We start from the raw sequence: 72,089 nt of genomic DNA, 5'->3' as shown, positions 1-72,089 counted from the left end.
CTGGGGCAGCAGCCACATCCCCAGGGTTGATTCTGGGGCAGGGGCTTTAGGTTTGCAAGTTCCATCTGGGGCTTGGGAATGCATGTGACCTTGCCCTGCAAGGTGGATGGGCCCAAGGGGAGAGCCCCCAGTTCACAGCAGGCGTTGGAGTCTCATAAAGTAGAGACTGGGCTTGGCCTCAGGGACACAAGCTTGAGTCCTCACCTTGCCACCTGCTCCCTGGGTAGGTGTGGGTATGTCACTTCCCCACTCTTGTCCTGGTTCCTCCTTTCTGATTGTGGGGGCTGGAGCAACCTCCTAAGGGAGCTTCTAGTTCTGAGTTTTTGATTTGAGTTTGCTGTGTCCTGAGCTGGCTTTGCAGAGAGTATGTGGGGAATGAAGAAACTGTGGAGGGCTGACTGGTGATTTCCCCAGAGAGTCTATGGCCCTCGGGGATGCTCCTGCTGCAGTAGACAGCCCAGGCCCCACGGGGCAGCCGTCAGTGTAGGTTTAGCTGAAATTTTGTAGCAGGAAGCGAGATGAGCTCATTAGGTTCACCTGTGTAAATCAGTGCCTTTCACAGCTGAGTGTCCTGGGAAGGGATGGGCTGAGAATTCAGCTCCTCAGGGCAGGAGGCCCAGTGTCTGAAGGCCAGGCTGACCTAAAATGAGGCCTTTCAAATATATTTAATGGCACAGAAAAATGTTCAGTGATAAGGTGAAAAAAAGCAGGTAGAAAAAGTAGCCTATGTAGGACGGTTTTCTTATTATGGGAAGAAATATTTCCCTCTAAAAGCAGAGACACGCACACAGAGGGGAAGGCCCTAAAATGCAAGGAGTGATTATCTCAGAGTGTTGGGATTTCCTGTGGCTTTTATTTTCTTCCTTTGTGCTTTTCTTTATTTTCCAAACTCTTTTGTAACCATTAAAACAAAAAAATTTTTTTCATAGAAAGCTGTTGCTGTTGCTGCTGCTGCTGCTGCTGCTAAGTAGGGTCAGTCGTGTCCAACTCTGTGCAACCCCATAGATGGCAGCCCACCAGGCTCCCCTGTCCCTAGGATTCTCCAGGCAAGAACACTGGAGTGGGTTGCCATTTCCTTCTCCAATGCATGAAAGTGAAAAATGAAAGGGAAGTTGCTCAGTTGTGTCCGACTCTTTGCAACACCATGGGCTGCAGCCTACCAGGCTCCTCCATCCATGGGATTCTTCAGGCAAGAGTACTAGAGTGGGGTCATAGAAAGCTAGGGGTATTAAACTTACCAAAATAAATTGGCCCCATGTCCACAGCCTTTTGGACTTCTCAGGTGGCACTATTAGTAAAGAACTAGCCTGCCAATGCAGAAAACGTAAGAGACGCAGGTTTGATCCCTGGGTGGGGAAGATCCCCTGGAGGAGGGTATGTCAACCCACTGCTGTATTCTTGCCTGGGGAATCCCATGAACAGAGGAGCCTGGCCGGGCTACAGAACCATAGGGTCACAAGGAGTCAGACATGACTGAAGTGATTTAGTACACACACACACAGACTTTTCCCAGGAAAGATCTTGCCGACAGCCTGACTGAAGGCCAGTTCCTGGGTGGCCGTGTCTTAATTTATACAAACCTGTGGTAGCTTCAGAATTTCAGTATAGGAGTGACTTAGTGGAACACTCTGATCGAGAAGGAGAAGTTGAAGTTATATTTAAAACAAAATTGAGAGGGGCTTCCCTGGCAGTCCAGTGGTTAAGACTGTGTCCTACTGCAGGGACATGGGCTTGATCCCTGGTCACGGAACTAAGATTCCACTTGCCGAGCTGCATGGCCTTAATTAACTAATTTAAAAGTAAACAAAATAAAATTAAAAAGGAATTTCCTGGCGGTCCAGTGGTTAGGACTCCACTCTTCCATGATCAGGGGCATGGGTTTGATCCCTGGTTGAGGAACTAAGATCCCCATATGCCAGGGAGTGTGGCCAAAATAAAAGAAAAGAGGGAAAAAATACAGTAAAATTGAGAAAGCATCATTTGTCCATATAGAAGATTCCTACGCAATCTCCCTCCTCTGGCGCAGCTGACTGGGCTAGCCATGATCAGCTGACCTGAGTGCAGCCAATCCACGGGCCAGCTGGTGTCCTATGCAACAAAGATGAGCTGGGCCCTCAAGTTCCTTCCTGTGGGATTTGAAATGAGAAATCAGAAGAGTGAAGCAGCTGGCAGCGGGAATAGCAAACGAAACGAGATATAAGGACACGTAGCATACGGTAGCTCGAGGTGAAGATGGTGCAAGTTATGAAAAGCAGAAATAATTCTCAAAATACGCAAGCAAAAGACATCAAAGAGCAGAGCTGTGAAGTTTTTAAAAGGTTCCAGAGATTAGAAGAAAGGATAAACCAAACGGTAGCAAGAGGACAGAGCGAAAGTTCCAGAGAACAAGGTGGCCAGGTTTCTTAGTTTGGGTTCCCTCGAAGCAGACTCTGAGACAACAATCTGAACGCAAATTTGCACTCAAAATAGTTAGGCAGTAGTCCTAGGAAACTCCAGGAGAGGCGTGGGGAAGAGATTCAGGCAAGGAAAGGTAGACAGTAAAAGGTGCATGGACGTGGGTGATGGCGCTTTATCCGGGGGAGGGAGTTGGAAGATGTACACCTCAGACATGTCCCCAGCCAGGAGGAAAGGGGGTTGGGGTGTCTCCCCAGCAACTCCTGGGAGTCACTGGTTGAGAGCTGAGCCCAGAGAGTTTGATTTTCTAGCACTCTGACCTGCTGCTTGTGAAAGGATCTGCTGTTCATGGCTCCAAAACGAATTCTCTAGGCACACACTGGCACTCTGCAAGGTCTGGGGGCTCTGGGCAGGGCCCAGGGGTGTATACTTCACCAAGAGAGGAGCGACAGACAGGCGGATAAAAGCTGCAGCCTGTAGGAGAGAGAAGATGAGGGAATAGTCAGTCCCTTGAGCTCTGATTTTTTTTTTTATAACTGCCTGGTTCTTGAGCTTCATTCAATAAGCCCCTGAGACTTGAGCTGCCTGGAGTAAGCCTGATTCAGACACTGAGAGGGAATACAGAAGGAGGCATGTCCCTTCTTCAGGACTCCATACCCTCCTCGGTCTCTTACAAGGAAAGGACTGTCCTATACTGTCTTATATTTAGATGATAAACATAGAAAATTGTAGAAAACATAGAAAATTAAATTGCCTTGGATTGATTCTTAGTGCTTAATAGACATGACAATATCTCATAGTGTAGCTTGGGATAGACACAGACACTCCAAATTCCCTTATGACGTGGCCAGTGTTAAGACAGAGCTGTGTTCTCAATGGTAGGGAACAACCAGGCAGAAAAAATGAATTCTGGTTATGAGAATTAAACAAGGCTCACAGAGAAAGTGCCTTTTGGACTGGATCTTGAGGAATGAGTAGAAATTCACCAGGAGGATAGAGGAAGGGGATAGAGGATAGAGGAAGTTTAGCACAAAATTCCCTGGTGGCTCAAACAGTAAAGAATCTACCTGCAATGCAGGAGACCGGGGTTTGATCCCTGGGTTGGAAAGATTCTCTGAAGAAGGGAGTGGCTACCCACTCCTGTGTTCTTGCCTGGAGAATCCCAGGAACAGAGGAGCCTGGAGGTCCATGGGGTCACAAAGAGCCAGACATGACTGAACCACTGAGCACGCATGCATGCTCGATCAAGCAGAAGCTCCGAGCTAGGGAAGAGCCCAGGTGATTTGGAGAATGAAAACAATGAAAGCTAAATGGGAGGAAAAACGAGAAAGGCCCCTGGACCGACAGTGAAGGGCTTTGCATGTCAGGCTGTTTTGATTTTATTCAGTGCCCACTGGGGACTCACAGAAAGTTGTGCATGGGAAATATTATTATACAGAAGCTCTGGGACAGTAATAATCATCAGACTACTTTCCCACCTGAGAGCCAGATAAATCAGGGCAGTGGGTAAACATGAGGGCCAAGAATATCTTCTACTGTTTACTAATGTTAAAAGATAAACTGAGGCATATTAAAGATATTTAGAGTTTATTTGCACAAACATCAATTTGAATTGGGCAGTATCCTATCTTGTAGATAGAAAGGAGCTCTGAGGAGCTATACAAAAATGAAACTTTTATAGGCAGAAAGGAATGGGAACAACACAATTACACTTGGCAAACAAGAAAATAGGAGGTATGGCTGAACACTTGGCAGAATCCGGGAGGGTAAACCTGAGTGCCAGAGATGGGGGTACTAAAGAGGACCCAGTGCAATCCCAGAGCAGAAGATTCTGTTCTGGGATGAAGGTCATTGGGAATGCAAGAAGGGAGGGTGTGGTTGTGTGTTAAAATGGAAGACACCTTTGAAAGAGTAAGGAGCAGTTAGAACTTCCAGGTTTATCTTTTAGCAACAACATCAAGTGTGGATATGAGATATAAATTCTAGAAAAAATTAATCAGAGAGGCCCAGGCAACCACTCCTAATCCCACTTCCAGTATAGACATAAGATATAAATTCTAGAAGAAATTAATCAGAGACACGGAAGAAACCACCTTCAACCTTTCCTCCAGTGGAGACATGAGATGTAAATTCTAGAAAATAAATTACTCTGTGAGGCCATGGATACAAGGACACGCACAGAGGAGGGTGAGTGGGGCTGAGATGCTAAAAACAGGGACAAAGTGAAAATCTGAATGGTGATATCCTCAGCCCTCTTTCTTGCTCATCTTCAGAACAGGTCTACAGATACTGACATTAGGAATTCTCTAGGAAATAAACAGGTATCCCCTTAAACCACCCATGAGTTGAACCCACCAGTAGACAAGCACCCTCGCCTCATTTCAGAGATTTTAGTCAGTTTTGAGCTTCCGATCAGCTTTGAGATTTTCAGCCTTAAGTAAAAACAAGTAGTCAAGTATCATCAGAACGTTTAGAAGAAAAAGTAAAAAAGGAGCTCTAGGAAATGAAAAATATGAAAGCCAAAATATAATACTAATCTTGAAAGTAGGAAAAAGGTAAGATGATGAGTTGAATAAAAAAGTTTTAAAAATTAGGAAACTCACCCAAAAGGATCATCTTCCAAAGAATGAATTCCAGATCAAGAGGAAATAGTTAATACAGTATAGTGACAATTACTAAAGACATTATATAAGAAGTTTCCCAGATGGAAGTGCATTCCCTAAACTAACATGCTTCCTGATTAAAAAGACCCTTGGAATGCCCAACACAGTGAATGAAAATACATCTTTGTGAAATGGCAAAACACTGAAAAAACACTAAAAGCTTCTTGAGAGATGAAGGGGGAGAAAGTCATACCCCCGAAATAAGTACTAAAGATAGCACTGGACAACAACACTAGAAACTTAAACACAGTAGAGCATGTCTTCAGAATTGTGAGGAAAAAAAAAATAATTTGCAACCTAGATTTCTGTACCTAGCCAAACCATTATGTGTGGACACGTGTACATAAAGACAGTTTCAAACATCCAGAGTCTCAAAAAATTTATCTCAGTGTATCTTGTATCAGGAAATTACTGGAAGATATTTCTTAGTTGAAATGAGGAAGTAAACAAAAAAAAAAAAAGAGGAAAATCAGGAAATGAGATTCACAGCAGAGAGTTAAAAGGAACTGATGGAAGGGTGGTGCAGAAGATCCCAGATTTACAGTTGGGCAGTTGGAAAGTAGAGAATATTTGAAGGCGCTGAATGCTTGTCCCCCCAAAATTCATCTGTTGGAATCCTAAGCCCCACTCTAATGACAGTTGGAGGTAGAGCCTCTGCAAAGTGGTTAAGTCATGAGAGTGAAGCCCCATGAGTGGGGTTAGTGCCCTTTTAAGGAAACATGATTATTTACTTTCTTTTCTCTGTTTTCTGCTATGTGTAGATACAAGAAAACAGCCATCTGCAAACTAGGAAGAAAGATCTCACCAGACCTTGATCTGCTGGCATCCTGCTCATGGACTTCCCAGCTGCCAGAGCTATGATAAATGTTCATTGTTTAAGCCACCACTTACTGTGTGTGTGCTAGGGTCGTTCAGTCATGTCCTACTCTTTACCACCCCGTGGACTCTAGCCTGCCAGGCTCCTCTGCCATGAAATTGTTCAGGCAAGAATACTGGAGTGGGTTGCCATTTCTTACTCCAGGGGATCTTCCCAACCCAGGGATCGAACCTAAGTATCTTTCGTCACTTGCATTGGCAGGCAGGTTCTTTACCATTGTGCTACCTGGGAAGCCCTATTAAGCCACCAAGTGTATGGTAATATGTTATACCAGCCCAACCTAAGACTGGTGGGAAAGGATGATAAATTATCTGATCACTATAACCAAGCGGAAGATTGTGTGGGGGCTAAGATAATGATGTGGGGAACATAGTCATAGATTCAAAGAAAAGCGATCAAATGATGCAATTAACTACAGAAAAATTAAAAGTTACACAAAAGTGAATATATAATCTGAAACACTGGATATCTCTGCAGTGGGCAAGATTGATATAAAAATAACAGGATGAGTGAATGAACAGTCTGGAGATGGAGAAAATAGAGAATACAGTGCAAAGGATGAAACTGTTAAAGAAATAACATGAGAAAATTTGCCCAAACAGAAAGGCATGTTTCTTGATTGTAGGGAAACCTTGAGTATTGAAAACATCAAATATTGGTTTGACCAAAGATTGTGTTAAAACTATATTTGGGAAATGGATGAAGGGATGGGTTTTTAAAACCTCATGTCCCAAAATAGGAAGCCAAGAAGAAAAGTTTTAAAATGTTTGAATTAAGAAATGGTGGTCTGTGGAAGCTTATTGTTGTTTAGCTGCTCAGTTGCGTCCAGTTCTTTTGAGACCCCATGGATTGTAGCCCACCATGCTCCTCTGTCCACGGAATTTCCCAGGCAAGAATACTGGAGTGGGTTTCTATTTCCTTCCCCAGAGGATCTTCCCCACCCAGGGATCAAACTTGTGTCTGCTGCATTGGCAGGCAGATTCTTTACCACTGAGCTAACTGAGAAGCCCATGGAAGTTTTACCTGAAAAAATCCTAGAACGGTTGACTTTCTGGAGCAAAGCAGGGATGGAGGAGAACAAAGCATTACTGTGTTTTAGTATTTTTTACTTTTCATTGACTTCTTAAATTTTGATGTGATACTTTAATTAAAAATACATTTTAGGACTTCCCTGATGGTACAGTGGATAAGAGTCTGCTTGCCAACGCAGAGGACATGAGTTTGATTCCTGGTCTGGGAAGATTCCACATGCCATGGAACAACTAAGCCTGTGCACCACAAAAACTACTGAAGCCTACGCCTAGAGCCTATGCTCTGCAACAAGAGAAGTCACCACAATGAGAAGCCTGGGTATCACAACAAAGACTAGCCCCCCACTCACTACAACTAAAGAAAGCCTGCACAAAAGCAAGGAAGACCTAGTTGCCAAAAATAAGTAAAATAAAACGCTGATTTAAAAAAAAAATTAGCCTTTAAAAAAAATATACATTTTAAAGCAGCGGTCCCCAACCTTTTTGGCACCAGGAACGAGTTTCATGGAAGACAATTGTTCCAAGGACTGGAACAGGGAGCAGGGGAGAGTTTGGGATGATTCAAGTGTGTTACATTTATTGTGTACTTTATATCTATTATTATTACATCAGCTCCACCTCAGATCTATAGGCATTAGATCCTGGAGGTTGGGAGCCCCTGTTTTAAAGTATAACAATAATATTATTATTTTTTGCTGTGCTGCAGTATAATAGCCCAGGGCTTCAGTAGAGGTTCTGTGTGCTGCCATGGGAAATTCAAGGGAAAGGGGGTGTGCTCTCAAGACTGGTAGGGCCGAAAGAGGACAGCTGATGTATAGCGGATGGAGAGGCTGAAAGTGTGAAATGAACTCCAGCACAATGGTAAGAAGGCGATGATAATTCTCTGGGCACAGCTGGTGAGGCCAGTTTTCAGATGGTTGGCAACGACCATGGGAAAGAGGTCAGAAGAGGAATCCATCTTATAGGTTTAAGTCAGTGTCTCTCAAACTGTAACATGCAAATAATGTTACATGAGGATCTTATTAATTATTAAATTCAGATTTCGTTCAATAGGATTCCACATTTTGAACAAGCTTCCAGGTGGTGTCCAGGCTGCTGAAGTCACCTTGAGTAGCAAGACTTCAGGCTGAAGGGTCTGAATGGGGAGGAAGGATTTGGCCTGGGGTCTTGATGGGCTGGGGGAGGGAGGAACAGGTTAGAGGGAGCCACAGCTGAGTTCACAGGACAAAGATCCTAGACTTGCAGGGCTAAGACCGGACAAACTGGATATTGGAGATGGTTGGGGCATGAGTTACACATCAAAGACAAACCCACCTCCCATGGGGTTACCTCTGGCCAGGCCTGATAAAGTGTTTTGTTCTGGGCAAAGCTGCCCCAGATATGGGCCAAATGAAGAGATGCTGGGAGTACCTCGGCCAACTGACCTTATCCGCCCCTTACTACCAATATCAAGGAATGAAACATACTTGATCTCTACTGGAGCTCTGATCCAGAGGTGGCATGGGGGTGAGTTCTCATTCTGGGGTTCCATACCCCTCAAATCTACCCCCCAACTCCTCAAACTGTGACCCAGGCTTGGTCTCCTATCTTCCTCCCCTATCAGCCCTTCAACAATGGCTCCTGTGGGCAAAAACGGGCCCCCTCCTGCCTCTCCCACAGAAACAGAAAAGTGTCTGAAAGGTGGTAATTCTGCTACTCCAAGACTATTTAAAATAACAGACAAGAAGGGATTTCCCTGGTGGTCCAGTGGCTAAGAATTTGCCTCCCTAATGCAGGAGGTGTGTGTTTGATTCCTGGTTGGGGAGTTAAGATCCCACATGCCTCATGGCCAAAAACCAAAATATAAAGTAGAAGTAATATTGAAACAAATGTAATAAAGACTTGCAAAAACAAATGGTCCTCATTAAAATAATAGACCGATGAAGACAATGACGAAAGCTCTTATTTAAAAGTGTTTCCTGTGTGCAATTACGTGCTAAAGCACTTTATGTTTGTCGACTCATTTGTTTCTCATTTATTATTCCTGTTTTACAGATGAGGAGGCTGAGGAAAAGAGAAGTAACTTGCTCAAGGATACACAGAAAGTGGAACTGGCATTCTGGTTCCAGCATGTATTCTTCCAAGAGGTTTTGTGTGCCGCTTGCGAAGAGTTTCCTTGATGGCTCAGACGGTAAAAATCTGCCTGCAAGAGACCTGGGTTTGATCCCTGGAGAAGGGAACAGTTACCCACTTCAGTATTCTTGCCTGATGAATTCCATGGACAGAGGAGCCTGGCAGGCTACAGTTCATGTGTTGCTAAGAGTCACACACAACTAAGTGACTATCACTTTCTGCAAATAGTAAAATCGCATCATATGTAATTTTCATACCTAGGTGGTCAAAGAGAAGAGAAAGAAAGAGAGAACAACGATTTAAATGTGTAGACAATTGCCTGCTTTTCTTTACAGTTAGCCGTGCCCCAGAGAGAACGGTAACTAGTTCTAGTTAGTTCAGTCGCTCAGTCGTGTCCGACTCTTTGCCACCAGGCCTCCCTCTCCATCACCAACTCCCGGAGTTCACTCAAACTCATGTCCATTGAGTCAGTGATGCCATCCAGCCATCTCATCCTCGGTCGTCCCCTTTTCCTCCTGCCCCCAATCCCTCCCAGCATCAGAGTCTTTTCCAATGAGTCAGCTCTTCGCATGAGGTGGCCAAAGTACTGGAGTTTCAGCGTTAGCATCATTCCTTCCAAAGAACACCCAGGACCACTCTCCTTTAGAATGGACTGATTGGATCTCCTTGCAGTCCAAGGGACTCTCAAGAGTCTTCTCCAACACCACAGTTCAAAAGCATCAATTCTTCGGCACTCAGCCTTCTTCACAGTCCAACTCTCACATCCATACATGACTACTGGAAATACCATAGCCTTGACTAGACAGACCTTTGTTGGCAAAGTAATGTCTCTGCTTTTTAATATGCTGTCTAGGTTGGTCATAACTTTTCTTCCAAGGAGTAAGCATCTTTTAATTTCATGGCTGCAATCACCATCTGCAGTGATTTGGGAGCCCAAAAAAATAAAGTCTCTCACTGTTTCCCCATCTATTTCCCATGAAGTGATGGGACCTGATGCCATGATCTTCATTTTCTGAATGTTGAGCTTTAAGCCAACTCTTTCACTCTCCTCTTTCACTTTCATCAAGAGGCTTTTAGTTCCTCTTCACTTTCTGCCATAAGGGTGGTGTCATCTGCATATCTGAGGTTGATATTTTTCCCGGCAATCTTGATTCCAGCTTGTGGTTCTTCCAGCCCAGTGTTTCTCATGATGTACTCTGCAAAGAAGTTAAATAAGCAGTGTGACAATATACAGCCTTGACGTACTCCTTTTCCTATTTGGAACCAGTCTGTTGTTCCATGTCTAGTTCTAACTGTTGCTTCCTGACCTGCATATAGGTTTCTCAAGAGGCAGGTTAGGTGGTCTGGTATTCCCATCTCTTACAGAATTTTCCACAGTTTATTGTGATCCACACAGTCAAAAGCTTTGGCATAGTCAATAAAGCAGAAATAGATGTCTTTCTGGAACTCTCTTGCTTTTTCGATGATCCAGCGGATGTTGGCAATTTGATCTCTGGTTCCTCTGCCTTTTCTAAAACCAGCTTGAACATCAGGGAGTTCACAGTTCACGTATTGCTGAAGCCTGGCTTGGAGAATTTTGAGCATTACTTTACTAGCATGTGAGATGAGTGCAATTGTGCGGTAGTTTGTGAACGGTAACTATGAGACATAAATCTGGAGATTTGTTGGTCCATCTCAATTCCTTCTGCTTCTTAGACTAATGGTGAAAATACCTCGGTGCCCTGAATTTCATTCTAGTTTAAAGACGTATATTTTTTCATGCAGCACAAATCCTCAGATGTAAGCCAACTGTTTCATCCTGTGTTTCACTGGAGAAATAGCTATGTGTTCTCATCCTGGAAGAAAAAATGGTGCATGGGACTCAATGAAAGATGCTAAGGGTGCTACTCCACTGTAGAATTATTTCTACTGTTATTCTTTGTACCTGTATGGTATTTCAGGTCTGTATTAAGTTGCATGGGCTAACCTGGGCATCTAATGATCATCTGAAGCATCATCCTGTGTTTCCTTACCTCTCGGCTTTTCCCTGGCTGATCTCTTCCTGGCTTGCTCTGATCACTTCTTTGACTGGCAAATGTCTACTTGTCTTTCAAAATCCAGCTCAGGCAGGCACCACCCCTCCTGGAAGCCTTTCTTTATCCACTCTGGTTGAATTGAACAGCCTGCTCTATACCCCGCAGAGTGCATTGCTTTGTGTGGTCACAGTCCCCTAACTTGTCTGGTTCCTTCCCTGTTAGGGTTGATTCCTTGAGGGTAGGATGGTAAATTTATCTCCATAATCCCTGACGACTTTGAACAAGCATTTATCGAATGGATATGAGAGTATTTGAGCATATGCTGCTCTCTACCTGGGATGATGTTCTCTTCTCTAATATATACATTCTCTCCCTCTTTCTCTCTGCAATCTGAACTGTATTCATCTTTCAGTTCAGTTCAGTTCAGTCGCTCAGTCATGTCCGACTCTGCGACCCCATGAATTGCAGCATGCCAGGCCTCCCTGTCCACCAACTCCCGGAGTTCACTCAGACTCGCTTCCATCGAGTCAGTGATGCCATCCAGCCATCTCATCCTCTGTCGTCCCCTTTTCCTCCTGCTCCCAATCCCTCCCAGCATCAAAGTCTTTTCCAATGAGTCAACTCTTCACATGAGGTGGCCAAAGTATTGGAGTTTTAGCTTCAGCATCAGTCCTTCCAAAGAAATCCCAGGGTTGATCTCCTTCAGAATGCACTGGTTGGATCTCCTGGCAGTCCAAGGAACTCTCAAGAGTCTTCTCCAACACCACAGTTCAAAAGCATCAATTCTTTGGCGCTCAGCCTTCTTCACAGTCCAACTCTCACATCCATACATGACTACTGGAAAAACCATAGCCTTGACTAGATGGACCTTAGTCAGCAAAGTAATGTCTCTGCTTTTGAATATACTATCTAAGTTGATCATAACTTTTCTTCCAAGGAGTAAGCGTCTTTTAATTTCATGGCTGCAATCACCATCTGCAGTGATTTTGGAGCCCAAAAAAATAAAGTCTGACACTGTTTCCACTGTTTCTCCATCTATTTCCCATGGAGTGATGGGACCGGATGCCATGATCTTCATTTTCTGAATGTTGAGCTTTAAGCCAACTTTTTCACTCTCCTCTTTTACTTTCATCAAGAGGCTTTTTAGTTCCTCTTCACTCGGTTAAAGCCTCTACTCCAGATCCTGCAGCTACATACACCAACACACCCATACTTCTGCTTCTCCAGGATTCATCAGTCAAGTTATTACTTTCTTAGCATTTGTCTTTCTGGCCTGACAGTCAGCCCCACAGGGACAAAGCTTCATCTGTTGCCGCTTCCAGTGCTGATCACAACATTAGGCACCCAATAGGCTTCCAATCACTGTTTGTTGAATAAATGAACAAACAAAGGAGTCAGTGAGCAATTCTGTTTTGAGTCTCCAAAGTAAAAACTTCCATTTGTGGCAAAATACTGGGATTACTACCCAGAGCCAGGACAAGTGAGGGAAAAGAAGGGCAAGGGCACTGAATGTGAGAAGGAGCTCACTTCTGATGCCAGCTGTGCTCTTGCAGGAGCCTGGTGACTCCTCCTTGCACGGTGGGCCTGGGGGCCTTGCCTGCCCTGCCCCCACCCCGCCCAGTTCCTTCCTTGTATACCTCAGGCCTTTTGACATGCTGACAGCAGAAATCTAATATACATATATCAAGCAAACTGCTGGAATTGGATTACTCTTGTAAGAAAATCACAAGAAGGGGAGAGCTGAAATGTTCCTGGCACCAGGAATTCCATTGCTATTGGAGCTCTGTTTCTCTTCTTCACTTTCCTCTGCTCCTGTGTATTATTCTCTCAGAATATCTTATGCATATAAAAATCTCCTCTTGGTTTTGTTTCTCCAGAGAATCCTGACTCATATAGTGCTGATAGAAGTTTCTGGAGAGAATGGATTCATACTCCCTTCTCCTCGGCTACCCTTTGCTGCCTCACTGTGCATTTGGCGTGGGGAGACCAAGGCAGGCAGTTTCCCAGGCCTCGCTGTACTCCTTAGCACTTTCTTCTGTATCTCTCTGATCAGGGCAGAGGGGGCCCTCAGTCCCGAGAAGGGGTGCAGAATCTGCAGCTACCAGATCATCTGCTCCAAATCAGGCAGGGGAGCTCCCCGGCTGGGAGGGAAATTGAAGCTGAGCTGAAATGGAACAGCTGGGTCTCTTTCAAAGGCACAGCCCACTGGGGAGAAGCAGAGCAGTTTAGCTTCCCTTAGCAACCCACCCAGAACCTGCCAGAGTGATGCTGCTCTTGAGAGACCACAAGGGCTCGAGCAGAAGACAGAGGCTACCAACACACAACACAGCCGTCCGTCCCCTCCTTTCTTTGCATCGTCACTTGCCGGGCTATTTCCAGATTATGTTGGAGAGAAATAAAGCCCCTGCCTCAGAGAGTGGATAGGACCATCAGAGCTCTCTGCGGCCAGAACACAGCATCTGCTGCTACGATTATTGCTGCAGAGAGAGAGTTGGTCTGCGCAGGAGAGAGACAGACAGGCAGGTGGTTCTTTCTGCCTCCAAAATGCTGCGGTTCTCCAACCTCAGTGTCTGTGAGAATCACCTGGAGGACTCACTGAAACAGCTCACCAGGTTCCACCCCCCAGAGTCTGTGATGCAATAGGGCAGGGCCTGAGAATCTGCATTCTCAACAAATTTTTAGGGGCTGCTGCTGACCTGGGGGCCCCACACTGAGAACCCCTGGCCTCACATAGCCTGACTGCACCTGAGAATCACTGGGACACTTTATACATACCTGCGACCACCGGGCCACCGGGACTCTGACTGAAGTGGTTTGGGGTGTGGCCTAAGCCTTGGCATCTTTTCCGCATCAGTACCCTGGTTCTGATGGCTGTGTTGGGCAATGGCTATGCACCCACCGTCTCAGTTAGGAGCCTGGGGGATGTGCCAGCTGAGCCTCGCATTTCCCTGCTGGGCAGGGATCTGACCCAGCTCCCACACTCAGTTGAGAATTGTCCTCTCCTGGTGCCTTCTCTCAGCCTCGCCTCACTTTCTCCATGTTGACATTGCCCGCTGCCCATGTCAGGGTCCTGTGAGGTCCCCAACCAAGTTCTCAGCCCCAAGACCCAGGCCAAGGCTGACTGAGCTGACAGGTCCTGCCGACAGACCTCTGTCTCTGGGTCCGAATCTCTCTGTGTGGGGCTTCCAGGGCCAGGAGCCCCACCACCGACCCCTGGGTCCCCCTAGACTCCGGGCTCTGACCAGACATGGGCCCAGCTGTCCTATTGCTGGCCCGTGTGGATGTTCACCCCCGGACTTGCCCCGGCCGCCTGCTCCCTCTGGGCACAGCTCATGCATCTGGCCTCCTGCTTCCTCTGTGAATCCTGTGATGTTCTAGGCATTAATTTGAAACAGCAGCAAGCTGTTGAGAGGTAAAGCCTTACATTTAAATTTCAGAGAGGGGCCCTCCTTACTCTTTGATGTTCATGGCACAAACAGATCTTCAAAGGGTATATTTACCTCAGCACCTCAGCTCCTTAAGAGAAAAAATGCTTCATTGTTGAATCGAGTCGTTTCTAATTAGAGCCTTTGCCAGGCTGAGGACTCCGGGGAAGTACCCCTCCCCTCTCCTACTTCTACCCTCCCCACCCAGGAAACTGAGACCCTGGCTTATTGCTCCCCATCCCCACTTTGCACCCTCAGTCCCCCTAGTCTTTGCCCCTAAGCGCTCCTTCTTGAGGCCCACTCACTCAGAGGACACAGGTAGGATCCCAGGAAACAGTCGATGTCCAGGGGCCTTCTGGGATAGAGGTGGGTGGGTTGATTTTTTTTTCTTTTAAGTTCTTTCCAGCATATTTCCAAGTCTCATCAGGGACATTTTCCCCACTCCCCAGGGCACCTCCTGGCCTGGGTCATCGCCTCCTCCTTTTTTTTTTTTTGAATGTTTATTTATCTGGGTGCTCCAGGTGTTAGTTGTGGCACACAAACTCTTAGTTGTAGTATAAGGGATATAGCTCCCTGACCAAGGATCGAACTTGGGCCCCCTGCATTGCAAGCGCAGAGTCTTAGCCGCTGGACCATCAGGGCAGTCCTCATCTTCTGCATGTTGGGACTGATAGATTATACTCCATCCCCAAATCTCACAGGCTTACCCCAGGAAAGAGTTTCTTCTTTCTTAGGCTAAATCTGATGCAGGGTGGTCATTCCTCTTCCATCTTGAAGCTGCACTGTCTTGAAACTGTGGCCTCCACAGTCTCTCTGTGTGAGAGGGAGAGAGAGATGGAGGAGTCCCACTGGCTCCTAACTGCTTGGGCCAGAATGTGATGCATCCCCTCTGCTGCCAGTCCGCTGGCCCAAAGTAGTCAGGAGACCCTGAGCTGCTCCATAGGGAGCACATGAAATTTGGGGTGAGCTCCAGTTGATGTGGCTCAGGGAACATACACTTTCAATATGTTGCCCTGGATCCCCAATAAGAAACAGTCTTTGTGGGGGATGTGTGCGCGTGTACTCAACTCCAACTTTTGCAACCCTATGGGCTGTAGCCCACCAGGCTCCTCTGTCCATGGAATTCTCCAGGTAAGAGTGTGAAGAGGATTGCCATTTCCTCCTTCAGGGGATCTTCCTGACCCCGGACTGAGGCCTTATTTCTTGCATCTCCTGCATTGCAGATGGATCCTTTACTCCTGGTGCCACCTGGGAAGCCTCTTTGTTGGGTAGAGAGGCTGTTAATTCTGTATTTACCCTAGACCCATCCTCTGTCCTTCTAGGACCTGGAATCTGCTGGATTCCTCTGGCCTTTGGCTTCCAGCTGGGTTTAGTTAGGGGAAAATGCGTGCCGGGAAGTCACCAGCAGAGGAATGGGAAATTACCAGCAGAGAATGGGAAATTACCAGCAGAGAATGGGAAGCTGAAGGAGAGGGAGGCAGAAGGTGCTGCTCCTTCACCCCCTCCCTGCCAGCCTTGATTTGGCAGCACTATTTCCTCTCCCCACGGCTACAGCACCTGGAAGGCGGCCTCAGTCCCTTCCACACTCATATCCACAAACCCCCCTCCCCTCTTCTAGCATCCTGTTCTTGCTGGTCCTCGGGTGTTTCATAATCCTCTGTTGGTTCCCTTCACTCTGCCCAAGCCTCTGAAAATAGCATCTCCGTCTTCATTAACCTCTTTTCAACTTCCATTTGAATTAACCATCTTCCCACTTGGAAAGGAGCATCTGAGCAGGACTAACTCCCGGCCCCAGCCAGAAACAGTATCTACTAACCTGTGGGGGCCAGCGATGAGGGGCCAGGCACCCCACTAAGGTTCTAAGCTCTTTTCCTGGGTTGACAGATATAGTCCTCATGATAACCCTTTGAGACAGATTACATTGTTTCCTCAATTTTCAGATAAAGAAACCAAGAAACAAAGAGGAAAAGTAACTTGCCTAAGATCACATAACACTTGAATTTGAACCTAGGCAGTCCTTGCTCCTGACATCTACTCTACCATGCCACACTTCAGCCCACCCGTTAAAGAATAGGCTCTGGTACGTGTTGGAACAGTGGACCACCCCCTGCCCCCTTCCCGTGACTCATATACGTAGGGGTCTGTGGGCTTGCCAAGTGTTCCTTTGGCCTTTGACTTCTGGTTTCATTGATCACTCTGGTTCTCAGACCCTTAAACTTCTAGGCTCCAGGGAAGCTGCAGTTGTATGGTCTCTGGACCTCTATCCAGTATGAGGGCTCTGCTCTCTTATGATTAAAATAATGCATTTTTTTAACTCCCGAGTTCAGCAAAGTTTTGCCTTTGTTATTGGTTGAATTGTGTTTCCCAAAAAGATTTGTTGAAGCTTGAACTCCAGTACCTCAGAACATGCCCTTATTTGGGGGACATAGGGAGGCTACTGATGTAATTATTTAAGATGAGGTCATATTGGAGTAGGGAGGGCCCTTAACCCAGTATGACTGGTGTCTGCATAAGAAGAGAGAAATTAGGGCACAGACATGCACAGGGAGCACGCCACACACGTGGAGGCAGCGGCACACATGGGAGTGATGTGCCCACAAGCCAAGGAATGCCAAGGACTGCCCACAGCCACCGGGAGCAGGTGAGGAGCATGGGATGGACTCCCCCTCACGGTCTCTGGAAGGAGCCCACGCTGCCAACATCTTGCTTTTGACCATCTAACCTCCAGAACTATGAGACAGCACATCGTCATTGTTTTAAGCCACTCAGTTTGTGGTACTTGCTATGGCAGCCCTAGGAAAGGAGCAGCCCCTTTAATCACCATGGTTACCGCCCTATTCCCACCCCTCTCTCAGCAGTGCTCCAGCTCCACTGGCCGCCTTGCTGTGGTCAGGGGACTCAGGCAAGTTCCTGCCGTAGGGTTTTGCACTTACTGTGCACCCTTCCTGGAGTGATTTCCCTTAGATGGTCACAGGACGTCTTCCTTCATAATATGTGTGTGTATGTGTGTGTGTCTGTGTGTGAGGACGTGCATGCTCACATTCAGTCATATCAGACTCTTTGGGCTTTAGCCAACCAATCTCCTCTGTCAATGGGGTTTTTTAGGCAAGAGCACTGGAGTGGGTTGCCATTTCCTTCTCCAGGGGAATCTATGGCAGGCAGATTCTTTACCTGCTGAGGCATCAGGGAAGCCCATGAGAGATGGAAGGTTTTAAAGACCACCACCCACACTTCAGTCACTCAGAGCCTCTTGGAGCATACCAAAATTTGCCAACATTATAAAAAGCAATAACTAAAATCTTAACAAATATTCACTATAAGAAGGCAAACCTATTTCAAAGATAGCTCTGAGGAGCAGACATTCTAGAGCCAAAGTGAATTGGCTTTCTCACCTTCACTGTCTTGAATCAGCTATTCTACTGCTTCATGTGAAACTGACTGCCTAAATGAAACTTTATAACATGCTGTCAGAAAAGTCTTTGGCCTCCAAAACCTGTAGAGAGCCAATAAAAAATTCTTTGGTACATTTGGAAAACAAAAACCTTCAAGAAACTGACAGACTTGTTAAGAGCTATAGCAAGAGAGCAGGATTGAAGACAAGGCATCAAGTCAAGAAAAAGAAACTGACATCAGGGAAATGCACAAGGAAACCATCTCATACCCACAAGTATGGCTACTGCATAAAATAGACAATGACAACTGTTGGCAGGATGTGAAGAAATATGATCCCTGTGCACTGTTGATAAGAACGTAAGATGGTATAGCTGCTATGAAAAACAGTATGGAAGCTTCTCAAAACATTAAAAAGAATTACCATAAAATTCAGCAATTCTACTTCTGGGTATAAACCAAAAAGAATTTAAAGAGGACCTTGAGGAGATAACTGTAACATGCATTCATAAGCAGCAGCATTCACAATAGCTAAAAGCAACCCAAATGCCTATGAAAAGATAAATGAATAAATAAAGTGGGATATAGACATGCAACAGAATATCATTCGGCTTTAAAAAGGAAGGAAATTCTGAAATAAGCATGGATGAACCTTGAAGGTATTATGCTAAGTAAATCACAAAAAGGCAAATACTCTATGATTCCACTTAAAGGAGCTACCTAGAGAAATAAAATTCATGGAGACAGACAGCAGAACTTCCCTAGGGACTGGGGAAGGAGAGAACAGGGAGCTGCTGCTTAATTTACACAGTTTCACAATGGGAATGTAAATTGATGGAGCCATTATGGAGAACAGTATGGAAGTTTCTCAAAAAACTAAATACACAGTGACCATAAGATCCAGCAACCTTACTCCTAGGCTTATATCCAGACAAAATTATCATTTATAAGGATACATACACCTTCTATGTTCATAGCAGCCTTATTCACAATAGCCAAGATATGAAGGCAACCTAAATGTCCATCAGCAGATGAATGGACACACACACACACACACACAGTGGAATGAGATGGCTGGATAGCATCACCAACTCAACGGACATGAACTTGGGCAAACTCTTGGAGATAGTGAGGGACAGGGAGGCCTGGAGTGCTGCAGTCCATGGGGTTGCAAAGAGTTGGACACAACTTAGCGACTAAACAACAACATACAAAGGAATACTACTCAGCCATAAAAAAGAATGAATCAATGCCATTTGCAGCAACATGAGATTTGCATGAACAAGAGATTGTCATACTAAGTGAAATAAGTCAGGAAGAGAAAGACCAATACCATATGGTATTGCTTATATGTGGAATCTGAAATATGACCCGTGAAACAGATTCACAGACACAGAGAACAGACTTGTGGTTGCCAAGATGGAGGAAGGATGGGGAAGGGATGGATTGGGAGTTTTGGGTCAGTGGATGAAAGTTAGTATATATAGGATAGACAATAAGGTTCCACCGTATAGCACAGGGAACTATATCCAATATCCTGTGATAACCAACACAACATTGTAAAGCAATTTTCCTCTAATTAAAAATAATTTTTAAATAGAACCTAAAAAATATCCTGTGATAAACTATAATGGAAAAGAGTATGTGTGTGTATACACACACACACATAACTGAAACAATTTGCTGAACATCAGAACCTATCACAACATTGTAAATCACCTATATGTCAATAAAAAAAAAAGTTTTAAAAATGTACACAGTTCCAATTTGCAAAATGAAGAGTTCTTGAAGTTGGTTGCACAGCAATGTGGATGTGTTAACAACTGAATTTTACACTTAAAAATCATTAACATGGTAAATTTTATGTTATGTACATTTTACCAAAACTAAGCCAAATTGTTTTAAATTAAAAGAGGAAAGAGAAGGAGAAGGGGAAGGAGAAAGAGAAGAGGAAGAAGAAATGAGGCTGAAGAGAGTGTGGAGGAGGGGGAGGAGAACCCATGTCCTCTTCAGCCGTGGCCAGTGGGCTGCGTCTGCCTGCCTTGTAAATGGTGTTGCCCAGGCCATTCCTTCGGCACATACTGCGGGAAGTGTTTCTTGAGAAGCAGAGGCATAAATGAAGCATCATCTCCTCAGACCTAAAATCCCTCAGTGGTTAAGACCTCCTCTAGACTGGAAACGCCCTGCTTGAAACAGAGGAATAAATGCAATCTCTTTGTTGGCTGCTTTTATTGCAAATTTTACTTTCGAATACGTGATACATACACGCATACTACAAGACGCAAAAAGTGCAGAAGGTACATGGTGCACAAGTCAATTTCCCTTCTTTCCTGGCCCAGCCACCAGTTTCTCTTCTTGGGAGCAACAACCGTTGATTTCCTCTGTGTCCTTCTGGAAGGTAGATTTACCCCTGCCCTCTCCCCACTTTTTTAAGAACTCAAATGGTAGCATTCTAAGCCCATTATTCTGTCTCTTGTCTTATCACTAAAAATCATATCCTGGTGATCATTTCATCCCGTATAAGGAGATATGCCTCCTTTACTTCTCCTTGCCGCTCCCTTTTTCTCCTCCTTTCTTTTTAAAGTAATATGTCTAATTAACTGACGTGGACGGGACCACAGGGAACCTGTGACATCTGGCTCCCCACCTTGAGAATGACCAGCTTCGGAAAGTTCCCCCACTTCCTCCTCCCACCGGAGGAGACTAGTACAGTGGAGTCCCACACACTCATCACTCAGATGCAATGATTAATTCTGTGACATGTCCTTTATCTTAATCCATCTAGAAGTTCTTGGTTTTTTGTTCTAGCTGATGTAGTCCAAACCAAAATTGGCATTGGGTCATATCACCCCTACATTTTTCAATGTGCAGCTCTGAAACATGTCAATTCTGTCTCACATAACCACAAAGTTATGATCACACCAAACAAAATTTACAAGAATTCTCTGATATTGCCTTATACCCAGTCCCCAGCAAATTTCCCCATTTATCATAAGTGTCCCCTAAATAGTTGTTTTCTTAAAAAAAAAACTCATTCCTTTCATTTGATGTCTCTTCATTTGCTTTTAATCTCCACCCCGCCCACCCCGCCCATTCTCTTTTAATCGTAAATACTCCTGCCACCATCTTTATTTCCCACCACTAACTTGTAGAAACTGGGTCAGTTTTCCTGAAAAATGACCCACATTCAGGTTCATTTCTTTGCTTCCTGTAGTGCCATTTGAGTGATTTTACTTATTCTCCATGACTCCTGTGAATGGAAATGGGCTCTAGAGGCACCACCGGCATTTGCGACAGGGATCCCTCCTGGAGGTACCATGTGCTGTTACACATTATACCACATTGGGAAGCATACAATGTCTTCCTTTCAGTGACACAAAGATTAATCATTGGTTTAGATAGTTTCAGCCTGATCCCTTTGTGGTCAAGTTCCCCATCAATCTTTTATCTAACGAGTTTATGCATTGATGACCATTGTCTGAATCAATGATTTCCCCAGGAGTTATGAAATGATGATTTTCTAAGTCTCTCCTTCCTTCCACATTTATCAGGCATGTTTTTAAAGAGCCAGAGAACCTACCTTATCCACAAGTCTTCCTCTGAATTACTTAAGGTTATTTAAACTCAAAATCACTCCTACGAGACTGTTTCTCTACCACTGAGGACAATTTGAAAACTGTGTCTTCAACTCAAAAAGCAAGAATGAATAGAGAATTTTCAAAATTATTTCTCTAGGGTGGCATTGTTAGGATAAGCACATAGCTATCCCAGGTGTCTGATCATTTGGGCATATAACTTCTAAAAGTACAACAGAAATCAACTGCATTATTTAACTACCACACCCTCACAGGCGCACAGACACACACACATTGTAAACAGATCAAGAATTAAATCCTAATGCAGGATTTACTGTATGCAGCATTTTTTCAAAAACTTATGTTTCTGCCCCTGGAGCACCCACCACCCACCATGAGTGAAGCCAGGCTGGGGATGGAGACATGACATCCTGCCTACAGTTCTAGGAAGAGCTTGATCAGGAACAAGACACCCCGAAGCAGTCTGCTTTCTTCAAAAATGAATCTAAAAACAAGTATTTGAGGAAATCCACATTTTAACAATAGATTGCTCATCACCTTGCCTGAGTTTTGTCAGATCAAGGCTGCGAGTCTTCCTTTCCTATCAGCAGGCACATGGTTGACCGTAATTGGCCCAAGGATCACCTTTGGCTGAGAGGAGACAGGTTTCAGAAAGCCCCTGCCATGGTTGCCCTCACTTCCTTTTGTCTACTTGACACTTCTTTCCTCATCTCTGAGCTGCTGGCTTGGGATTAGTCCAGCTGAAAGGAAAGTGTCATTTCATTTTTACTCAGGTTAAAAAAAAAAATCGATCTCAGAAACAAATCAATTCTAAATCCAATTAAATCAGAGATTGTGAGAGCTGGAAAGGGGTATGTGGAAACACTGAAGCCATCGGATTCTGAGTTTTTTAGCTAAAAATCACCTTAGAGACCTTATAATTAATTCTCTATTTACAGATGTGGACATTGAGGCTCAGAGGAGTGGCAGGACTCACCCAGGATCCCATGGCAAAGCTAAGACCAAAAACCAGACTTTCCCACTAAATCATGGACTTCCCCTCCCCACATTTTCCACTTTAGGAAAAAGAGGGAGTCATGTCACTTGCCTAAGGTTAAAGAGTTGGGCACTAAGTGCCTACTACATACCAGGTATGTGCTGGCATGTAATCATACTACACTCTATTCCTTGGATGCCATGCAGCTGTTTCCTACAAAGAAGCTCATTAACTGTCCTAAATAGTCAGCATTCTGTCATCGCAGCTAATTCATCTCCTAATGGGTAAAATACATTCCCTGTGCTTTTCAAGGAAAATGTTGGCTCCAGCAAGGTGTTCCTCAGATGAAGCAACAGTCCCACACTGCCCACAGTATGCCATCATTTTCCTGAATGAAGTGAGGAGTATGAGAATAGGAGTCTAGAGGTGGCCCACAGTCTGGAGCTGAAAGTGAAAGTGTTAAGATGAGCAGTGTCAGACTCTTTTCAACACCATGGACAGTAGCCCGCCAGGCTCCTCTGTCCATGGAATTCTCCAGGTAAGAATACTGGAGTGAGTATTCTTCTCTAGAGGATCTTCCCAACAAATAGACATCAAACCCAAGTCTCCTGAACTGCAGGCGGATTCTTTACCATCTGAACCACCAGGGAAGCCATTGGTAAAAGGATGGTTTCTCTCAGGCTATCAGACGGTTAAGTGCAGTTCTTGGATTTTCATTGCTACCTTGATGGAACTACATCTCTAACCCATTCCAAGAAGTCTTGGGATCCACCAGATAAAAAGCTTCCTTTAGTTCTCTGGTTCTAAAATTCTTCAGTTCAGTTCAGTTCAGTTCAGTTCAGTTGCCTAGTCATGTCTGACTCTTTGCGACCCCATGAACTGCAGCACACCAGGCCTCCCTGTCCACAGCATATTGGGCACCTACTGACCTGAGGAGTTCATCTTTCAGTGTCCTATCTTTTTGCCTTTTCATACTGTTCATGGGGTTCTCAAGGCAAGAATACTGAAGTGGTTTTCCATTCCCTTCTCCAGTGGACCGCATTTTGTCAGAATTCTCCACCAGGACCCGTCTGTCTTAGGTGACCCTACAAGGCATGGCTGATAGTTTCATTGAGTTAGACAAGGCTGCGGTCCACGTGATCTGATTGGTTAGTTTCCTGTGATTGTGGTTTTCATTCTGTCTGCCCTCTGATGGAGAAGGATAAGAGGCTTATGGAAGAGACTAACTGAGGGCGAAACTGGGTCTTGTTCTGATGCGCAGGGCCATGCTCAGTAAATCTTTAATCCAATTTTCTGTTGGTGGGTGGGGCTGTGTTCCCTCCCTGTTATTTGACCTGAGGCCAAACTATGGTGGAGGTAATGAAGATAATGGCGACCTCCTTCAAAGGGTTCCATGAAAGGACTGCTGCACTCAGTGCCCCCAACCCTGCAACAGGCCACCACCAACCCATGCCTCCACCAGAGACTCCTGGACACTCATGGGCAAGTCTGGGTCAGCTTCTTGTAGGGTCACTGCTCCTTTCTCCTGGGTCCAAGGTTGTGTTTGTGCCCTCTAAGAGTCTGTTTCTCCAGTCCTGTGTAAGTTCTAGTGGCTTTATGGTGGGATTAATGGCGACCTCCTCCAAGAGGGCTTATGCCATACCCAGGTATACTGCACCCAGAGCCCCTGCTCCTGCAGCAGTCCACTGCTGACCTGTACTTCCACAGGAGACACTCAAGCACAGTTCTGTTTCAGTCTCTGTGGGGTCACTGGGTCCTGGTGTGCACAAGGTTTGTTTGAGCCCTCTAAGCATCTCTTGCAGGTATGGGGAGATCAGTGGAAAAATAACTCCAGAATGAATAGAGACAGAGCCAAAGAAAAACAACACCCACTTGTGGATGTGACTGGTGATGGAAGTAAAGTCTGATGCTGTTAAAAGCAATATTGCATAGGTACATGAATCAAGGAAATTGGAAGTGGTCAAACAGGAGATGGCAAGGGTGAACACTGACATTACAGGAATTGGTGAACAAAAATGGACTGGAATGGGTGAATTTAACTCAGATGACCATTATATCTACTATGGTGGGGAAGAATCCTTTAGAAGAATTGGAGTAGCCATCATAGTCAACAAGAGTCTGAAATACAGTACTTGGATGCCATCTCAAAAACGATAGAATGATCTCTGTTCATTTCCAAGGCAAACCATCCAGTATCACAGTAATCCAAGTCTATGGCCTGACCAGTAATGCTGAAGAAGTTGAAGTTGAATGGGTCTGTGAAAACCTACCAGGCCTTCTAGAGCTAACACACAAAAAAGATGTCCTTTTCATTACAGGGGACTGGAATGCAAAAGTAGGAACTCAAGAAATACCTGGAGTAACAGTCAAATTTGGACTTGGAGTACAGAATGAAGCAGGGAAAAATCTAATAGAGTTTTGCCAAGAGAACACACTGGTCATAGCAAACACCCTCTTACTTACTTACTCAGTTGTGATGGGGACACAACTGATCCCATGACACCTGTTAGTTGGTGTAATCATGTTAGGTCTTCTAGAGACTAGAGATGCAACAATGTAAGAGAAGACTCTACACATGGACATCACCAGATGGTCAACACCAAAATCAGACTGCTTATATTCTCTGCGCCAAAGATGGAGAAACTCTATACAGTCAGCAAAAACAAGACTGGGAGCTAACTGTGGCTCAGATCATGAACTCATTGCAAAATTCAGACTTAAATTGAAGAAAGTAGGGAAAACCACTAGACCGTTCAGGTATGACCTAAATCAAGTCCCTTAGGAGTATACAGTGGAAGTGACAAATAGATTCAAGGGATGAGGTCTGATAGACAGAGTGCCTGAAGAACTATGAATGGAGGTTCCCAACATTGTACAGGAGGCAGTGATCAAGACCATCCCCAAGAAAAAGAAATGCAAAAAGGTAAAATGGTTGTCTGAGGAGGCCTTACAAATAACTGAGAAAAGAAGAGAAGCGAAAGGCAGAGAAAAGGAAAGATATACCATTTGAATGCAGAGTTCCAAAGAATAGCAAGGAGAGATAAGAAAGCCTTCCTCAATGATCAAGGCAAAGAAATAGGTGAAAACCATAGAATGGGAAAGACTAGAGATCTCTTCAAGAAAATAAGAGATACCAAGGGAAATTTTCATGCAAAAATGGGCACAATAAAGGACAGAAATGGTATGGACCTAACAGAAGCAGAAGATATTAAGAAGAGGTGACAAGAATAAACAGGAGAGCTATACAAAAAAGATCTTCACAACCCAGATAATCACGATGGTGTGATCACTAACCTAGAGCCAGACATCCTGGAGTACAAAGTCAAGTGGGCTTTAGGAAGCATCACTATGAACAAAGCTAGCGGAAGTGATGGAATTCCAGTTGAGCTATTTCAAATCCTAAAAGATGATGTTGTGAAAGTGCTGCACTCAATATTCCAGCAAATTTGGAAAACTCAGCAGTGGCCACAGGACTGGAAAAGGTTAGTTTTCATTCCAATCCCAAAGAAACACAATGCCAAAGAATGCTCAAACTACTGTACAGTTGCACTCATCTCACACACTAGCAAAGTAATGCTCAAAATTCTCCAAGTCAGGCTTCAACAGTATGTGACCCATGAACTTCCAGATGTTCAAGCTGGATTTAGAAAAGGCAGAGGAGGCAGAGATCAAACTGCCAACATCTGCTGGACCATTGAAAAAGCAAGAGTTTCAGAAAAACCTCTACTTCTGCTTTATTGACTATGCCAAAGCCTTTGACTGTGTGGATCACAACAAACTGTGGAAAATTCTTTAACAGATGGGTATACCAGACCACCTAACCTGCCTCTTGAGAAATCTGTATGCAGGTCAAGAAGCAACAGTTAGAATGGGACATGGAACAACAGGCTGGTTCCAAACTGGGAAAGGAGTACATCAAGGGTGTATATTGTCACCTTGCTTATTTAACTTATATGCACAGTACATCATGAGAAATGTTAGACTGGATGAAGCACAAGCTGGAATCAAGATTGCCAGGAGAAATATGAATAACCTCAGATAAGCAGATGACACCACACTTACGGAAAGCAAAGAACTAAGGAGCCTCTTGATGAAAGTGAAAGAGGAGAGTGAAAAAGTTGGCTTAAAACTTAACATTCAGAAAACTGAGATCATGGCATGTAGTCTCATCACTTCATGGGAAATAGATGGGTAAACAATGAAAACAGTGAGAGACTTTACTTTCTTGGCTCCAAAATCATTGCAGATGGTGACTGCAGCCATAAAATTAAAAGATGCTGGCTTTTTGGAAGAAAAGCCATGACCAACCTAGACAGCATATTAAAAAGCAGAGGCATTACTTTGCCAACAAATATCTGTCTAGTCAAAGCTATGGTTTTTCCAGGAGTCATCTATGGATGTGAGAGTCGGAGTATAAAAAAAGCTAAGCGCTGAAGAATGATGCTTTTGAATTGTGGTGTTGGCGAAGAGTCTTGAGAGTCCCTTGGACTACAAGGAAATCCAACTAGTCCATCCTAAAGGAGATCAGACCTGAATATTCATTGGAAGGACTGGTGGTGAAGCTGAAACTTCAATATTTTGGCCACCTTAGGCGAAGAATTGACTCACTTGAAAAGACCCTGATGCTGGGAAAGATTGAAGGCGGGAGGAGAAGGGGACAACAGAGGATGAGATGGTTGGATGGCATCACCAACTCAATGGAAGAGTTTGAGTAAGCTCCAGGAGTTGGTGATGGACAAGGAAGCCTGGTGTGCTGCAATCCATGGGATGGCAAAGAGTCGGACACGACTGAGCGAGTGAACTGAACTAACCAAACTACTGGTCACTTCCAAAGGCTGTTTTTAAGAAAGTGGCTTGCAACTCTAATACTTTGAACCAGGAAATGGGCTTAGGTTCCTTTAGGCTAAAGGCAGATGCTGAAATGAGGATTTAAAGACATGTCATTAATTTGGGAGGTGATATGAGAAGGGAGAAGTAGGACAGAAGAGAGAAGGATACCAGCTAAGAGGTGTCAGTGTGTCAACTGCTTCTGTGTACATCTGGAGCTCAGCCCCGTAGCAGGGCAAGAGTATGGGTTGTTTCTCCACCAACTGCCATCCTCTGCTGCTGGGGGCTGTTCACCGGGGTCAACTCCCTAGCAGTTCTGACTTGCCCTGTGAGCGCATGGAGACCCAGTCTCTGGCTGGCTCAAACAACAGAAATTTATTTTCTCAAAGTTCTGGAGGCTTCCCTTCTTATTATTAGGAAGCCAGTCATATTGGATTGGATTCCCACATGGCTCAATGACAAAATATCTGCCTGCAAAGGCAGGAAATGCAGGTTTGATCCCTGCAGTTGGGAAGATCCCCTGCAGTAGGAAATGGCAACCCATTCCAGTATTCTTGCTGGGAAGCTCCATGGGCAGTGGAGCCAGGTGGGCGATATACTCCATGGGGTCACAAAGAGTCGACCATGATTTGGCACGCAGTCACGCATGCATATTGAATTAGGGTCCACCCATACGACCTCATTTTCTCTTAATCATCTCTCTGAAGACCTTGTCTCCCATGCGGTCACATCCTAAGATGCTGAGGGTGAGGACTTCAATCTATGAATTTTGAGGGGACACAACTGAGCCCATGACACCTGTTAGTTGGTGTAATCATGTTAGGTCTTCTAGAGACTAGAAATGCAACCACCCTCCTTGTCTTCCCACCCCTTTACTGAAACACACCTTGAAGGCCAGGGCCTTGGGGACTGGCTATGCCTCATCCTCTGACACTCACTCCTTATAATGTCTTTCATCATCACTGAAAATGACTGTGTTTCATACAAGCTGGTGCAAATATGAATGGGGAGCCCCAGCGGGCCGAGGAATCACATGTTGAGTCAGTGAAGGACAGGAGTCACCCTCCGGGATTCTCAAGCTGCTGCCTAACAACAAACTGTTCTCCAAAGCCGCAGACCAAACGTTCGAAAGGCAGGAACCAGCAAAAACCAAGTCCGTCTCTCTTCATTATGAAAACTAAATAATGGGTTTTTTCTTGGGCATTTTATGTCTGTAATGTGAGTCCACATCAAATGGGAGCACAAATAAAAAATAGCCATTTTAGAAAGCAGATTTTGCTTATTCCACAAGATAAATCACCAGAGCTGCTGTTTTACTAGGAATTTCAAACCCAGACATGGGTTATATTTTTTCTGAAAACAATTGTCTTCATTTGAACTTCTCTGAGGGAGTGTGTCCCTTTGGTTTTTCACTCAACTTAGCAAGGGCAGTGAGCTCCGTGCCCCCTACACGTGTTTATCCTGTATTCCAGCTCCACATTTATGGGGCTTAAGTGGCTCCAATGTATTCCAGGGCACATGTACTTAGCAGGGAAGTTCAGAATTGGCAACTCACAGTTGCCCAAATTGATTCCACTTCTGCCTTAAGTAAACCTGCTCCCTCTGGTACAAACATTTTTTTTTTTTTCCCTCCTCCCCTTGCAAGTCAGTGTATGCTATTAGAGGTTGAAAATAAAAGGGCTATTTTAGAAAAGAAGAAAAACAAGTTAAAAATCAGCCTGAGGTTCAGAATACTGCTGTGGGTTACTGTGCCTTCTTTGAAGAAACTAAATAACTTTGCTAAATTATAAGACATTTCAGCCCTACGTAATTTGCTCACATGGCACAATTTTTAGTGTGAAAATTTTGTTATGGTAAAATTCTCAGCCAGCAGGAACATCTAGAAAACTCATCTATCCAGAACAATGCAGAAACAGAAAGCAAATACCATTTTAAAAAAAGAAGAAAGAAAGAAAAGAAAAACAAAAACACTTCAGGGAGCCAAAATGTCACAAAGCCCTTGCGCTTTATCCTCACCAGTGTTTCTAAATCCACATTAAAGGCATTTACTTTCATTCGATGCAAAATTCCAGAATTTTGGCTAATGCTTCCCAACCTCACTGCACACTAGAAGTAGTAAATCTGAGATGAAGCCAGAGCCTGCTCCTTATAACTATGAGGCAGGGCAGAGATAAGAAAAAGAGAAAAGCCAGAAATCTCACAAGCACAGTAGGTAAACGTCTGACCCACCCCAATAGTCCCTTAGGGACAACTGTATAATAATAATAAGCCCAAGTCATAAAGGAGGGCTGAATTATGTTCAACATTTTTTGTGTAAGGTGAAAATAACATGTGGAATACATTTTAGAAAAAATGATTAAAATAAAAAGTTGAGATGCCTTGTTAAGACTCTCTTGGTTGCATGTGACAAAACCCAATCTAAATTGGTGCAGAAAGGAAATTTATTAACACTATTTATTAATCTAGAGATAGCCTTGCTTCAGACACAAATGAACCCAAGAGATGTGAACAACATTATTAAACCTGGCTTCCATCTCCTGTTGTTTCGTTTAAAAAAAAAAATTTTTTTTTTTTAATTTTTGGGCTGTGCTGTGTAGCATGTGGGGTCTTAATTCCCTGACCAGGATCGAACCCAAGCCCCCTGCATTGGAAGGTCGGGATCTTAACTACTGGACCATCGGGAGGTCCCTTCTGTTATTTCCTTCCAGGTTGTGTTAGTTTTAGATCAACTCTACCCTAATGGTGGCAAGATGGCTGCAAAATCTGGTGAATAAGAGATTCTCCTCTAGTTTGACCACACAAGCCAACAGGCAAGAGTAACTCTAGCTAGACCTGCCTTACCCGGTTTGTGCTCCACGTTCATCCCAGATCCAATTTCTGCTGGCCAGGAGTTTGCACAGAGGTTCTGACTGGCCAAATTTGGGCCATATGCCCGCTCCTGTGCTTGGGTTGAAGTTAACTCTACCCAAAGCAGGGAGACAGAGTGGGAGAAAGATGAACAAAAGACTTAGAGGGGAGTAGATGACCCCACGAGAGAGAGAGTAAGATGTTGGGCAAAGACAGCAAGAGCAGTTATGTTAAAAAAAAAAAAGAGCAGCTATGTCAACAAGGAGAGAAAACCTGTACCCACTTAGGATATCCAGCATGGCTCTTTCTTGAGGATGCTAGATATAATTACTCTTTACATTCATAATTGATTGTCAGTTACCGATTTTTATAGTTCAAGATATGATCATGACAGTAGGAAATGGTTGTGACTCTGGAGTTTTCGATTACATGACCAAATTCTCTTTTTTGCACTATTTGGAGTTTGATTTTCTGTCACTTGCCACCAAAAAGCTCTGGACAAAGCATCTCTCTTTTTTTTTTGGCATTTATTTTAATCATTTATGGTGAGATAGAGAAACCTAGGCAGATACTGTTGTGCACGGTAGCCTGACTCTTGTAAGAAGCTGTGACACTTCATTTCTCTGCATTGTATTCAGAAGATCAGTTTGGGAAACACAACTTAGCGGAAGCAGAAGAGTGAAATCCCGCCCCGCTTCCGCTGCTGCCAATCTGCTGGGGGATGTTAGGGGAGGGCGACCTCCTGCCACTGCCTAGCTTACCTACTCCAGGAAAGAGCACGGTGGAGTTAATGTCCCCCTTCAGACCACATTCAGTGGAGCAGTGCGGCAGGCTACCTTCCCCCACATGGGGGCTGCCAATGAGGTGTGTATTTTGTTATCAACAGGCAGAATAAACTGCAGAGGGCCTTCTGCACTCAGCAGGTGCGAGGGAGGTCTGGGAGAATGAAATCACTGTCCGCGGAGACCTGCCCAGGGCTAAGAAACCTGGATGTTTCATCTGCTGATGCTTGGGAACCCCGGGTCACCAGCAGCTGAGCCCAGGAACCCAGACCTGAGAACATCTCAGATCCATTCTCCTGTCAGTGCTTTTCAAACTACCTGGGGTGAAGTCAAGTTGTTCGTTCTAACCACCAATCCACCGAACACCTATAACATATAATAAAATTAATTTTATTAAAAAATTTTAAAAAGCAAAAAAGTACAAAAGGAAAGCCCAACCTTTTAGAAAATTGAAGTATAGTTGATTTACAATATTGTGTTAGTTTCAGGTGTACAGCAAAGTGATTCAGTTATACACACACATATATATTATATATATATATATACATATATATATATATACTGTTTGAATTCTTATCCATTGTAGGATGTAAGACACAGTAAATCTTTGTTAAGGAAAGCCCAATTTTTAAAATTCGGATTCAAAAGATAAAAACTGCTATTGACGCTTTTCACTGTTTATTCTTTGTTTCTGCACTTGGTTCACAGGTGACCATCCCACAGTGCTCTGGGGAAAGCACTCTTGCTTTGTTTGAAAGTGTTCAGACCACTTCCTGCTTCCAGTAGGTGTCTGAAAATTAAGTAAAGCTTGTCGGTGGACATTGGAGAGTGTTCACCACATGGTCGTAAACACCATTCCCTTCATTTGTTCCCTCATTCATTCTTTCCATTTCTCATTCAATCCATGCAAAATACTGGTGAGTTCCCACTGGATGTCAAGCCCAGGCTGGTGGGGTGGGCTCCGCCCACAGCGTGCATCCCAGTCAAACCATCTCTCAAAGGTATGCTTAGCTTTGCTGACTCTGCACCTGTGTCTGAATCCCAGGCATTTTTCACAGCTCTCTTGAAATGTCAGCTAGTCCATCAATGAAAGCTGTCATTATTCTGACCTCTGCCAGTTCCCGGCATTCACTAGGTACCTTGCATATGGTATTCCTAACACCCCAACAACAAAGGGGAAGTTTTGTCATCCTTCCTGAACCCTGTGCTCCTCCTCCTGGACCATGTGGTTCTCTGGAAAGTTTCCTGCACGGCATACATTTATAAAAGTGAAATTGGGCAGCTCAAGGAAGTATTCAAAATCTCACTATACCCATGTAACTTGCATCCAAATAAAAAAATATATATATATAGAACATAGCGCCTTGAAGACCTCCTGTATCTCTTTCCAGTCACTACCCCACTGCTTCTTCCTATGAGCACTCTCTACCCTGAATCCCAATTCCATGGCTTAATTTACCCTGTTCCTATTCTTTATCTGAATGGAATCTCAAAGTACTCTTGCAGCTTGCTTTTGTTCATTCTGCATCGCTTGTGAGATTCATTGCATTGTTGTTCATTCTCATTGCTGTATTGTAGTCTATTGTGTGACTGTATCAGTTTACTCTTTGTACTGTGGATGGGCATTTGGGGAGTTTCCAGAGCTGCTGGGTTTTAGTCCATGCCTCTTGGTGGCTTTACAAATGCATTTCTACTGCATAAATAAATAGTAGAACTGCAGGGGCACTGGTTTACATGTACCCAGTGTCAGAAGTTACCCTGAACCTTGTTTAAGGCCCTTTAATATTCCACATTATCTGTGAATTTACATCATTTTTCCTTAACAGATTATTAAGTGTGTTTTCAATTAAATAACCACTGTGCTCCAGCTCATTTTAAAATGACCGGTCTAACATACAATATAAAATGGAAAACTAAGTGAGAAAGCAGAAATGAAAATAAGCTCAGAGGAGAAAAGAACAAAGGGAATGTAATGGCTCAAATACATTCCACAAGGTACTTTTCAAAAAGTTGGACCACAAATGTGGTGGAGCCTCCTATCAGCCAATACAAAGAGGGAAACAAGTTACACAAATCAATGTTCACAGGATAAATGTACCAACTGTTCAGCAGTATGGCTATTTCTGGTGCTGAGATTTTAAAAAAGTCAACCAGTCTTCCTCAAGAGGATACTGTCTGACATTGAAAATGAAGGATCCAACAACTTCAATTGGCAACAACAAAGGAAACTTTCTGTTACTCCCCTCAGGTTATAATTTCCCTCAACAGGCAACTCTGAGAGAACTAATGCAACCAGATACATGTTTCTCCAAAGGTGTAAGACCAAGAAAAAAAATAAACTAGACTCAAAGTGTGGTTCAGGTACCTGGAAGGATCTCTAGGATCTTTCTAGGGGTATTGCATGATCAAAAATATTTTTACAATCCTACCAAAGGCTTTTAGCCTTTTTATGAGGGTGTAGTTTTCCAGAGGTCACATGACACGTGATACAGCAATAGATCAGACGCAGAAGTAGACACAAGAATCTGAAATCTATTAAACCAGGCAGTAAAGAAATTTGCTTATTACTTTATTTTGGAAAATAAAATTTTTCACACAAAAATGTCATATACTTTAGGTCTCCTACAGATATTTTTAAATATTAAAAAATTGTTTTAATTTCTAATAAATTAAGCATCTATAGATACAATCCACTTAACAAAAAACACTTGGGAGTTCTCAAAAATTTTCAAGTGATAAAGGGTCATGAGACTATTTGGCGAATGTTCCCAAAAGTCACAAGGCCCGGAAGATAACTGGTAAAAAATGTTCTGTGATCAAATACATTTGGGAAATGTTATGTCTCTCTTGGAAATTGTGAAATGAGAAGCAAATGAACTTAATGACTCTGTTTCCTAACTGTATATGACTGTGACTAAGATCCCCTTTCGAGTGCTTTCCTTGTTTCCCTGAAGCCACATGTGGGAGTGGCATGGATGAACTGCTGCTGTTGCTGCTAAGTCGCCTCAGTCGTGTCCGACTCTGTGCGACCCCATAGACGGCAGCCCACCAGGCTCCCCCGTCCCTGGGATTCTTCAGGCAAGAACACTGGAGTGGGTTGCCATGTCCTTCTCCAATGCATGAAAGTGAAAAGTGAAAGGGAAGTCGCACAGTTGTGTCCAACTCTTCGCGACCCCATGGACTGCAGCCCACCAGGCTCCTCCACCCATGGGCTTCTCCAGGCAAGAGTACTGGAGTGGGGTGCCATTGCCTTCTCCGATGGATGAACTACCAGGCCTTATTCAACCCTCATTAAGTACCATCTCCTACAACCTGGGCTTCTGTCAAGTGTGGGCAGCACAGTCTGATACTACACCTCTGATAACATCAAGAGTGATCCTTTTTATAAACATCAAGGCAGATGAGCAGGACAGAAAACCTCTTTAATCTCTGCAAAAAGGTAGACCAAGGGCAGGGTCAAGGCCAGGACAAAGAGCCCACTCAGACTAAACTGAGTCTGTTCCAGCCGACAAACAGGCCATTGAGGCCCCTGTCATCTATGATGCTCAGACGCAGTCATTTCAGCTGGGTATCTTCCAAAGCAGATGGTACAGGCACTGGCCTCAGTCACAGAGAAATCTCAATTAAGCACCCACAGGATGCTTGATTCTTAAGTCACACCTCCTGGTGCCCCCTCCAAGGAAAAGAGTGGTTAAATGTACCCCGAATGAGTCAACTTCTTTTATTGGGTTGTTAACTATGAGTCAATTAAATGTTAAGGAATGCTGACCAGAAACGATGACTTTGGAACTATCAATCTTATTTCTTTCTGACAGTAATTAACACAATTATGCCAGTATTCTATTAGGCCTACTCCCAGTTCACAATAATAAAATTATGTCATCAGGCAGCTCATCTAAAAGAGAGCACACAGCAATGTGCAAGGCATTCTGGGGGAATCCAAAAATGAAAAAGATGTGTCTTTTTGAAAGCACAGAATCTAGATAACAGGTCAGACAGAGACCAGAGAAGGAAACAAGTATTCTCATGCTCATCTCTGCAGCACATGGCGAGCTATCTGGTAGAGAATTGTATTCAATAAACATTTGTCTCAACATATTTGCTATTTACCGCTAAGATTTTTACTTGACAAACACCACATAGTCAAATGTCTGGTCAAATATAATTCACTCAAACAGTACTTCTTGGTATAATTAATGAGCCTATAAAAAGGATTTACAAAAAAACTTATACCATTATGAAGTAAGAGAAATCATTTTAATATACACATTTTCACTTCAGTCAATTCAACAATGATTTTTAATAGGCATGCAGACCCATTTAGTTTGCTTCAAATTTATTTCTCAACATGCAGCAACCTTGCTAATGAGATAGTTGAGCTGAACTATTTATTCTTAAAGAGTACAATGTACCTTGTCCTCAAAGAGTTTTATCAACTTTAACATTTTCAAAGAGCCCTATGAGGCTGCTCAGTGTGGTAGTTTTCCCCTGAAATTTCCTATTTGGAGGATGGCAAAACAGTCTAGAATCTTCCCCAGTCTACTGGTTGCCTGTATTCGTATCACAGCTTGGCTGGCTAAGAGGTAGAGACTGAATAATATGTAGATAGCCTTCAAGCCCAGCTGAGTGAGACAGCTTCATTTTTAGAAAGGAAACCAAGTCATGAAAAGCCTCCTAATAGTATGATTTGTTCCAGGGCTCTTTTAAGAAGGGACGTGATCCTCAGGCACAGGACTCTTTATGGCCTGCTAGAGTTTTCTGCTCCAGCCGGTGTTCTCTAGCCAGGTGGCTTATTGCACTTGCTGCAGGACTGAAAGCATGAAGTCTCTGTCTACTTTCATAATTAGAGGTGGTGTTAGTCTTCTCATTTCCGGCCAAATGGATCCGACCACACTTTCAACCCTATAGAAAGAAACATGAGTTAAAAACAGGATTCGTTTTTAAATTTCCTATCACTTCCCTCAACTGCAAACAAAGAGGATGACATCAGAATGGAGTCGTGCAATTTCTCGGAGTTTGAGGTAGTCCAGGAAAGCCGCCGGAACCCTAGAATGGAACGGCTGGGCAGCCGTGGCAGCCAAGAGAGATTTTTAAATGGCTCAGAAACTGCCCCACAGTAGGGAGATATGTATCTGGCCTAGTTAAAAAATAAATTAAAAAAAGACCGTTGCCACAAGAGTTTTGGCTAATAAGCTAGAAACCTCTCATTCTCAGCCAACTTGGACTGTCTCAAAGTAACTAACCATTCAGCCATAAAGGGAACTTCTGAGCTTCTGTACAAAGCAGAATCCTGCGTCAATTAAAATAGCTCACAAGTAAACAGTATTTTCCCATGAGGGTAGTGTTTAAATAGGTGCTTGGTAAATAAGTCTGCAAAACAGCTATTTATGCTTCATAGTTAATTGCACACTTGTTACATGTTTATGCCCACTTATCAAACTCAACAGAAACATGCAAACTTGCAAAAACTATTCCGGAGTGAAATATTAAGAGGAAGTCTTAGGGTGGCAACCTCTAAAATGGCAACTGCTGAAAAATAATAACACAATCACAATCTAGCCTCAAAGTGAAAAAGATTTCTCTGCAAAGCACATACCTCCCCCCAACAATGCAGTATTTCACATGAGATTTTTGTCTTGATTTTTAAGTTTACCTGGTGGCTGCACGTCTTCTTGAACAATACCAGCTCGATTTATGGCTTGTTCCTTCTCTGAGAAACACAACAGAAAAATTACTCTTTAGAGAGGGGGTGGGGGGCAGAATGATGGAACTCTTTGTATCTACATGGGACAATAAGAGAACAATATATCTGAGTGCTATTAAATTCAGAGCTGCCACTGCCCAGAGCCTTTAGGTAATGGAAGTTGGACCCTATCAAGCAAAAAGACTGGATATTTTCAGGGAAAGCAAGCAAGCCATACTTCAGAAGAAAAACTCCCAATGAACATCTTTTCTCGGTGATATCAGCAGTTTGGAAAGGCAACAAAAACAACAGAAAAAGAACAATTTTGAAAGAACTAGTGGGTGTGATGCGATGAGGGCAGGGCTGTTGAATTGATGGAACAAGTACAATTAACAAGAAAACGATGCAGTTTGTGCCTAAAATGTACTCCACTGAAGGCCTAGAGCTAAATATGCTATGTTTTTGATAGGAAATAGAGCAGAAAATTAATCTTTGGGTGGGTGGCTTTGGTTTGGATAATTGAAGCTTCCCTAATTGACTGCAGGTGCTGCACCAATTAGTAAGCGCGTTCTAGTGACAGCAGCTTAGCTGATCTCTTTGGAGATGTCCAACAGGCGAGGGCCAAGAGAAATTGGGCATTTTACGTCTGTGGGCTTCAAGCACTCTGACACATCTTTCTAAGTGGTTTCAAATAAACCCAAGGGCTGTAAAAACAAAGACTTATTATTTTAAGTATCTTGACAAACAAATCGTGGCTTTTCGGCAGAAAGACTTGGAGCCAAAGTATGTTTACTAGTATATTATAGTAATTAAGTGCTGTAATCAAACCTCTGTTTTAATCAGGCTAAGAGTGTTTCTTTTAAATCCATATTTAACTCTTCTTTAATATTAGGCCATTTTCTTTATTCTGGCCTCTGGATTCTCACAAAGTTAAAAGAAACAGGGTGTTGCCAAATCGAACATTGATCGAACTTGCTTCTCTGGTGATAATGACGGAAAGTCAATCCTAAGTGACCTATCTGAGGTTTTATCAATGCTAAGTTTTGCTTTGGCAACTAAAACACTGGGCAGTAGGGATCATCTGAATCTTGACATCCAATTCTAAGTGAGACAGAGAAGATACAGCACAAAGAAGCCCCTTATAGACAATGGTGACAGTTTCACTGGGCCTCTCTGAAATAGCAGGTAAATGACAACCAAGTCCCTATGGACCAAGAGATGCCAAAGGATGTCTTCCATCTAGAGCGGGTGATAATGGAGCCTGAAGGTGTCAGACTTTCTAAAATAACTCAACATAAAAGACCATCTTATTTCCTAAGAAGTTGAATCCCCGTAGGACTGAGCCCCACCATGCTGTCACCATGTAAGTCTCCAAGTATAGATGTGTCTCAAACATGCTCTTAGAAAATGCCAACTAGTACAAGACTACACTGTCATCAATAGTGCCAGGAACAAAAATAGGTATCATTTTTCATACCTAAAAGCTCCACTCTCCAGTATTACGGAAAAAGGAAGAGATGAGTTTTTAAAAAAAACACTTGATTGCCCGAAAGCATTCTAGATGTCCAGATTTAAGAGAATCAGATAGCCTGGTGTACCGGAACACGTTCTACAAGAGGCAGGTTGTACAAAGCCAAAGAAACTGGCAGTCTGCCAAGCATCAAAGGAAGTTGACTTCCAGTGACAACAGAATGCCTAATTGTGTTCTCACCTCTTACACTGCAATAGAGAACCAAGAGAAGAGAAAGAAATCCCTGTCTTTACACTTCCTTGCTAATTGCTAATGAGGTTGGAAAGAGGCTGAGGATTTATTTTAAATAGACCATAATCTCTTTATAATCCTTGTCCTTATGCAACCACCTCTGTTTTTGGCTTGGACGGGCAATTTAAACTGATTTGTAGAACTAGTTCTTACTGAGTGATAACTGGTATTAGCATCCTATCTACAAACCCTGGTTCTTTTATCCATTAATGTTCCATAGTCCTTGAAGACCGAAACAATCTTATATAAATTCACAATATGACACAAAGACACTTTATTTGTGAATGTGGGATATGCTTAAAGGCAAACAAACTGGCCCCTTGGGACTCAGCAAATACGTCCTGATGAAGCTGATAGTAGGTGTCTATTTTGCTGTCATTAGAGAAATAGCAGACGTCTCTGGGCTTCAGGTAAAGGGCAATACAGAAGTCAGGGGTTTAACTGTGTGGGCAAATCAGGATAAGCTAATTACTGACTTTTCGGTAGTAAGCATATTTCTATCAGGAGTGAAATGATTAAAATGCAAATACGCAGCACTGGGCTAGGAGCTTTGCAATGTCAGTTAGATTAAGTCCCCTCTCCAGTGTCTCAGGAAGCCCAACTCTGCCCCCTGGTGCTAAGGCAGTGAGCTGATTTGCAGTTTTAATCGAGGATCCTTAGTTATATTATTCAGAACTTAGTAATACACGCAGATGGGCTCATTTTTGTACGGTAGCAAGAGTCTTAAACCCACCTTTTAAGACTTTTTTAAGTTTTAAAGTTTAAGACTTTTTACAGTCTTAAACCCATCCTTATATTAAATGTCCATACTGTGAAATCTGTGTGACTTATTACTTTATTTAACGTTCACAGCAGATGGACGCAGCACACCACGCACCAGCCCCTCAGCGGTCTTGTCAGGGACGGTGCTCTTGGGGAGCACTAGCAGACAAAAGCCTAAAAGCACGTGCAGAATCTCACCTCGGGACCCTCTGCAGTGAGACCACCACCTCAAGAATACCCTCTCCATCTCCTCCTGCCAATGAACCAGTTAAAATACAAGCAACTCACCACCTGAGGTAACTGGCCAGATGTCAGCATCTGAATAGGGACTGTATATTACATAAAAGCATTGTGTCAACATTAAATTTCCTGGATTAGATAACTGTGATTACGTAAGAGAGTGTCCCTGTGCTCAGGAAATACATGCTGATGTTTTAGGTATCAAAGCTCACAAGGCCTGCTACCTAACTCTCAAATGGTTCAGCAAAATAACAGTAACAGTAATATGTGTATAATCTGTATACACGTATTTCTATGTATGTATGTGTGTACAGACATGTCACATACACTTTGGGAGAGAAAGCAAATGTGGCAAAATGTTAACAACTGGTAAATCTAGGTGAAGGACATAAAGGGATTCATTCTACTATTCTTAGATTTTCTCTGTCAGTTGCATTTTTTTAACAACAAAAAAACACAACTGCAAAACAAGTATAAGGAAGTCCAACAACACTATTTCATGATGATTAATTCAAAGTCTCTTTTAAAAATAGCAAATATAAAATGAAAAAGTACTTTTCTAGTGCTCCCACTTTGCTGCAGTCTGCGGGGTGACCCAGGCTGGATGTGTGAGCCAGTGGCTGAGGGCACCAAGGGGCCACCAGAAGCACGGGCTCCTCCCAATGCTGGGAACACCTCTGTTTCTCACCAGGGTGTGTGATGAAATCCAGGCAGCTTTGTAGGGCCTGTTAGAAAAAAAGACTTAAGTCTGTGCAGTTCATTTTACTCAAGGTGAAAGGAATAAAAAGCATATTCTGAGCACTTGCCATGGAATAGGGAAAACGCCCTTTTAAGGTAAGAGGTATTCCTCATCAAGTGACTTCTCACAGGCCTGCTCCAACTATCACACACTATGGATGGGGGCACAAGGAGAGAGGAAAAATTGAGGGGTCATGGTTCTTCCACCTTGGCTTTGCTGGCAGACACTCCTCTGTCCTAAATGCAGGTGAAACTGGGCTTCATTAAGCAGCAGACAAGGCTGGGGAGTTCGGGTCGAGTATTTACCCAGCAATGAATGTGCTGCTGCTGCTGCTAAGTCGCTTCAGTCGTGTCCGACTCTGAGCGACCCCATGGACTGCAGCCCACCAGGCTCCTCCATCCATGGGATTTTCCAGGCAAGAGTACCAGAGTTGGGTGCCATTGCCTTCTCCGAATGAATGTGCTAAGTGACCCTCAACAAGGCCCCTAAACGTGGGGGCTGAATGAGCACAAGTTTCCTGGCAAAACCCTATGGTTTTATGCTTCTCCACATCTAATTAAAGTTAGTTAAAAATGTACAGGATCACAGGAAATGATCTTATTTTGTCTCATTTCATAGGTTGCCTTGAAATGCTGTTATTTTTAAAAGGCTACATTCAGGATCCCTGACTGGTTTTAAGACAAAAGGCACTCAGGCTTCAAGCTGTATCACTTGCACGCTTCCCTAAACATGGGCTCTTCCCACAAACCATGTTGGGCCGACAGGCTGAAAGCTAAAAAGTAACATCCAGACTCCCCTGCAGAAGGACTGCAGAACTAACTGAAGACTCTGGTTTCGGACTGACAATTGCCATCTCCCGGGGCTCATTTCAGTATCAGGTATCACGAGTCGAACTGACTTTGTATGCTACCTAACACTTGGTAAAGTCTGGCTGAGTTAGTTAAAGAGCTGAAGATCACACTGAATGTCAAGATGAAATTCAAGATGGCAGTCTTGCAATAGTGGCCTGTCTGCTTTTAAATCACAGAAGATCTTGGATTTATTTTACATAAGGGGCCTTCTGCCTCTTTTCTACTGCCTTGAGGCTTATTTCACAAGGGGCCCAGGAACCTACCTACCCCCTATCCAGGCCAGCCAGCATCAGTCAAGCTGGCCCAGCTGAAAGGTCCCACAGTGACTCGGCTCTTGGGCCCTACATGGCCTGGGCTCCTTGCCAGCCTCTCGCTCCCCTTGTCAAGGACTGGGTGTCTGCCCAGGCCTTCCAAGGACTGTGGGCTTCTCCTTGGTCTGCCCAGAATTCTGGGGACCACAGAGGTATGAAGGAAGCTCAGAAGAAAAAGACCCAACAAGAGAGGCTAAGAAACAGTGGATGAAAGGCAGGAACAAAAGAGCAAAGCCAGGAGTGCTGGTGGAGGTGGACCACCAAGCCCGAGGAAGGACGCGTCCGGAGCGGGGGCAGTCTGCCTGGGGGTCTTGCCTCTCACGTGTAGTCACCCGACCTCCTGCGTCACAAAGAGAACAGAAGCCAAGGCGACCAGGAAGGACCTACAACCTCCCAAAGCCACACCGCCGTCGAGCTGTATCCATGCCCACCCTTCCTCCTCAGCTGGTGGGAGAAGTGTCCTGCCTTGGGCCCAAGGCTCCTCCTCCATCTGACGTCGAGATTCCCCCACCTCCTCCAGCAGCCTTCTTTATCCAGAGACCCTCTTGGCTCCCCAATGCTCCCAGACAAAACAGAACCTCTGCTCCCCTGGCCCCCTCGACCAGCTGCAAATACAATTCCTCATTCTCCTCTTCAGACATCCCAACGTCTTTATACAGTCAACCTAATATATTATTTACTCTTCATCCGCTGCAATCTGCCTTCTGCCCACTGTCAAACCACTGAAAGCACTCTTAACAAAATAGCCACTGAGCTTCACCTTCTTTTTTGCTAAATCCAATGGATATTTTCAGTTTTTTTCTTCCTTACTGTCTCTAAGCAGCCAAGCCGTGCTGATCACACCCTCTGCCATGAAGAGCCATCTTCCTGGGGCTTACGACTGCAGCCTCTTCCGGTTTTAATGCCCTTACTCTGGCCAATCCTTGTCAGTCTCCTTAGAAGGCCCCTCCTCCCCTGACCACTTGCCCTTCAGTCCTTCGAGTGCCAGTGTTCAGCTGCATTCCGTCCTGGACCAGCGGGTCGCTTTCAATCCCGGAATGCTGCCTGGAGCCGCACCTGCTGCAGTGACTCTGCTTCCCATCTGATGCTGAAGATGTGCTATCTCTAGCTCCAGCTCAGATCCTGTGGCTCGGCTCCAGACTGGCACATCCCAGCACCTAGGGGAAACCTCCAGGAGCACATCCAGGTACCTAACACTCAATACATCCCAAACTGAACCAGCCTGTCCCTTCGTCCCCCAAACAGACTTCATGTATTCCTTAATGCCTAGCACCACATCTCTTCAACTGCTGGAGCCAGAAAGCTGAGGGCCAGTCTCCTTCCTCTCCCTTGCTTGCCCTTGAGCTAATCAGTCACAAATCCCTATAGAGGATTTATTTCTTAAACCTGGCTCCTGAACTCAGTCCTTCTGCCCAGTCCCATAACCACCGGCACTCTGGAGCAGGCTACCGTCATTTCTCCTGAAGTCACAGGAAGCACAGCCTGCCTGGGTCTTGGCCTTCTTACCTTCAACCTTGGCCCTTCCGGCCCCTCCGCCAGATATAGTCAGAGATGCCTGGAAAGGCTGAATCTGATCACCTTGCTCTCCTGATTAAAACATTTCAATGATTTTCCACCAGCTGGACTCTGAGGACAGCAGAGGGTTATTCAAGTGTTTTAAAATAAGCAAGTGAGATGATCAAAATCTAAGTGTGAATGGCACAACAATAGGTTTTTCAACAGGCACAGTGGAAAACCTGGAGTTCTGTACATTTTCTGACACACACGCATGTATTTTCCCAGTTACAAATTCTCACCAAAGAGACACAAAGATGTATTTCAGAATGAAGAAAACTGAAACTAGAAAGGTGTGAGACAGACAGATCAGTGAATAAAGAATGTGGGTCAAGAGAGACAATCAGTGACTGTGTAAAATGCTGATGGTCTTAAGTGCTCTAGAGAAACAATCAGTGATTGCGTAAAACGCTGATGGTCCTAAGTGGTCTGGGGAGCAAGAAATACAAGGCAGGAGGGGTGGGGAGTGTGGAACAAGAGCTAAGGCCTTCTAAGGTCTTTGTTTATTTCATAGGAGGTAAAAAGATCCCTGCAAGGAGATCCAACCAGTCCATTCTGAAGGAGATCAACCCTGGGATTTCTTTGGAAGGAATGATGCTAAAGCTGAAACTCCAGTATTTTGGCCACCTCATGTGAAGAGTTGACTCATTGGAAAAGACTCTGATGCTGGGAGGAATTGGGGACAGGAGGAGAAGGGGACGACCGAGGATGAGATGGCTGGATGGCATCACTGACTCAATGGACGTGAGTCTGAGTGAACTCCGGTAGTTGGTGATGGACAGGGAGGCCTGGCGTGCTGTGATTCATGGGGTCGCAAAGAGTCGGACATGACTGAGCGAATGAACTGAACTGAACTGAACTGAAAGATATTGACTCGCTCTAAATTGTCAAAACAAAAAAAAGAAAAACAGAATGTAAAAGTTTCAAACTAGTAGAGGGCAAGAAAATTAAATAAAGACTTGAAGCAGAAAAGGACAGAAAAAAAAAAAGTAGAGACAAGATTAAATAGAAAACATAAGATAGGGAAAACAATCCAACATTTTAAAGATTATCAGACTGGATTTTTTTTTTAAAATCCCAGTTTGGGTTGCTTATAAGACTTAAGTAAATGCTTAAAAGACTTAAATAAATGCTAAATATAAGAGAATATATATACCAGGAAAACACTAACCCAAAGAAAGCTGGTAACTATGATGATATTAGATAAAACAGAATTGGGGAGGAATGTTAGGGGATAAAGAGGACTCTTACATAATGATAATTGAAAAAAAAAATTCTTCAGAACATTCTAGATTGTGAGCAACAACTAATATGGCCTCAAGACATATAAGTAATAGAATTAAGAATGATTTGGAACCATCATACACAGAATTCTGTACCCCCAAAGAAGAGAACATACCTCATTCCAAGCATACAGGGAACATTCACAAAAACTGACCTGTACCAAGTCACAAAGCAAATCCTGACCAGCATCAAAGAATCAAAATCACATGGTCTGAATTCTTTGACCAAAAATGCAAAGAAGGTAGATAAGCAACGATAGCATAACCAGAAAGACCAGGGTGGCTGCAGGGTAGAGAGCCGGGTGGTTGTGGTGCTGGTGGGGCAGGGAGACCAACTCAGAGCACAGGCCGTGGGTGGCGGGAGAGGGGCTGGACAGGGGTGGGGCGGTGACATGAGAGGAGAGCTCTGACTCGTCCAGCCACATATATCCAGCACCTAACAGCACCAGGCACTCTGCTGTTCAAACACAGGTTTTTAAAAAATAGAAAGAAGGCTAAGTAAATGCTAACTGAATGTGCCGAAATGAATCGAAGCTCCGTCCTCACAGTGCATCTCCATGACCTGGTCACGAACGCCTCACCTGGGTCTGAGCATCTGCTTAAATCTCCTTGTCTTACTTCCCTGCCCCTGGAGCTCCTTATTTTTGAAATGTTTTTACGGGATTCCTAATGTAAAAATATGAACTTCCCTGGTGGCTCAGCAGCAAAGAATCCATCTGTGAATGCAGGAGACACAGTTTTGATCCCTGGGTCAGGAAGATCCCCGGGAGAAGAAAATGGAAACCCACTCCAGTATTCTTGCCTGGAAAATTCCATGGACAGAGGAGCCTGGTGGGCTACAGTCCATGGGTTGCAAAGAGTTGGACACAACCGAGCAACCAAAACAAAAATAAAAAGTCAATATTTCTACACCTTTTATCTCATTTAATTCACTCCAAAACATGTAAATTCAGTCCTGCAATTTCACTGTTACAGATGAGGAAACAGGCCAGGCTCAGAGAGGTTAAGCAGCTCATCTTAAGATCCTCTTCTAGGAAGGGACTTAGACCCTCATCTGACTTTCTCCCTCTATCCTCTTAGAGAGGCAGTATGGTGCCCTGGTGTAATAGTGAATGGCACTGGTTCAAATCTGGGACTCATTGGTTGTGGGTTTTTGTACAAGTTAACTGTTTTATACCCCAGTCTGTCCATGTATAAAATGGGGATGATGATCACATAGCAACTACCATAAAAGGTTGCTATTTGCACCAAATGGGTTAATATAGAAAAGGTGCTTGGAAGAGTGTCAAGACATATAATCCATTTTCAATACATATCAGCTATACAGTATCATTTACCTGTTTAAGGACTCAGTTATAACTCAGATAAGAGTGTCCAAATTAATTAAAATTGAACCAGAAATGTGGGCAGGTGTTGACTGCCTTACACATTTAAAAATGCTGATATTGTAGCCACATACTCAGTGCTCACTTAAAAGGCCTAACTTGTCTGTCTTAAAGTGACTCAGATAACCATAGTCTATGGACCTGTAAGACTGTTGTTGGGAGACACAGCACAAACCCGCACCCTGAACCAGAGGCGGGTTTCTCAGTCTCGGCACCATTCACATATCGGGCTGGGTAATTCTTTCTTATGGGCGGCTGTCCTACGTGTTGCACAAACTTTAGGAGTCTGGCTTCTATGTGCTAGATGCCAGCGGCACACTCACCCACCCCACCCTACCCCATGGCACCCATTTTGTGACAAGCAAAAATGTCTCCATAGAGAACCAAATGTCCCTGGGAGTCAAGAATCACCACTAGTTGAAAAACCACTAGACTAGTCTTCCTAGACTGAAACTTTGCTAGGGGGATCCAAAGCAGACCCTCTTGACTCAAGTTCAACTCTAGAGGCTATCATAAAAAAGAGTGAAGCAAGGATTCTATAAGGAGGGATAACACAGATTATGCAAGGCCTCACTCAACCCCATTTTTATTTACCCCACACATAGGTGCACAGAGACAGGCTGGAAGGCAGAATGCAGAGACCATTTCAATACCGGGTGATAAAAAAGAAGCTGCAAGGAAATCCTGAGTGTGTGCTTAAAACGTTCTGTCTCAGAAACAAAATGTTGTAGCATTTGTAATGGGCAGAGCATTTACACAGAGCTTTCGGCTTTAGATCGCCAAGCTTTCAGCCTCCGCTAATATTCTCAAGGGGCAAGGCTGGCCCTCTTCCATCTTCAGGATGATTCAGGTTTCCTGGAGAACAAAATGAGCCTCTAATGCCTGATATTTTCTCTCTGACAGATGGTTTCAGATGTATCAAAGTGCTAATCCTTGCTGAGGTATAGGTCTCAAGGAAGGAGAGTTTGGCTTTTAGAATGATAGGACTTGAATGATTAAGGAAGAAAATTACTCCCAGGATATTCGCCATTGTCATGTGAGCAGCCGGCTTAAAACCAAGGAAGACAGCAGAATGTGAAAAGAAAGATTTGAGGAGAAAGGAGAGGAAAAACTCAAAAATCCAGGTTAACAGTTCAGGTTCGAAACATGTCCGCTCAATGACATCTTTGGGAGTGGAAATGAAGTGGAAATAAAAACACCTTCAAGCTCAGGATAATGAGGGGCCATCCCTCCCACAATATCACCATTCCCAGCTTCAGGGTGTGGAAGAAGGCCCGGAAATGAAGGCAGAAGTTGGAATATTATTCTTGCCACTTACTAGCTGTGTGTCCTTGGGCATGTAATACAGCCTCTCTGAGACTTCCCATCCATAAAACACTTAATAATAACCTGCCTCAAAATGAGGTTGTATAAATTAAGTGATCCAGTATTAGTTGCTCAGTCGTGTCCGACTCTTTGTGACCCCATGGACTGGGGCTCCCTAGACCCTTCTGTACCTGGGATTCTCAAGACAAATAATGAAGCTGGTTGCCATTTCCTTCTCCAGGAGATCTTGGCAACGTGCTTAATGAAGACACATTATAAAGCCTCCAGTCAATACCAGTATGAACTAGGATTTAGTGTTGACCTACTATGTCAACTGCTTTTATTACCACCTTTGAGTCTCATCAGATGCCAGGCAGTTTTAAAGATATTATACAGACAAAAGAGACGCAGGTTCCATCCCTGGATTGGGAAGATCCCAGTAGGAAATGGCAACCCATTCCAATATTCTTGCTTGGAAAATTCCATGGTCAGGGTGGCCTGACGGGCTACAGTCCATGGGATAGCAAAGAGCCGGACACGACTGAGCGACCCAGCACGCACGCACGCACGCACGCACGCGCACGCGCACACACACAGATAACTACTACTGAGGATGGTGGAGGTCTCAGAGGTTGAGTCACTTGACCCCGGTCACGAAAGTGCACACAGCCAAAGTCGAACCCGGGTCTCGCTGACTCGTGAACCAACCTCTGTCCATGGCCCCACGTGGGGATGATGAGGGAAAGCGGGGGGTTACTAGGGCCAGTCGGCCGCGTGGGGTCAGAGATCACTGTCACCGGGGCCGGGACGCCGCGTGGGGTCAGAGGTCACTCACTGTACTCCTCCAGCCGCATTAAGGGCCGGAAGTAGATGGGGTAGAAGGCGGCGCCGATCAGTGAGATGAAGCCGCCGAAAATGAGAGCAGTGCGCAGGTTCCGGGACATGGCTCCAGCCGGGGCTACCGGGATTCTCCTAGCGCCCCGGACTCTCCAAACCCGGGTCCCGCCGGCTGGGCCGTGACCCCGCTCGGAAGAGGAGGAACAGCTTTCGCTTCCGGGCCTTGGGGGCGGGGCTAGAAGTTGGGGCTGGGCCGAGGCAGAGCGAGGTGGGAGCAGGGGTGGGATCAGAGGCGGGGCCTAGGGGTGGGTGGGGCTAAGAGAGATTGGGCGGGGCCTCAGGCCCGGCGCACCGCCTCCCCGGTAGTCCCGGCATCGCTTAGCGCCCAGCGAGAGCCAACCGCTATTAAGAGTGGAGGATTAATTGCTCATTGCTCTCCGTTCCCAGTCCCTCCCCCAGTCGCTACCCACCAAGCCTAATTTTTCTCTCAGCTGCCCCACCCACCGCTCTTCTGACCTCGTCTACCACTCCCTCCTTTACTAATTTCTTGGTTCTTTCCCCGCAACTGATTTGATTTTCCTCACTACACTAGGAGGTGAAGTGAAGTGAAGTCGCTCAGTCGTGTCCGACCCTTTGCGACCCCGTGGACTGTATAGCCTACCGGGCTTTTCCGTCCATGAGATTTTCCAGGCAAGAATACTGGAGTGGGTTGCCATATCCTTCTCTGAGCCACCGGGGAAGCTTCACACTAACAGGAGGTGGAGGATCTCTATAGCCCGTTGATTTAATCCTCGTATCTTTTACTAAGTCACTTAAGTCGTGTCTGACTCGCTGCGACCCTATGGACTATAACCTGCCAGGTTCCTCTGTCCGTGGAATTCTCCAGACAAGAATACTGGAGTGGATTGCCGTTTCCTTCTCCGTATCTTTTAAAGGTGAGGGAATCTTGGCTTGGCTGCGCGGATTTGGACAAGTCACTTGGCCTAAAGGACGATTTGAGGGGATTAGAGACAAAAGTGCAAAATGCCTGGCCAAGAAGGCCTGCAAGGGATTCTGAAATCGGAGCCACAGGAGCTTCAGACAAAGATTAACCCGGGAGGAATGTTATTTCAACGTCCAAGCTACAAGCAGATCTTTTCTGACTGATTTTCCATGTCCTCCTTTCTCCTTCCCCTTGCTGGATGTCAGGGTTATGGATGAGGATAGAGAGTGAATAGAGATCAGCACAGGGCAGGGAGCCAGCAGCCTGTCCCACTGAAGGGACCTTGGGGCTCTGCCTTGTTGCCTGAGGTGGGAGCCACTGAGGACAGACATCTGCTTCCTCTTCCTATGATTGCCGTCCTCCAGGCTTCTATGTCTGCTCTGCTGGCACAGGACCCACCAGGGGTACTGGCAGCTGACACTAAGATTCCTTGGGCCTTCACTCAATCCTTTATTTTAAAAAAAAGAATGATACCAGCTACTGGGGGCTACGGAGCAAAGAAGATCCCGGCAAATCTTGACCCCAGCATCAGTATTAGTTCAGGAAATTATCTGCCATCCTTCAGAAATGGTGTAGAGGGCACAGATTTCCTGTTTTGGTAGTTTTGTAGTTGAATCAAGCTACTATTCACCCCCCTCCAGTACTCTTGCCTGGAAAATCCCATGGATGGAGGAGCCTTGTAGGCTGCAGTCCATGGGGTCGCTAACAGTTGGACACGACTGAGCGACTTCACTTTCACTTTTCACTTTCATGCATTGGAGAAGGAAATGGCAACCCACTCTAGTGTTCTTGCCTGGACAGTCCCAGGGACGGGGGAGCCTGGTGGGCTTCTGTCTATGGGGTCGCACAGAGTCGGACACAACTGAAGTGACTTAGCAGCAGCAGCAGCAGCAAGCTACTATTTACTTCCATACTTCCAGAAGCATGTAAATTAGGTGTTTGATCTGTCAGCAGGTTTATGGACAGTCTTCTATGACCCAAGCATCAGGCAAAGTGCTTTGGGAGGCACAAAGATGAATAAGATGTGACCCTTGTTCTCCAGGATCCTGCCAAGTGGATGAAGAGAAAGGACATATACATAATAAGATAACTGATGACCCAACTCTGCCTGTTGCTGGTGAGTGATAAGGTCCTGTGGGCTACAGGAGTTCAGAGCCAGGAAGTAGGGTGAGACAGCTGTTCCTTGGGCGCTTGCAGGAGCTTTTTGGGGTGAAGACAGAAGACTTCACGGCAAAGAGGGAGGCTGCAATGCATGCTTTATATCACGTGATATAAAAATCCCAGGTATAGGACTTCCTTGGTGGTCCAGTGGTTAAGAATCTGCCTGCCAGTGCAGGGGACACAGGTTTCATCCCTGGTCCTGGGAGATCCCACATGCTGCAGAGCAACTATGCCTGTGCACCACGGCTACTGAAACCCATGCTGTAGAGTTCGTGTTCTGCAACAAGAGAAACCAGCACAATGACAAGCCAGGGCACCACAATGAAGAGTAGCCCCCTGCTTGCTGCAACTAGAGAAAGTCTGCAGGCAGCAAAGAAGACCCAAGGAACCAAAAAACAAAAAACAAAAAAAAAAATCCCAGTTATAGTGCACATTTTAGCCTCCCAGCATCCACTTCTCTTTCTGTTAATAGTACCCCAAATATCTTTTGGCAGACCACTCTTCTCCCATTCTCAATCTGTGAGGTAAACTCGACCTTCTCCCCCTAACTCCAACCTTTACTCTTTTCCAGCTCTGAATGTTAACCATACAACCAAGCCTGACCAAGCTCTCTTACTCATCACAGGGGTTGATTGGCACTGGACTCAGGTCTGATTGTTCACTGTGGCTGCATCCTCCAAGCCAAATGACACACATAAAGCCAACCATAGTCTATCGCGGCTGCTGGGAGGTTGGATTTGAACTTGAAGGTGTGAGACCCTGGAATTGCTGGGGACCACCGTTTGGAGACTGAGAATGAGGACAGTAGAGCTCTCAGCAGAAGAGTTGAGAGTTGGGGAGAAATCAGATGCTGACACTGCATTTGAGCACCTGAGGCCAATTGTGCCCCCAAACAGATTTCTCAGTAACATGAGCCAATAAAGTCCCCTCTTCACTGAAGCCAGTTTGAGTTGGCTTCTGTCTTTTAAAACAGAAGGAGTTCCAGATGAAATCACCATGGGTGTGATTTCATTTGCTCAACACCTCCACAAGCTCCAAATCAAGGATTACCCTATTATTTAGATCAGAACACCGAGAACCATAGACCTCACACCATTGATTGAGCCAGGGCCAGGGCTGAACTCTGAGGATTCCTAATCGGATAGACTCTTCCATGACATCCTACTGTCTTTGTGAGCAGACTTGGCAGATGGCTGACTGAGTCCTATCTACGGAGTGTGTTAAAGCCAGTGCAAAGGGTGCCAGGATGTCCTTGTGAGGTACCAGTGGCGCCTCCAAGGCAGGAACAAGACCAACATGGGACAGATGAGCCACCCCCCTCCCCAAGGCAGTGTGGCAAGTAACTGGTGGTTCCACTGCCCCCTTTTGTTGAACCGGAGGTATCAGCCTGGTGAACAGCCAACCTATAATCTATACAAATGTCACGTACAGATTGACATGTACAAATGACAAGATAAATGATATATTAGCGTCATTATATTGTCACTTGCCTGCCACTGACTCCTACCAGATACAACTCTGATCCCAAAGTTCTTCCCCTTTCTGAGAATCCTATTGATCTACAGATTCAATCAGTAAATACTTATTTTGAGCCTACTCCAGGCAAAGCCCTGTGCTGGTTGATCAGGAACACAAAAAGGAAGCAGTCAGATCAGTATTTGCATATCTGACTGAGGTTCACCGAGCCAGGTGCTGGTGGATGCAACAGTGAATTGAGAGGAGAATCTGTTGTCCTCGTGGCGGCTACAGTCTGGCAGAGGTGTTGGCTGTGGATAGTAATTACTTTTTGGACACTCAGCCTCTCCTAATGATTCCTAGCAGTACTGACACCAACGCTGTAGAACACTTCCCCTGTGCCAGTCACTGACAGGTTTACACCATCAGTACTCATCAACCCCCATAGCTAGGTGTCCCCATTGCAGGGGCCGAATCTGGAGCAATGGAAAAAGGACTAGCTCGAGGTCACAAGGCTAGTAAGTGGCAGAACCTGGATACAAATCCATGCTGTCTGGCTGCAGAGACCGGCCCTTACCACTCCTCTAAACTGACTTGCAAAGTCAGTGAGCCATGTTGTCTGAGTATGGGTTGCTCCAACCAGGCCCAGTTGTTCTTTTTCTCTTAGAAATAAGAATCATGAGGATGATGACACAAGGACAGACAGCACTGTTGCAGTGGATTTCTTCCATTGCTAATGTTCTGGTAGGATTATGGCATATCTCCCACTTGCCTGGGGTCCTAGGTGTGCACTTGCCTCGTTGTCCCATCTTGCAGCCTGATTCTCAATTGTTTGTTGTATTCTACAGGTCACCCCATATGCTTCCAGTAAACTCACTTTGGATTTCAGTTAGTCAGAGTCAGTTTCAGTTGCATGCCACTAGGAGCCCTAATAGATAAAGAAATGCCCACAATTACCTCCAACACACAGCAGAGATGAAGGGCTTGGAGCTTCATAGCTGTGCTAATGTTTGTGAATGCCAAAGGAGGTTCGGGTCTGGGAAGGTATTCACACAAAGGGAGAGAGAGCTCAAGGGATGAAGGGAGACGGGATGCAAATCAAATATGTCAGGAGTCCTAGGGTGCATATTTTCATCTCAGTCACCAAGAGAAAAAAAAAGTCGGTTTCGGCTCCTGTGCGGCACTTCCTCCTTCTTGCCTTGCACGTGAAGATTGAATGCTTGCAGGAAGCAGACCACCAGTGGTGTCTCGCACGGAGTTCAGACAGACATCAAAGTTAATCCGCTCTCTGATCTGAGCAAAATGTGACGAGGGTTTCCTGGGACAGCAGCTCTACTAATTGTGGCGCTGCAGCTTGGCTGCTGTATTTTTAGACTATTGTGGATTCCCAGGAAGTAGCGTCACCTTCTGCCAGAAAACAGACTAGAAGCCTGGGCTTTGGAGAGGAGTGAGATCTAACACAGGACCCTCTAGACTTGTTCTTTTGAGAATACGAGAGGAAGCCGGGGAAATGCTTCCCTGTTTTTCTCGAGCTCTGTGGCTCTCTCAGTCCCCACCTGTCTGTATAAATATTTCCAATTTATATCACTTGTCAAGTTTTTCTGCTTTGATGTGTTCTTTATATCCAAGAATTGAATTGAATTGAAAGTCGCTCAGTCGTGTCAAACTCTTTGCGACCCCATGGACTATAGAGTCCATGGAATTCTCCAGGCCAGAATACTGGAGTGGGTAGCCTTGCCCTTCTCCAGGGGATCTTCCCAACCCAGGGGGTCAAGCCCAGGTCTCCAGCATTGCAGGTGGATTCTATACCAGCTGAGCCACAAGGGAAGCCCTTATATCTAAGAGATTTCCCCCAAATATCCATCTTGGCTTCTTCTCTCTTGCCAGCTATCCGCCTTACAATTGTAACTAGTTCCTTTATGACTTCCGGGTGTCTAGACCCAGCCTCATGTGCCTGATGGCCAGCTTTGGGTTCAAGACTCACTCACTCCTGCTTCCCCTGCCCATCACTTTCACGGCCCTGGCTTGGTTTGAGGCCTCACCTGCTGACCTTGGCTACGGCTGTCCAACTTGTCTCACATGTGTCACCCTCTTCAGCCACCAACTGTCTCATTTGTGGGAGAGCCAGAATCATCTTCTGAAACCATAGATCTGGTCAATCAATTCTACTCCTCTCAGAAGCCTTCAGTGTCTCTCTAAAGGGTCAGGACCTATCATCCAGGACCCCAGGCTCTGGTCAACAGGCCATTAAAGCACTTCTGCCTCCATGTGGTTCTGCTGCATGAGACAACAGTGCTCTTCGTCTTGGCTGCCTGGCTCTGTGCCGTGGCCATGGTTGATTGAATCAGCAGGGTCGGAAAAACCCAGACCATAGTCAAAGACCACAAATCTCTGTCTAAATGGGGAATGGGCTGACCCGGTCAGACTCTCTGCCCCTGGAATTTCAGCTGGTAGGTCAGGGAGAGTTGGCGCTCAGCAGAGGGAGTAGCAGTTGGACAGATGAACAGGAGGAGGTGATAGGAGCATGAGGGGAGCTCTGAGTAAGCCAGGGTGACGAGTTAGTAGAAACTGTCAGAGAAAAGCTGGGTTGAGTAGATGGGGGAGGAATTGCCTGGGAGTAACAGGAAGCAGGGCATGATGGAGGAGAGTGAAAACCAAGATTCACAAATCCTGCTGCTGAGAAGTAACTAGATACCTTAAGCTTGAGGACTGCCTGGGATTCATGTTTTCGTTCATTGATTTCTACCAGTTTTATGGAGTACCTGTTATATGCCAGACACTATTCTAAGAGGATGAGATGGTTGGATGGCATCAGCAACTCAATGGGTATGAGTTTGAGCAAGTTCTGGAAGATGGTAAAGGACAGGGAAGCCTGGCGTGCTGCAGTCCATGGGGTCGCAAAGAGACATGACTGAGCGACTGAACAGCAACAACAAATTTTAAGCATTAGACAAAGTCCTTGCCTTCATGATGCTTGTATTCTAGTTGGGAAGGTAAATAATAAATAGACAAAAATAAACGGGAACAATTTGGCAATTTCTGACAAAACTAAACATACTCTTCCCATACAATACCAAAGGAGCTGAGAACATCGGTCCGCTTAAAAGCCTGCATGTGGATGTTTGTAGCAGCTTTGTTCAAAATTGCTGAAATGTGGAAGCAACTGTTGCAGGAAAGGGGACCCCTTCCAGGGCCCAAAACTGGACTCTTGTCTAACACTCGGAAAAAAATTGTCTGAGGACACACGTGCTGACAAAGCAAGAGATTTTATTGGGAAGGGCACCCAGGTGGAGAGCAGTAGGGTAAGGGAACCCAGGAGAACGGCTCTGCTGCATGGCTCGCAATCTTGGGTTTTATGGTGATGGGATTAGTTTCCGGGTGGTCTTTGGCCAATCATTCTAACTCAGAGTCTTTCCTGGTGGCGCACGCAGCGCTCAGCCAAGATGGATGCTAGCAAGAAGGATTCCAGGAAGTGGACGGACTCGCGGTGTCTCCTTTCGACCTTTCCTGAACTCTTCCGGTTGGTGGTGGCTTATTAGTTCCGTATTCCTTATCAGGATCTCCTGTCATAAAACAACTCATGCGAATGGTTACTATGGTGCCTGGCCAGGGTGGGCGGTTTCAGTCAGTGTGCTTCCCCTAACACAACCACTGTGTCCTTCAGTAGGTAAATGGATAAATCATCTGTGGTACAGACAGTGGAATATTATTCAGCACTAAAAAGAATTAGCTATGAAGGAAAAGACTTGGAGTAGCCTTAAATGCATATTACTAAGTGGAAGAAGCCACTCTGAAGTCTACATACTGTGTGGCTTTCTAGAAAAGGCAAAACTGGAGATGATAAAAAGATCAGTGTTTGCCAGGGTTAGGGAATAGGGAGAGATGAAGCAGAGCCCAGAGGATTTTAAGGGTAGTGAAAATACCTTTATGCTCCTGTAATAATGGATTCTTGTAATTATACATTTGTCCAAATGCATAGAGTACACAATGCCAAGAGTGAATCATAATAGTAAGCTATGGATGTTGGATGATAATTATGTGTCAGTGTAGGTTTACGGTTTGTAACACACATTCCACTCTGGATGGTGATAGTGGGGGAGGCTGTGTGTCATGTGAGAGTAGAGGGCATATGGGAACTGTCTGTACTCTGCTCAGTTTTGTTGGGAACCTGAAACTGCTCTGGAAAAATAAAGTCTATTTTAAAAAAACCCTCCCCCCACCATTAGAAGAGGTTTAGTAAGCTGTTTTAATTTCTCCAGAAGCTATAGAGAAAAGAAACAGACTTTGAAGGGGGGAAAAAATCCATGTGATAACAAAAACCTGGGGGAGGGGGGAAGGGATTACTCCAGATGAAAAGAAAATAAAGGGATATTTGATAGATAGACAAAATAAGAAGTGCTGGAAAGAAAAACTGAGCTAGCAAGAGGCTGGGGTTTGTGGTTGGAGTGGGGGATGGGAGGGCAACTATTTTTACTTAGGTGTTAGGAAAGGCCTCTCTGAGAAGGCGGCAGACATCTGAGTGAAGGGAAGTGGGGAGCCCTGTGAGTATCTGGAGGAGGAACCATCCAAGTGGAGGGTCCTGGGTGCAAAAGTGGTGAGCACACGGTATGCTTGCTATTCCAAGAACAGAAAGGAGGTCTATGTGGCTGGAGCGGAGTGAACCGAGGGTACATGGAAGTGGCCCAGGCAGGAGCATGGTGCCCAGGGGCATCAGAGGCCACGCGGAGGACTCAGGATGTTACTGTGTGTGTGATGCGGAGAGCCACGCAGGATCCCCAGCAACCTTCTAGTGCTGCCATCTCTTGGGGAAGTCCAGTTGCTCTATGGTTTTCATTCTTTGCACGGATGCCTTCCTTACCCACGGGACCCCCTTGTTTCCCACAAAGCCCTTTTACTCAGAAGAGCAGAAATCAGTTTTCCTTCCTGGCAGCAAAGTGATCCCCTCCCCAGTATTTGACCCCAATGACCTTCTGGGTTTCTCTTTCGCATCTCTCTCAGCACCTACCTCCGGCAGCTGAATCTATTTGCCGGGTGCTAAATGCCGCCGCCTTTGCCTGCCTGGTGCCTTTGCTCTCACTCTTCCCTGTGTTTGGATGACTTTCTCCCAGAGCATCTTGTCACAGTCCTTCTCTCCCAGGACATTCTCAGACCCCTCGTTTTCTAGGAAAGCTTCTAGATTACTTGATTTTAAATGAACTGGTCTCTCCAAAACTCCCATTTGAATTATTTTTGGCTGCGTAACTAGCTACCCCAAACTTAGCATTTAAATATTGAAATGATGTTTTACCATCTCTTGAAATGCTGTGGCTTTACTAAGCCTTCTGCATCTCAGGGGTGTCTGGGCGCTGGTACAACTGAAGTCGGCCAGGGGCTTAGCTGGGCTGGGCCATCTCAGATGGCTGACAGCTGATGCTCAGTGACTGCCAATGGGAGTACCCATAGGTGACATTTCCCAGCATGGAGATTCTGTCCTGAGAGGGATTATCCCAAGGAAGTCAGGAGGGAGCCACAGACTTCTGATGGTTTAAGACTTGGAAGGCACACTTGTAATCATTTTAGCAAAGGTCATAGATGGACTAGATTCAGGGGGCAGGAGGTTAGAGCACGCGATGGGGGCTAGACCTCAGTTCTGCAGTTAACTTTAATCCAGCACAGCTTTCTTGGTGCTTTACCCACATACTGATTAGAATATTTATCTCCTTTTGTCTGCATTATAATCATTTGTGTTTTTATCTCACATACTAGATTTTAAGTTTTTAATGAAAAAGGCAGAGGAACCAGAGATCAAGTTGCCAACATCCATTGGATCATAGAAAAAGCAAGAGAATTCCAGAAAAACATCTCAGTTCAGTCACTCAGTCGTGTCCAACTCTTTGAGACCCCGTGAACCGCAGCACGCCAGGACTCCCTGTCCATCACCAACTCCTGGAGTTTACCTAAACTCATGGCCATTGAGTCGGTGATACCATCTAACCATCTCATTCTCTGTCGTCCCCTTCTCCTCCTGCCTTCAATCTTTCCCAACATCAGGGTCTTTTCAAATGAGTCAGCTCTTTGCATCAGGTGGCCAAAATATTGGAGGTTCTACTGCTTTATTAACTATACCTAAGCCTTTGACTGTGTGGATCACAACAAACTGTGGAACATTCTTAAACAGATGGGAATATCAGACCACCTTACCTGCCTCCTTAGAAATCTGTATGCAGGTCAAGAAGCAACAGGTAGAACTGGACATGGAACAACAGACTGGTTCCAAATTGGGAAAGGAGTACATCAAGGCTGCTTGTTTATGTTACTTATATGCATAGTACATCATGTGAAATGCCCAGCTGGATGAAGCACAAGTGGGAATCAAGACTGCCGGGAGAAATATCAGTAACCTCAGATATGCAGATGATACCACTCTTATGGCAGAAAGCAAAGAAGAACTAAAGAGCCTCTTAATGAAAGTGAAAGAGGAGAGTGGAAAAAGTTGGCTTAAAACTCAACATTCAGAAAACTAAGATCATGGCATCTGGTCCCATCACTTCATGGCAAATAGATGGAGAAACAATGGAAACAGTGAGAGACTATTTTCTTGGGCTCCAAAATCACTGCAGATGGTGACTGCAGCCTTGAAATGAAAAGACACTTGCTGCTTGGAAGAAAAGCCATGACCAACCTAGACAGCATATTAAAAGGCAGAGACATTACTTTGTCAGCAAAGATCCATCTGGTCAAACTTTGGTTTTTCCAGTGGTCATGTATGGATGTGAGAGTTGGACTATAAAGAAAACTGAGCACTGAAGAATTGATGCTTTTGAACTGTGGTGTTGGAGAAGATTCTTGAGAGTCCCTTAGACTGCAAGGAGATCAAACCAGTCAACCCTAAAGGAAATCAGTCCTGAATATTCATTGGAAGGACTGATGCTGAAGCTGAAATTCCAATACTTTGGCCATGTGATGTGAAGAACTTACTCATTTGAAAAGACTCTCATGCTGGAAAAGATTGAAGGAGGGAGGACAAGAGGACGACAGGGGATAAGATGGTTGGATGGCATCACCAACTTGATGGACATGAGTTTAAGCAAGCTCCAGGAGTTGGTGATGGACAGGGAAGCCTGGCGTGCTGCATTCGATGGGGTGGCAAATAGTCAGACATGACTGAGTGACTGAACTGAATGAAAGATTATATCTTCTTTAAAATTTTTATTTATTTGTGACAAGTCTTAGTTGTGGCATGTGGGATCTAGTTTCCTGGTAAGGGATAAAACTTGGGCCCACTGCATTGGGAGTGTGGCATCTTAGTCACTGGACCAGCAGGGAAGTCCTGAGATTACATCCCATTTGACTGAATTCTGTCAGTGTAATAACCACAGTAACAACAACAAACATTTAGTGCCTACTTGGTATATACTTGAGCTCATCTAATCTCCAGCCAGACTTTTCCCCCATTTTACAGATGGGGAAACTGAGGCATAGAGAAATTCAGTCTTGCCCAAACCTACATAATTGGCAAGTGGCTGAGTCAGGATTGAACCCACTAAAGAATCTGTGTTCCCATTCTCTCTTCTGTTGTCATCTTACAATCTTGGTACCAACAGAATGTATTCAAGTCAATCCCCGTCGGCATAACCAAAGTGTCACTGGGCAGAAGAACAAACGTGAAGAAGAAGAAACAGCAAGACAGAAAGTGAATGGTGGCATGGAATCGTCATCAAGTGCTCCAAGTGGCTCCAGGGGTCCAGTGCTGAGCATCCTTTGCAGTCTGCTAGCTGGAATACAGAGTGGGAGTTCAGCAAGTAGCAGAGTATTTATTTGGTCTGAGTGCCTGATGCAACTTTCCTCCCAAATCCCCATTTTCTATCTGCCAAGATAGGTGATGGAGGTTTATGGTTCATGTTCTAGCACATCTGCCCTGGCCAGGGACCTACAACTCTGAATTTCTGGCCTGCTCCCTTCCAGCCAAAAGTGAATCTAGATTTACTTCCCATCAGCAACAAGCACCATCTCTATGTCCTGTGAGATCCTAGTTGTAGAAGATTCGGCTTTTATCCTTTGGATATCAATCTATGTGTAGAAGTCCTTATTCTGTGGAAGAAGAGAGACTGAAGCAAAAAATAAGTGAAAATTTCTTATCCAGGCAGATGACAAATGAAATTTCAGTATTTCTTATATTAAACCACCTTTTATACCTCTGTTCTTTTATAAGAGCATGGATGGGCTAAAGGTCAAACAAATAGACTTAGTTCCTGTCTTGGTGCATTCAGGCTGCTCTAGCAAAATGCCATAGACCAGGTAGTCGTAAACAACATTTATTTTTCACATGTCTGGAGACTAGGATCATCACCCAAGATCATGGTGCCAGCATGGCTGATATGGGTCCTAATTCTGTATAAGTTGGGTCCTTCTTGCCATGTGGTAGAAGGGGGAGGGATCTCTCTGAACCCCCCCCCCCTTTAAAGGCACTAATCCCATTCACGAAGGCTGCACTCTCATGTCATAAGCACCTCTTAAAAGCCTCACCTCCTTAGCCACTAGAAAGATAAAAGTGTAGATCAGCTTATAAAAATACTTGTTAAGACCCTAGAAAGTCTTAACTGAAATGACGGAACTCTGTCAAACCACAGAGAAAATTCATTCTGAAAATACCAACAGGTTGTGTAGTCAAGTCAATCAAAAATTGGCTCTATCAGAGGCAATATGCTCTAACATGGACTGCTGGTCCTACTGAATATTTTTGTTCCCTTGACCCCTGCCACTCATCCCCATAACCATTCTTCACCTATCAGCCAGGGTTAACTGAGAAATTGAAATCAGATTGTATAAAAGTGAAAGTCTCTCAGTCGTGTCCAACTCTTTGTGACCCCATGAAATGTAGCCCACTAGACTCCTCCTCTGTCCATGGAATTCTCCAAGCAAGAATACTGGAGTGGGTAGCCATTCTCTTCTCCAGGGGATCTTCCAGACCCAGGGATTGAACCCAGGTCTCCTGCATTGCAGGCAGATTCTTTACCGTCTGAGCCACCAGGAAAGCCCAGATTGTATGACCTCTTGATGAAATACCCCCAAGCCTTCCTAATCACTTAGAATAATGGCCAAACATCTTACTATGTCCTTAGAAGATTCTAGATCACTTGTCCCTGCCCACCTCTTCCAACCTCATCTCCCTCCATTCACTTTCCATTCATCTCCTTGCTCTCTTTCCTACAATGCCCTCCACCCACCTGTTTATACATTCCCCACAGCCCCTTATTCTAGAATGTAAGCACCATGAGGGCAGAGATGTTACCTACTTACCTTCTGCGTCTCTAGCACCTTTCAGAATACTTGGCACATAGTAGTTGCTCAAGAAGTAATTGTTGAATGACTTAAGATACCTGTTTTCTTATATTCTCCAGCCTTTTTAGAGAAACTATTATACAGGGAAGACAGTTGGGAAGTGTAATCTCTCCCGGGAAAGCAGGGAAAGCTTTGCTTCTCATTAATTATTTAATTACCTTCAAAGCTTGGGATTTCAGGAAGATTAAAAATTTTCCCTATTCCACTTGTCACAGCTACATGCTGTCAAGCCTAATCACAGCACCTGTGACTCTTACACTGCTTGATGGTGTCTGGTCTCGCTGAAGGATTAGTACAGCAAGAAAGTATCTGCAGACTGTTATTATTGGCATCTTTTGAGAGTTTAATTAATGGAGTATTTTTCTCCTTTCCTATTCATGGTCAGGATTTTGATTAACTTGTTAGTGGGAGCTTTGTCATGTAGAGGAGCCCGGAGGAGGATGCTTAGGGCTGATGAGAGATGCTAAGGCCGCCCTTAGTAGCTGGTTAAGGAATCAGTGTGTTCCAGCAACCTCCCCCATATCCGTGTGGTCCACACCCCATATGGGAAGATGGGCACGTACTGCAATTGTTGGCTGCAGTGGGTGGTTGGACTCACTGGGACTTCTCTGCTGACCAGGCATTTCTTTCTGTCTACAGCATCTTTGTGGACATGGGGGTCCCCACGTTTTCAGTGATTGAGGCCAGCAGGCAGCAGCACACTCCATTGCTTTGTCACGGGCAACTTCGTCTCAGGGTTTGGGCCTCCATCCAGGCTGCCTCAGCACTCCTGACTAGCAAGTTCTGGAAATAGTTCATCCACAGAGCTGGCTGGCAGGCGAAGGCTTCTCTTTGGAGTGTGGGGGTAAATCTGACCACTCCCGCTCTGGCTCTAGGCACAGCCATTGCTTCCACTTCTCCCTAATCTGAAGCTTTCACAGTCAACTGAGATCTTGGGAAAGTTCTGCATTTAAGTGCATCTTTGTAGAGAGATGGAGCTGGGTTTCAGTCTTACCAATGTATCTAAATCTTCTAAGCCTCAATTTCTTCATCTGCCAAATGGAGATGATAAGTCTATCCTGCCTCACAATTTTTTTGAGCACTTTAAATGAGACACTGCATGCAACTGTTTAGAACAGTAAATGTCAGCTAATATTTGCATTCAAGCCTGTGGGTGAGGGCTTCCTTGGTGGCTCAGCTGGTACCTGAGCATAGCTGCCAAGGCAGGAGACGAAAGAAACGTGGGTTTGGTCTCTGGGTTGGGAAAATCCCCTGGAGAAGGAAATGGAAATCTGCTTCAGTATTTTTGACTGGAAAATTCTGTGGACAGAGGGGCCTGGCAGGTTACAGTCCATGGGGTTGCAAAAAGTTGGACATGAATGAGGGTGCAGGCACATCCCCCCGGCACCCCCCCCCCACCACCACACACACAGTGTGTGGCACCTTGACAAGTTAATTCAACTCTCTGGGCCTCAGTTTCCTTATCTATAAAATGAGGCCAGGAAGATTGTGTTGATGGTGAAATGAGAATGCAAGATAAAATGTCAATTTATGGATACATTGCTAAACTGGACAAATCCTAGTAAATTTCATCAGTGACTTATCTGCATCTACCCTGGCCATTAAGTTGACTTTCTCAACAAAGCCCTAAACATGGACATCCTGTCGGTCTTACTCATTAAAAAGAATGTATCAGTAGGAATATAAAGTGGGGAGGGCTGTATGCAAACACTGCTGAGAAGTGAAAACAAAGAAAAGAAAAGAAAAAGAAAATAACATTTAAATGATTATTGTATGAGTGACCGGACTATCGTCCCTCAGGGGAAAATATTTCCCACTTTGCTTAGAGCAGCACAAAAAGGAGAAAAAAATTTGATGGTTATTTCAAATTTGTCTCCCCCAGGGAAATTAAACCTGAGTTATGGGGTATTTTTCATAAAGCAAAGTCTAGTATAAAACTAACAAGCTGAAAAAAAAAAAAAAAAACATTGTTAGGCAAACTTAAGTGGATTTGGACAGCTTGTCCTGAGTGATGGCTGTTTGGGTGCACTGGCACACCTGCCACAGAATGTCCTCTTACTCCATCCTCATCCTGCGGGGACCTGAGGGTATCCATTGGAGTTGCCTCACCTGCCCGTGGTCCTGTCTCTCTTGCAGAGACATCCAGTGCTAATAGCTGATGTGTTGATAGACCCTCCCAGGCTATGCCACTCCCAGCAGCCCTCCTCATCCCCAGCAGTAACTGATGTGCTATGAGGACTACAAAGGCAGTATTTTTATTTTATTTTTTATATTTTGGGATTGGGTTCTTAGGATGAACTAACATATATGCAACTTTTAATCATCTTCAAATCCCTAAATGATAATGCTTGATTTTATTTTTTATTAAAAAATTTTTGGTTTTGTCTCATCATGAGGTATGTTGGTATCTCAGTTCCCTGATCAGAGATTGAACCCATGCCCTCTGCAATGGAAGCACCGGCTTCTAACTGGATGGCCAGGAAAATCTCAAAGGCAGTATTTCTCTATTGAAGCTGCAAGTTATTATATATAAGCTATGGTTTCTGTTTGTTTGGTTTTTTTCCTTCAAAAACTACGCTGGGTCCTTTTCCAGAAGCCTGATGGCTTTTAGCCTCATTTAAAATGTTCTGTTCTAAGGGCTATAAGGATCAGGCATGTCAAGCAAAGATCATACATATCATACAGATCAAGCAAAGATTACTGCTGATTCACTCCTTCAGCACTTATCAGACATTAGCTATTTGCTGGGAGGTCCTGGGCATTGGGGATATGAAATCAATGAGATAGTGCACATCCTTCAGCTATTCACAGTCCAGTGGGGGGAACTTCATTAGGGTCTTCATTGATCTGAACTGTGTCCCCCCCAAAAGATATTTTGAAGCTCTAACTCCCCAGTATTTGTGAAAGTGACCCTCTTTGGGAATAGGGTCTGTGCAGATGTAATCAAGTTAAAATGAGTTCATTATTAAGGGCAGGCCCTCATCTGGTATGACTGGTGTCCTTAAAAGAGGGAAATTTAGACTCAGCCACAAAAGGAGAAGGCCATGTGAAGACAGAGGAAGAGATTGGAGTGATGCCTCTATAAGCCAAGGAACAGTAAGGATTGCCTGTGGTCACTAGCAGCCAGGAAGGAGGCTTGAAATAGACTCTCCCTGCAAGCTCTCAGAAGGAACCAACATTGCCAACACCTTGATTTAGGACTTTTAGCTTCCAGAATGGGCTTCTCTCATAGCTCAGTTGGTAAAGAATCTGCCTGCAGGGCAGGAGACCTGGGTTCAATTCCAGGGAAGATCCGCTGGAGAAGGAAATGGCAACCCACTCCAGTATTCTTACCTGGAGAATCCCATGGACAGAGGAATCTGGCAGGCTACAGTCCATGGGGTCGCAAGAGTCGGACATGACTTAGCAACTAAACCACCACCAGCAGCAGCCTCCAGAAGGCTGAAACAAGAGTTTTCCGTTGTTTCAAACCACTCAGGTTTTAGTTTTGGGTACTTTGTTACAGCCGCCATAAGAAACAAAAACAGTCATCAGGATCCTCCTCCGGCAACCTACATTGATTTGAATCTTGCCTAAGATTGCTCCCAGGTGGTGCAGTGATAAAGAACCCGCCTGCCAATGCAGGAGACACAGGAGACGTAGGTTCGATCTCTGAGTCAGGAAGATCCCCTGGAGGAGGAAATGGCAACCAACTCCAGTATTCTTGCCTATGAAGTCCCATGGACAGAGGAGCCTGGCGGGTCGAAAAGAGTTGAACATGGCTGAGTGACCAAGCGAGCACATACATACACGTTCACACAAGATTGCTCTGCCTATGCCCCCCACCCCAGTGGCCCTCCAGCAACAAGCCTCTGCAGACAGGTGTCCCACCCTCTCCTTCCAGCACATCTTGAAGGTGGGCTCCTCTTAGCCATGGCTCCCCGCCCTCTTTGCCACCGCTATGTGAAGCCACCGGGTCCTGGAGTTCCCAGCACGAGGACCCACCCTGTATGAGAGCTCTTCCCTCCACTGTCCTCTGAACACACTCTGAACTCAGTGGCTTCCCAGAGGCCCACTGTTTGCTCTGGACGGGCAGGAGCCTGGAGGCAGTGGACCGCTAATACCAGGGCGTGGCCCTTCCTTTATATTCCAAGGCTGTTCCGTTTCCAGGATACGGGTTTCATGATTTCTCCTTTGTGATTAATGTTGAAGCCGTTTCTTGATGTACTGTCTTAATAACTTGGTGAAGGGACACAGCCTTTGGTTGGCAAATGTGACAGTGCTTTTATGTGACCAGCCCTCACCCCCACCCATTCCTGCGAGTCAGGTAGGCAGCACCAATGTGATCAGAAGACAAAAGACAAGGGGCAATAAAATCTAAATTAATCAGTGATTTGCCTAGGGTAGTGATGAGCTACAATTTGGACTTGCTGCCTAGAATTTTAAATAATGATCTAACTTCCTCGAGTTGCCAACTCTCTCTCAATGCCCACAGAACTCTTCTAATAAGACGCCTTCACCTGCTGATGTGTATAGCGGGCCAAATGCCAACTCATTAAAAATGGTGATGCTCCTAGTAGCTAGAGCTTTCCCTGTGGGTGAACTTAAACTTTCCACACTCCCGAAGAAGGGGGCACAAGTCAGTCACAAGTACTCCCAAATGGGTGTTCTTTCACTAGACCTTTAACACCTCAAGGCCAAGGCCCTATCTTGCTTTTTTTTGTTGTACCTTTAAGAACGTCTAATAGGGTGCATGCTTCTGACCTGCTGGTAGGCTCAGTACAGAGATTTAATCTGGGCCATGGTATGTTTTTGAGGGAGTATGGTGGTTATGAATTTGGACTCTGGGGTTTAGGAGTCAGATTGCCTGTATTAGAATGTTAGCTGGCTGTGTGATTTTGGAAAGGTTTATTAACCTCTCTGAACTCCAGGCTCTCATCTGTTAAATAAGCTGTTAGAATGTGTCAATGAGATATGTACCTAAAGTGCTTAGCATTCAAGAAAATGACAGCCATTATTGCTATCATTAGCTGGTGATTGGCAGAGCTGGGACTCACCCAGGCTTGTCTGGTCCCGAGTCCCCATGGTTGCCCATCTGGGGAACTCAGTGTGGCTTCCACTGGATTGCTCATCCCCAAAGGGTGAGTGGTCACACAGATGGGGAGCCAGCATCATTGCTTATTTCCCTCCACAGATGGCCAGGCACCTATGCCTCCCAAGGACCCCCATATTCCCATTCCAGTTGATGATCCAGAAATCGAGGGAAGATCCTTGCCTCTCTGGCGGAAAGTAGAATCTTTCCAGGCTCCTTTCAGGTCTCTGTCTCCCCCGTGTGTGCTCAGTTGCTTCGGTCATGTCTGAATCTTTGTGACCCTATGGACGGTAGCCCACCAGGCTCCTCTGTCCATGGGATTCTCCAGGCGATAATACTGGGGCATGTTGCCATACCCTCCTCCAAGGGATCTTCCTGACCCAGGGGTTGAACCCATGTCTCCTTTCCTGCATTGCTGGCAGATTCTTTTTTGTTTTGTTTTGTTTTAATTCCCAAAAAATTTTATTGTTTCAAGTGGCAAAATGTTATCGGTTTCTGTGGGGCCCCTGGCAGGGCGGAGGGAGACGTGGGGTGGGGCTGGGCTCCGCCTGTTACAAAAATCAAACGCTTTTATAAAAAAGGCTATAAACTGGTATCAAAAGAAAACCCAAGGGGGGCTGCAGGAGGAAGCAGAGAGGGAGGTGGGAAGATAGCGAGGGACCAACACTGTGGAAGACCAGCGGGGAGGGGTGGTGCAGGGAAGCTGGGACGCTGATACAAAGCGCATGTCGGGGCCTCCCCCAACGCCCTCAGAGGCGGATGGGCAGGGGCTGTGCTGGCAGGTTCTTTACCGCTGAGTCACCGGGGAAGGCCCTCTATCCCCCAAAGCTTGTCAAATGTCCATGGGGAAGAGACAGGAGCTCACGAAGAAGGGACTGTTTTAAGGTTTTGCTCAGCCTCCTGCCTGCCCCAGACGTGCTTGAGGTCTCTCAGATCTGGAAGCAAGGTTCCCAGTTATCCATCAGTATTAATCCCCTGGGACTTCCATAACAAAGTACCTAAAGCTAGATGGTTTAAAATAGAAATGTGCTGTCTCACAGTTCTGAAGGCTGGAGTCCAACATCGAGGCATTGGCAGAACCATGCTCTCTGTCATGGGTGCAGGGCAAACTCCTTCCTCTCACCTCTTGTATCTCCTGGCCTTTGCCAGCACTCCTTGGCCTCTCTTGCCTTATGAATGCATCACCTCAGTCATGTGACATCTTTTTCCTGGGTGTCCTCACGTGATCTTTCCTCTGTGCATATCTGGCCATCTGTCCAAATTTCTCTTTATACAAGGACATCAGTTATATTGGATCAAGGCCCACCTCAATGACCCATTTGAACTGAATTACCTCTGTCAAGCTCCTGTTCCAAATAATATCTCATTCCTCAGGATTAGGGGTTAGGACTTCAGTGTATCTTTTTTGGGGAGATGCAGTTCAATTCCTAACACCATCTGTGATGGTTAATTTTATGTGTCAACTTGGTTAGGCCACGGTACCCAGATATTTGATCCAACGTTATTATAGATGTTTCTGTGAAGTTGTTTTTCCAGATGAGATTAACACTTAGATCAGGAGATTTCCAGTAAAACAGATTACCCTCCATCTGATCAGTTGAAGCCTTAATAGAAACGGACTGATCTCTCTGGAAGAAGAGGGTATTCTGCCAGCAGACCACCTTTGGACTCCAGCTGAAATCCTCCCAGATCTCTAGCCTTCCAGCCCACACTGAAATTTTTGGACTGGCTGAGCCTCCATGATCATGTGAGTGAATTCCTTAAGACAAATTCTCTCTCTTGCCACCCCACCCCCCATATAAATATAAATACAGTTATGAATGGTCTGTTTCTTTGAAGAGCCCTGACTAACCCACCATCCTAGGGTCCCTGTCCCTGACACCCTCCTCCTCAGGCCTCAGCATCTTGGCAGGGCTGGCAATGCCTCACCTAGAGAGAGCTGAATGCCCGAGGCTTCCTTTCAACCCACTTCACTGTAAACAAACTATCACTGAACCACTAAACAAGCATATTTCTGAGCCTTCAACTTGTATTATTCCCTCAGCAAAGGAAGGTTGAACGTTCAGTCTCAGTGTGAACTGCTGTAGGAGATGATGGGGAAGAAATGAGAAGAAATTCCTTTGCTTCCAAGTTAATACAGTTCTGGAAGCTACTGTTCTGTACGAGGAGTCAGAGCGGAACTGCTCTTTTAGAACAATGCACGAAATGTTAAAAACATGGTTCATGGTCTGGTGACCTACCGTTGTCTAGCAAACTATTTCACAATTGAGTGGCTTAAAATTGTACCTATTTTATTTGTTCAGGACACTGAGGGTGAGCAGTTCATGCTGGCCTCAACTAGCTGGTTCTCCTGCTCCATCTCTTCCGGAGTCACTGCGGCAGCTTCTGTCGCCTGGCTAGTATGGCTAGGTTCAGGCTGCTGTAACAAAAACGTCAAAGACTTTGTGGCTTACACAACCGCTGCGAAGTTCAGGATGAAGGGGCCAGCTGATTGGGTTCCTGGTGAGACTGCTCTTCCTGGTTTGCTGGGGATGTCATATCCCTGTGTTCTCTCATGATCGAGACAGAGACCATCTCTCCCATGTCCCTTATAAGGGCTGAATGAGTGCTCAGTTGTGTCACACTCTTTGGGCCCCATGGGCTGTAGCCTGCCAGGTTCCCCTGTCCATGGGACTTTCCAGGCGAGAATACTGGAGCAGTTTGCCATTTCCTACTCCAAGGGATCTTCCCTGCCCAGGGACTGAACCTGCATCTATTGTCTCTCCTGCATTGGCAGGCGGATTCTTTACCACTGTGCCACAGGGGAAGCCCTCTTATAACAGTACTAAAACCACTGATGAGGGCTCCACCCTCATGACCTAATTACTTTTCAAAGGTCCCACCTGCAAATACCATCACACTGGGGTTTAGGGCTTCAACCTGTGAATTTGGAGGGACATAACCATTCACTCCCAGAGAAGGCAATGGCACCCCACTCCAGTACTCTTGCCTGGAAAATCCCATGGACAGAGGAGCCTGGTAGGCTGCAGTCCATGAGGTCGCTAAGAGTTGGACACGACTGAGCGACTTCACTTTCACTTTTCACTGTCATGCATTGGAGAAGGAAATGGCAACCCACTCCAGTGTTCTTGCCTGGAGAATCCCAGGGACGGTGGAGCCTGGTTGGGCTGCCGTCTATGGGGTCGCACAGAGTCGGACACAACTGAAGCGACTTAGCAGCAGCAGCAGCAGCAGCCATTCACTCCACAGCACTGGAACTAGATGGTCCAAGATGACCTCACTCACACATCTGACAACTGGTACTGGTTGTTGACTGTATACTCAAAGTTCTCATCTTCAAGATGGCTAGCTGGGGCTTCCTTACCTGGTGCCACCCTGTGTTTTAAGAAGGTGAAAGCAGAAGCTGCAAGGCCCTTTAAGACTTAGGCTCAGGAGTCACCAAAACATCACTTCCATTGTATTCCTTTGGTCAAAGCAAGTTACAAAGCTTTCCTATGTTTAAGGCAAGGAGGAATAGACTCCACCTTAATAAAACAGACAGGAAGCGATTCAAAGTGACATTATAAAGGATTGTGCATACAGCGATATGAGGATTTGTTGTGACAGTTTTGCAGGTGATCTACCACATTCACTGAGCGAATTAAACGAGTGAATATACAGGACGAGTTCTGCCTGGATACATCAGCGGAGGTGACGGCGTGACACCAATCAGAGCCAGAGATCAGAGGGGCACCTCGGACATGTGAGGGTATGGCTGTTTATTACGCCCTTTGACTGAGGACCTGGCAGGGAAGCATTTTGGACTCCGTCTGATTCCAAGACTGCTCTATAAATTTTTTCCTGTGAAATTAGATATTTGCCTCATCTCTGTTACAGCACAGCTAGAGGCATCTGGTAGGGCCAGCTAACGTATGTTCTTAGATTTTCCTTGGCAGAAATTAATCTTTTTCCCCCGTAAGGAATTTGTGTTTTCTTTCCCCAGGGCTGAATCTTTGGGTTAATACCAGGGATCCACAATTCATAAATTTGTTCCTCATGGTTCATTGTTTCAAAACGAGACTTTTAATAGATTCCGAAGACTTAATAAGAGTGCTGCCTAGTCACATAATGAGGTTACTGTGCATGTGGCTGACAGGTAGTAATTTATTATTATCCTTGTCCCTGATAAGAGTCGTACCATGCATGGTGGGTGCCCAATAAATATTAGCTGTAACGACAAAAGCAACGAAAGAAAGTTTGTCTCTTTGTGTTTCAACCAACTATTCACAACACATTCTCCTTTTACCACCGTGTCTACTTTCCGTGAATTTTATCAGTTCTATACAGAGGGGAGACAGAGCTGTATGTCTTTATTGCTGTTAGCTTAAATGCCCTAATTTACCCTGTCATCATGTTTCACTTAGCATAGCAAGTCACAATATTTTTCTGTCCCTGCAGTGAAAGACTGCAGTAAGTTGATCTTGCTAACAAGAGATAATTATTAGCTTCCTCAGGAATGTTACTGTATATGCATTGCTAAGCATTCCAGGAGGATTAATATTTCTGTGAATTTTGGACAAGATGAGGTAGCGGCCCAGAGAGACAGGGCTGTTTGAATATTTGTCCTTGCTCCATTTGCCTCTCCATCACTGGTAATTTGTTAATGCTGCTTGTGTTCCATCTGAGGTCACGCGGAGAATTAATGCACCTCTACTGACTAATACACCCAATTCCAAAGAGAGAACGAGGTAAGACAGAACCCTGGATGATCCTGGCAGTCACAAGGTTTGCATTCAAGACCAACGTCTTTGCAGGGTGATGCTTTTCTGAAAAGTCGGCAGTGAAATGGCAGTTTGAAATCACGGTTCATTGATGTTCAAGGGTTTCTTCCTGAGATGAGCAGAGCTGTTCTGGCACTTGGAATTGCAACAGTTTTTTGTTTTTTTGTTTTTCTCTTTGCTTATTTGTTTATTTTTGTTATTATTGGGAGCAGACAGGGAAGGCAAGGGGATTTAAAATTCAGCAGAGGATCACCGAGAGTTAGAGGCTGATAGGGCTGGGAAATCTTTGATTGTCAAGCTCAGGGTCTGAAAGAAACAGAAACCTTTTGAAACATCTAGGCCTAGTCATACCTCAGTTAGACTAGACACCCTAATCAGACTGCATATACCTGTAAGTATTGAAGGCATTGAATTCTTTTAATATGTTTCCAGTGAATTCTTCTATTTAGGAAAACTTTAGAAAAACCACAAGTAGGCAAATGCTGACATATTAACTCGAAGTGGGAATTTAGCTGTCATTAGTACTCTTGCCTGGAAAATCCCATGGGTGGAGGAGCCTGGTGGGCTGCCGTCCATGGGGTCGCTAGGAGTCAGAACAACTGAGCGACTTCACTTTCCCTTTTCACTTTCATGCATTGGAGAAGGAAATGGCAACCCCCTCCAGTGTTCTTGCCTGGAGAATCCCAGGTACGGGGGAGCCTAGTGGGCTGCTGTCTGCGGGGCCGCACAGAGTTGGACACGACTTAAGTGACTTAGCAGCAGCAGCAGCAGTAAACCTTTATGCAGTCTAGCTTATTCATTCATCAGTTCATTTCATCAACCAACAAACATTAATAATTATTGAAAGTCTCATGTGGGCCAGATGCATGGTGGGCTTTGGGAATACCGGAGGGGATTGTGGTCTAGAGGGGAAGAAAGACAAGGAGGCAGGTAGTCTCAATACAACAGGATTTATGGGTGGGGGTCAGTCCAGAGGGCTGTGTGGACATGCACAAATGTCTCAGGCCTCAGAAGGGAGTCTGGGTGAGTCCCTCTGGAGGAAGTAACTTCTCAGGTGAGGCAGAAGGTGTGATGAGAGGTGAGGCAGGAGGGTTAAACAGCACCTGGTCTGTGATGGAGTTTGGCTGATGGGAGTCATGGCCGACTTTAAGAAAGGAAATGACAAGATCAGGCTGAGGTTCTAAAGGCTACTCTGCTTGCAGTGGGGAGGGTGGCATGGAGAGGTGTCCTAGGCTGGGATGCCAAGAAGTTGAGCCTGAGACTGGCTTTCTGGGCAAGCAGTTTCTGGAAGAAGTGGGAAGCATGTGTGTGGGATGCATGAATAGGGCAGGCAGAGATATGGTCTAGCCCCAGCCTGATCCCATGCAGAGCTCTGGGTGTGGGGGCCTTGTGCCTTGTTATCAGGCTGTCCCCAGAAAAAAAGGCAAAACCTCCAGACATTTCCCACAAAAATGCCTAGTGCTTTTCTCCCAGGGCAAGTCTCTGAGAAGCAGCTGTGAGCTGTTAGCAGCCCCTGGTCAGGGGGACATGGGTGGGGTACCAAGAGCATCTACTCCCAGAGGGAAGGAAGAGCCATGTAGGTGGTCTTGACCTCTTCCAAGGGGGGAGCTTGCAGCTTGTAGTTGCTGGAAACGAAAGGGCAAATCGGTTTCTCTAATGGAAAATGCATTAGGCCGTCTAGAAAGAGCAGCT

General features: G+C 45.0%; 1 protein-coding gene and 1 non-coding gene across 2 annotated transcripts; both read right to left on the bottom strand.

Annotated features, from left to right (window-relative positions):
• Positions 1 to 15,084: 15,084 nt before the first annotated feature.
• On the bottom strand, positions 15,085 to 15,159 carry TRNAA-UGC (transfer RNA alanine (anticodon UGC)). Its single transcript has one exon. It is a non-coding gene; the product is annotated as a tRNA-Ala (tRNA).
• Positions 15,160 to 33,610: 18,451 nt separating this feature from the next.
• On the bottom strand, positions 33,611 to 47,838 carry SMIM20 (small integral membrane protein 20). The gene is made up of 3 exons (XM_068975250.1): positions 47,646 to 47,838; positions 36,589 to 36,645; positions 33,611 to 35,837 (listed from the first exon to the last, which is right to left on the bottom strand). The coding sequence occupies exons 1-3, from the start codon at positions 47,752 to 47,754 to the stop codon at positions 35,800 to 35,802; spliced, it is 204 nt and encodes a 67-aa protein (XP_068831351.1). The 5' UTR covers positions 47,755 to 47,838; the 3' UTR covers positions 33,611 to 35,799.
• Between the last annotated feature and the right edge of the window lie 24,251 nt (positions 47,839 to 72,089).

This window comes from Capricornis sumatraensis, chromosome 7 (assembly GCF_032405125.1).
Source record: "Capricornis sumatraensis isolate serow.1 chromosome 7, serow.2, whole genome shotgun sequence".
NCBI classification, from domain to species: Eukaryota; Metazoa; Chordata; class Mammalia; order Artiodactyla; family Bovidae; genus Capricornis; species Capricornis sumatraensis.
This window is presented reverse-complemented; position numbering and strand designations above follow the sequence as displayed.

Coding starts and splice junctions, on each gene's coding strand:
- SMIM20 (XM_068975250.1), bottom strand. CDS start 47,754: ATGTCCCGGAACCTGCGCACTGCTCTCATTTTCGGCGGCTTCATCTCA. Junction 36,646..47,645: donor AATGCGGCTGGAGGAGTACA/GTGAGTGACCTC, acceptor TGTGTTTCTCAG/AGAAGGAACAAGCCATAAAT. Junction 35,838..36,588: donor AGAAGACGTGCAGCCACCAG/GTAAACTTAAAA, acceptor TTCTTTCTATAG/GGTTGAAAGTGTGGTCGGAT.